Consider the following 71,163-nt stretch of genomic DNA (forward strand, 5'->3'; position numbering starts at 1 on the left):
GGCCTAGGCATAGAGTCATCACACTTCCCAAATGTGGCGTGGCCATACCCTAGGGTCACAACAGTCCTGAGATGACGCATTTTCTTGCCTTAGAGTTTTGCCCTTAAACTGAAACTTGTAAACAGATGAAATGCGTTTTCAAGCCGTTGCACATGCATGCAAACAGCTACACCATCCTCGTCCTCGCATGGGGAGTGGAAAGATCCAAACCTCCTTGCAAGGAAAAAAAGATCATAACAAAGGCAGGAGAATAAAAACAATGCAAATCCTTCCTTCACTTTAAATTCTAAAAGGCTGCTTTCCACAAGCAAGGAGAAAAACCCCAACCCTTACTTACATCTCAGGCTGCTGTGTAAACTATAAGACTGTATCCAACTGTAAATATGGATTATCTACACACTCAAATTTTCTCTCGATTGTTTACATACACGCTGATTAAGAAATGGGGATCAGAAACACTAGGGGAAAAAAAGGAAGGGTACAACTACACAGGAGACAGGAGGAAAGGGGGAAAAAGGCACAGAATAATTCCTCTTCCTCTGACTACTGCTCCGTCCTGATGAAAGGATGGGCTGGGGAAGGCACGAACTATCAGCAGCTCCATCACAGCCCAGTGGAGCCAGACCACCGGGGAGATGGAAACCGAGAGGTTGAGAGCTGCAGCTGCCTTCTCTGGGAGGAACATCTGCAAAATCCTGCACGGCAGCAGCAGGGGAGGAGGAGCAGGCACAGGCAGTGAGCATTCCCAGGGATGTGCTCACATAGATAACTGGCCCACTGGATGGCTTCCCAGGCTGCTGCAGCAGCACTTCCCTCCCCCATCAGGAATGAGGCAAAGACCATCGTGTGCAACAAGCAATCCAAGTGTCAGCACGGCCTCTTGCTTCAGCATCCTGTTTCTTGTGATGCTTTTTGATGGCTGAACTGACCAGAATGGGGGCAGTTCTTCCTCACTGATAACACAGTTTTGTTCTTATGTAGGAACTTTCATACTGCTGGCACCTCAGAGTCAATGCAGAAATTAAACAGAAGATGGCAGTTACCTCGGAACATTTGCTGTCACTTCATGACCAAATGGTTTTCTATAGGAGGTCGCTATCATTGGGAAGGCAAAGAGGCACAAAGCTGACAGCTGACCGGCTGAAGGTTCACACATAAGCTTGATATAGGCTCAGGGCACCAGCTCTTCTGGTGCACAAACTTATGAGCTGTTCTCCTAGGCACGCTGAAATCGCCAGGGATCTTTGCTCTTTGAATTCACTATAAAGATAGGAATAAGAAGAGTGTAGGGGAAGGATCCTCTCTTTCAGGCTATGTGTCTGCATCTACGCTTTCTAGTACAGACAAAACAGGCTATGGACCATTCTCTGGCTCCAACAGCCAGTGCTGTGGCCAGGGTCACATCCACGCATACCTGCATTTTATTCCACTCTCACCAAAGGGCAAAGTCCCTGGCACACACTATTCTCAAACCGTGCTTGGATATTTTCTGGGAGGAAGTTAGTCAGACAGGCTGAAGGCACGCCAAGGACCCTATTAACAGCCAAGCACTACGAGAAATAAGCCTTGGCCCTGTTTTATTTATCTGTGTTACTGCAGCCTTAGAAGCATGAGCAGTAAAGGTACTTGATACCTTTGTCTCATCCCAGCCTCGAGCTCTTCTCACTTGTTTCCTAGATCAGCCTGCTATCTTCTTTTATGGGCCAAACATTCTTAGTGAGGACACTCTTTGCTATTTGTATCTTATAAGTAATATACGTTAGGACTAGAGGTCACTAGAAGCAAGGGGCCAAGTTCAAGGTGACATCATATCCTAAATTGTGACATTGAAAACCCCTGTTTGTTTGTTGCCCAACTCTACTAAGCTCTGCAGTACCTTTTCTACCTGAGCTGTGAGTTCCCTGATGCCAAAATTTGACGTATGCCCTCAGTATCATTTTCTTGCCATTGCCAAGCAGCCGCAGCATGTCAATCTCACGCAAAGATCTGGAACTGAGATATTCCCCTACTTAAAGTCCACAGGAAGGCTTCAGACAGTCAGTGGGTGCTGTCTGTGCATGCCTAACATCTTTCTGCTGGGCCAGGATGTGAGCTGGCAGGGCGAGCTGAGGTCAGCTTCCCCAGATTGTTTGGCTACAGCTACCCGTAGCACGGCAGGGAGACTGCTGAGGAGCCAATGTTACTATCTCCCCGTAAACTTTCTCCCCAGTTTCCCTCATACTTGGTCTTCTGATTTTACCAATTTCACCGTGATTTTCCATTACTGCCAACAAAGGTTGGTATGCATAGTCTGTAAATACCATTCAGTTGTAGAGGCTGAAACTACAGGTGCCTATTAAATTATTGTAAAGAAATGTATCCTAAAGAAAAACTTTACCCTGATCATTTGACTTTTATTTTGGGGTACTTCACTACCATGTTCTTCATAGGCTTATATTTTATTAAATAGTATACCTAGCTATATCTATTACATAAAATATACATATACACTAGGTAATATATATATACTACAGATAAATATGGCGCAAATATTTACATACTATATAGTATCTATATTTATTAATTATGTATATAAATACAAATATATAAAATAATATATTATAAAATTAAACAGATTTTTTACTATTGTGGAGCTGGTTTAAGTGCCACTTACAGAAGGGAGGTAACAGTTTAACAGTAATGGCATGGGTTACCATACTATACATCATCAGAAAAGTGTCAGAAGGCACAGCTGACTTTACAGTTTCACCTGATAAACCAAGCCCTGGAGTGAAGGATTTCTCCCTGGCTGATCTCCTGCCATAGGTTTACGGTTGTTCCCTGCTGCCTGCCAGCTTGGGAGATGTCTCATAATTAACCTGTTGTATCATGCGCATGTAGCTGATGACCAGTCCATACAATGTCATTTCTATGGAATGTGCGAAAGACAGGTTGCTCCTTGGTACCTCCCCTTCAAATACTTCAATATAGTCTTCTGCACAGAGCCCACAGTACTCTAAGACACAGCTGCATAAAACGCTTCATCTAGCCTTCTCTGTGGGCTGCCTCAGAGGGCCATCCAGCTTTCTTCTCTGCCCCCTACACTACAGTTTACCTTGCACTGGATGTTATCCGATTGAAAATTAATCCTGTAAAAATAGAAAATCCAGATAACCAAGCATTTGCTTCAGTTTGATGTGTGATTTTTTTTACAGAAACTTGCAGTTACAGCTGATTAACAACATAATTAAATGGCATCTTCATTCACTCTCATTGCTGTAATTACAGGGGAAAAAAATATGGGCAGTGTCCTAAAGTTCAGTTATCCTTATTTTTACTGTGCTAGTGCTGGTGGTCCCAAGAAGCCCATGATTTCATGCTGCAGAATGTCCAAGCACAGGGAACAGCCTCCCTATAACTCCATCTCCTCTTTACGTCCCAAACTAGGGACTGAGAAACAAACACGTAGGAAAACGAAGTCACATGGTAAGGAAGTAACAGTGTCAGAAGTGGCCTCTGTGCCTTCCCTGTTTGATGTCAGTACAGCATCTGCTAAGTTAGAACAAGCAATAGCAAGAGGCAGATGAGGACACAGTTCGTGCAGGTGGGAAATCCTTAACATCTCAGTCATACTAGTGAAGGAAGCCACTTGAATTACACAGAGGGATGGAGACCAGGAGAGGGGGAACATAAAGACCGGATAATCAGTTATGTAACTATATAGGTGTGGAATAAAATTGCAGGCACAGCTGATAAACTTACATGTCAAATTTGGTATGTGCCCAATCCCCTTCTTTGCATTCCATGTTAATGTGATCATAACTACTTGCATGTATTTGCAGATTTTCCAAATAAATAATTAAAGATGAAATCTTCAAAACATGTTGTAGTCTAAACAGGAAAAGCTCACGCCAAAAAGCAGCCGAAACTTCAAAATGGTAAGGTTCATCTCTTTATCAGTAAAAAACAATTTCCTTAATGTCCAGTGATGACTGCACATTTCTGCGGAACACCTGCTAGAAAAACTTATATCCTGAAAAGAGCAAGCGTGTGAAGACAGAAAATGGATGTGTATTTGCTAGAAGGCATTTTGTGTCAGATTTACGTAGACCTTTATGAGTATACTAAAAAAACAGAAGCTCAGTCAGAATTCAAGCAAAATCAGGGTTTATAAAGCTTTTTTCATAATTTGCCTATGCAATCAGTTATTCAGAAAAAAAAAATAATCTGCATCTCTTGTGATACAACTATATAGAACCTTGAAAGAACTGTCAGGGAGAAGACATCGTAACAGTCTAGCCCACATTGGCACTGTTAATTGTAATGACTCAGAGCCTTTAAGCTGAAGCCCACAAAGAATTAAAACAGCCTTAAGACACTCCAGGAAAATGCTGCTGATCTGTGCAGAGTTCCAACTGTTGTAACAGTTGCTCTAAATTCAGAATCCCTGTTTCGAAAAGGTCACCTCACTTGACGATCTTCACCTGAGGGTGGTAAATCCTTTTCTGTCAGATACCACAGGCTGGCAGTGCTGCCGCAGGCTGGTGCAAAGCCAGCCTGCCAGCAGGGAAGCAAAGCCGGCCTTAACAAGCAATACTGTCATTCATGTACTTGCAGCTGATTTGAAGCAAGAATCTGAAATGAATATTCTTGACAAGTGAACCTAGTAATGGATTTCAAGGATTAGACTGAATCTAGCAGAGGAGAACATCCCAACTCTGAAGACTTCAAATTTTAAATTTCATACTGTTCCCTATATCTTGAACTAAAGCTATTCTTCTATCACTTCACACATGGGAAGCACATAATTACAACCCCAAATTTCAGAAAACTGTCAATACAGTGAATACTCTGCACTACATGCATATAAACATACATACATATTTATAGAGATATATACTTTTCATATAAAGACTGATGTGTCTTCATAAATCTAAAGTCAACCTCACAACTTTATTTCATTCTTCCATCTGGGTGGTGGGTCCTTAATTGGCCACACTGCAGCCACACCCATTTGTTTCTGGCTTCCCAAGGCAAGCACACCAAACAGCTCTTCCCAGAGAAAATGTTAAGTGTAGCTGAAAGGCAGTTCAGCATAGACTCTGCTCCCTACAAACACCATAGGTGGGACAGTGCCCAATTTGGAGGACTGGCCTGGACAGACAGAACCAGTGCCATCCCAACCACCCCCACTGTGTCCCCATGACCCCTTCCATCTCTCCTCAAAGCATGCCCCATGCGCCCACTTTGCAAAGATTAAATAAGCTGCATATTGGAAAAGTACAGAGCAGCAGTCTTACTTTAGTCATTTTAACATTAAAATGTCAAAAAAATGCTGAGGGACACACAGTCCTCAGGGGACTTGGGAATATTTGATTTGAGGCTTCTCAGTTGTCTTTGTTTCACTTGAGGTCAGTAATCCGCTCACACACCAAGATACCACAGTTTGCTGCTGTAGACTATCCCTTTGGTACCAAACAACATTGCTATAAATGCTTTAAATTTAAAACAGGCAGCGACCAGAACCCTGCCACAGTGCAACATGCACATTATGCAGCAGCAGCAGCAGTAGTGGCAGCATGCTGTTGCTGAGTCTCAACTAATGATTGCTGGATCACATCAAGACCAGCACTGACCACACAGTTTGGTCAGAGAGCACACGTGGAGCTGCCAAGCCAGCGATCAATGTGTGTGTAGTGAACTACAGAGGTCTGAGGGCAAGTAACCTCACAGAAATACATGCTGTGAGCATTCACACCATCTGATCTGCAAACTGGATCAGATCTGCTGGTTTGTTGGCAAAGGTGCTCAGACGATGTGGTTGGGATCAAGCCTCTATCAGCTGGCCAAAAGCTGTGTACCACAGGCCCACTGGCAGCAGGCAGGCAGTGGCTCTCAGAGCGGCCCACAGCGAGGCCTCCCGCTGCACGGCCAGAAAAGTATCTCCAGAACAATTCCCTGCCCGCTGGGCGGCCTCGGCAGCTCCCTAGGGACCGCTGAAGCCACGCGGCTGCTCAGGGGCGTTTCACGACGGGAGCCGCGGCACAACTGCGGGTAAAAGCCTCGCTGCGCCAGCCTGGCCCGCTGAGGCAGCGCCGGTACTACACCAGGCGGCAGGCGCGCCCCAGCACCGGGGAGCGAGGACCGGCGCGGTAACTGCCCGATTAGGCCACAGCGGGGCGGCCCGGAGCCGCCCGCCCGCCTTCCCCGCCCAGGGCGGTGCCGCTGCCCTCAGCCCGCCGCGCCTCGGGGGGCGGCAGACGAAAGCGGAAGTACGCCGCTAGCGCGGCCCCGTTCCTCCCCGCCCGTTGTCGCGACTTCCGGTGGCCGCTCTAGCCGGCGCCGCGTCTATGCCCGCGGCGCTGGGGAATGTTTATTGTCGCGGGGAGTCGGCCCAGGACCCGGAACGCCGCCGGGCGCCAGCGGCGGGGCGCCTAGCAACCGGCACCCCCTCGCCGCCCCGCCCGCCGCTGCCCGCCCGCCCGCACGGTAACGGCTGCCGCCCGCCGACGGGCCGCGCTCCTCCTCCTCCTCCCCCTCCTCCTCCACGCCAGCGCCTCGAGGGGCCGCGGGTCGGCGGGCCCGGCCCGGCCGCAGCCCCTGCCCTGGGGGACGCGGGTAGTGCCGGGGGTGGGGGGGGCCGTTGGGCCCCTGCGCGCCCCCCGCTCGCCCGCCGTCCCCTTCAGCCTGAGGTGAGGGGGGCGGCGTGGGGCCTCCCCCGCCTCGCCGCGGCCCCTCCGGCTCCTCCCGCCGCGGTGCCGTTCCCCCCTGGGGCGGGCGGTGCGCTCCAGGGGCCGCCGTGCCGGGAAGGGGGACCGAGCGTCCCCGGGGGGCAGTGGCCCGTTCCCCGGCAGCTGCCGAGCCTCCCCCGGGGGGCTGCCTCGCGGCCCAGTCCCGAAGCGGCGTGCTCGTCCCCGGGAGCTTTGTACAGCCCCGTCCCTGCCGCGGCGGCCGGCGCTGCTCCAGGTACCGAAGCGCAGGCACAGCCCAGCGCTGCCGAGCGGCCGGGGAGCGGCGTGGCTGGGCCGCCGCCTTCTTGCGCTTTGTTTCTGCTGTGCTGGCCGCAGAAGTTTTCGGCTGGGGTTAAAGGGGGAGAAAAAAGATACTTATTTGTTAACCTGAGTGGTGTGACACTGGTGCGTGTAGGGCTCTGGGTGAGATTCCCAGCAGCGGGAACAGGAGGAGCGGTGCTGTTTCCTCAGTCGAGATGCGCAGATGGTGAATGTTTGACTGGGAGGGGGACTAGAGCCTTGCCTGTTGTGTTAAAATACTTTGTAACAGCAAAACAGACTTATTTTTCTTACAATGTTTATGAAGTTGTAAGGGCCACCTAACCGGTCAGTTCTGACTTCTGTCATACTTAGAACAATTTTCCATATATCATAAAGACTTAAAGGTTTGTGCTTAATGCTTGGCATTCAGCTGTTACTGGATGGTATAAGGAAAAGATGGCACAAAATTGGATGCAAGTGAATCTTGCTTTAAATATGAATGGAGCTTTTCAATGAGAAAGAGTTGAGGAAAGTGGCCTGTTATGAATTATTTAAATACATTTCCTGGTCTTGTTCTATAAACTGTTTGGCTTTATTCCTGCAGCTGTATTTGTGTTGGAAGACCCCAGCTCCATGGGGGTGCAGTAGGTTTATGGAAGAGATTTGACAGCAGGATTGGGCATTTGTAGTCTACATGCTTATGGTATAGCTGGTCTCATCATTCTATATGTTGGTCTAATTGGACAAATCACTACCTTGACACTGCTTTTATTCTTATTTGGAAATTTTCTTTCTCCAAAATATATTTATTTCGCTCTGTAGGAAATAGTGATGACTGTGCAAATCTTGAAGGGTGAGAATATTAGCTACAACATGGGCTTTTTCTTTAGGGACAAACTAACTTGCCACTAGAGACAACAAAAAGTAAAACCATGCCCCGCTAGCTCAGTGTTTAACTAAGTTAGTTGTTCAGACCAGAGGATTTTTCTATACAGACAAGTAGTAGCTGTTTGCTCTGAGTTCTGGGTAGTCACCTGACACTGTGACTGTATCGTATCAGAGAATTCAAGCGTATTTCAGAGGTCTGTCACTTCCAGCATTTCATATAGACCTGTTTCCTGGGGGGCTGAACACAAATCTTAAAAAAAAAAAAAGGCACCTTCAGTGGAAGGATGCAATTGAATCTCCTCACTTGTTCCTGATGGGTTTTATTTTATGCGTTCTCTGTTCTCATATGGAGATTCCTGTTAACTTCTTCAGAAATGTATTTCAGGCATTAGTTTGACAAATTGTTTACTGGCACAGTAGTGACATACCCCTTCAGCTGGGCTGTTGGAACTGTTTGTGAGGTTGGTCAGTTGGTGAACTGTTTTGGAGCAAGGTTAAAAATAACCAGTAGAAGTTGCTTATACTTAGGCTGCTGGTGGAAAAGGTGTTTATTAAACAGTTCTGACATTAACGTAACCATTGTTAGATAACCCCCATCTGCCTTCATAGCTCTTGAGTTTCTTGGATCAAAGGTAGCCAAAAGCTTAAAATAATACTTTGTTTATATACCCTGTCCCAAGTGCCTTTCTTCTCTCTTTGATGATGATGGCGTGGTTGGTTTGTTTTGGAACTTTTTGAAGATTGTAAGATTTCAGTGCAGGGTGTTTGTCTTCATAATTGTTTATATGGTATGTAAAATAGGGTTGTGGGCCTAACAGGGGATGTATGGGTAATTCTTTGTTTAAGAACTTAAGTGCTCATTCCTTCCTCCCAAGTATTTCTTATTCTGGGAATTTCTCTGTTTTCAGTGTAGAATATATTACTTTACAGTGTCAAATATCCTTGAGTTAGCTTTTGTTGTTGGGTTTTTTTTATGTGCATTATCATGCTTTGCCTATCCACTTCCCCCACCTCTTTTTTTTATTTCTTAGGGTAATATTCCAGATGTATCCCTGAAATCTATGTTGAAAAGAAAGAATAAACTTTTAAGTTTTCCTTTTTAAATAAAATACAAACTTTTGCAGAGATATATTTAAGGTTTCTTTCTGTGCCGGGGTAGATTGTGTTACACTGGTGCAAGAGAATTTGAAATCAAATTTGGCTAGTTTCTTGGTGCTGGAGAAAGCTGAATGAAGTACATAATTCAAAAGAAATGCTGCACGTATAGACAAGTAAATGATTTTATTTTCAATTTTAGCCTATTATTTAATTAGCATTAACTGGTAAAATATAATTTTAGAAATGAGATTTAAGCTGCCAGAATTCTAAGGTTCAGATGAGAGAACCTTTGGGCAAAATTAACCAACAAAACCTAAGCTGGGGTCAATAAAATCAACTTAGGCATTTGCAAATGCAGAACTGGGAAGAACCAGATGTTTGGTTTCTACTTAGTCCCTCTGTTCTGCAAGTGTAACTGCATAAATATGGAATAGTAATGGGCTTATATGTAAGGCTGTTGCTTGATCTCAAAACATATTTGTAAAAGCATGGGAGCATTATTTTCCCCATTTTGCAGATAGGAGACAGAAATGGAGAAATTCAGTTTTTTGTGAAATAATGTAATGGGGTCAGGGCTATGCAGCAGGGATACAGTGGTGTGTATCAATAGCACAGAAGACAAGACAAAACTGGGAAAGAGGAGAATCCAAGTGGTTTTTAGGACTTCTGTGTTCCAGCTAACCATGCAACTGGAAAGATGTATAAATAACGACATCTATCTTTCTTCTTTTATATATATATATAATTTTTTAGAGAGAACATTGTTACACTTTTTTTATAAACATGTTCTTCAGATTTTTTTTATATAGTGGATATATTACTATTTTTTAAAAATGTTTATCTTGCTTTTGTTCATATGGTTCCTATTTGGGTTTCTTCGAGACTTTCTAAAGAAAGGTAGCAGGACGTCTTTTCTCTAGATTTTCTTCTTTGTTGTCAGTACAGTGTGTGACATTCAAATGAACACTTAAGGCAGAGAGAGGTTGTAACAGGTTATGTTTACTGCTTGGACAGAAGCATCCAAGTCTAGAAACAGTTTGGTTTAGCTGCTATTTCTAAACCATGCATTGTAAGAGGTTAACATTGTATTTATACACTGAATGGGAATGGATGTATTCAGAATTGTTGACACTTATGATTCAGGTTTTCAAAGAACACAGGTGGTATTTAACAGCAGCAAATAAAGAGTTTTCTCAATATGAATGAGAAACTTGGTGATTAATATTTGAAATGTTCGATATTTGAGTGAAAAGTTTAACATGTTTCTGTTAGATCAAGTAACATTAAAGCAGAAAAAAGGCAGTTTTCAGTATTTTTATGCTGAAGTCAGATACTACTTCTATAACAAATTATGTCCCCTTTTAACTGAATGTCACAAAATAGTCTAGAATATTAGCTACAGTTCAAACGAAATTTCAGATTAAAAAGCACCTCCCTAAATATCTGGGAATTTTCTTTCAGAAACTTTCAGAACTTTCTTGAACTTTCAGAACATGGCTAATGAAAATGGGGACTACTGTAATATTGTATAGTTTTTCTCCCATTAAAATCTACGTGAGTAGATTGTACCTCTAACCAGAATACACCATAATTGCTGAAAACATCCTTACTGACAGCTCCACAGCATATTAATGTTCTTTTTTCCTCTAGATCCCCCTTTAATGATAGATCTCTTCCTTTTAAATTGTATTTTTCTTCTTTCAACCACTTTTTCCTTTGTTCTGAATGAACACATGACTTTTCTCCTTAGATTTGCTTAAGACAAGCCATCAGGGTTTTATGGGGATGTTATTGTACAGTGTTATGGTTTGCTTAGAGGTTAGCAACCTTTCAAGGCCGTTATGCACGACACTGGTATTCTTTCAGAATGTAGAGATTGAGGTTCCCAGTAAACACTTGCTGATAATTGGGCGACGCTGCTGATTGGAGGTATCTTGTTTTCTTACATGGCAATAGTTCCTGGGTTCCAGTAAGTGAACTTGGCGAGAGCCAGGAGTTGGAGCCAGGGTGGAAAACAAATGCCTGTCTGAAGATGCCACAGCTTCCACCTCCTTGCTCTGAGCTGGCCCTGCCTGTATGCATGCCATTCAAAATCTGCATATGTGCTATCTTTGGATATGGTGCCATAAATTACTAACCCAATCTGTAGTAGTCCGTCAAAACCAGATGGGATAAGTCATTTCTAACTTTGAGGATTCATATAATTTTTGGTGTTTAAAAAAAAAAAAAAAAGGATCCGGGAATGCTGATTAGTTACTGTTTGTTCTCATCATTCCCTGCTTCCCTTCCCCCTCCTCCCATCCCACACACACATCCTTTGGTTTTTCTGGTTTTCTCTTGCTGTTTCTTCATCTCTTTTCTGTGTTATCACCCATCTTGCCTTTTCTCATATTGGACAAGCCAACAACTACAGAATAAGTCTTTCAGCCATGAACAATCCGCACAGTAGAAACAGCAACCATCACAGCAGTTGACCCAGTACATCATGCACATCTGCTTTGTAGTTTATTACTTCTCTATTGTCAGTAAGTTGTAGTCAAATATGCACCTTGAGTGAGCTCTGGATTAGAGGCTATGGCATGATGTTTCATCACAGTTAGATGAAAATACTGGTAATGTTAATTTTGTATTTTGAAGATTTCTGATACAGAATGTAAGGCCAAAACATATAAAGTGATATAAATGTGTTACCATGTGTTAGATATGTATATGGTAGTTCTCGATGCATGGTCTTCTGCTTCTTCCATGGCAGTGACCATGTAAAGCATTTCATATATTTGACTATTTCTCTTTGCTTTTGCTCTTTGCTTTCTGTTGTGTTCATTTTGGATGAAATACTGCTAAAATTTTAGATGAATGGATTGAGATAATATTGCCTCTATCTCAGGCTGTATTCTACTTAAGCTACTTCTGGAGTTAAATGTAAGATTTTTACATTCTTCTACAAAGAAAAATTCCGTAGTGACCTACAGTATTTTGATGTAAATCCTTTTCACTATATACCAGTGTTCTTGCTCTTTTCCCCTCTCCCCAAATGCTTCACCTGAGACTTGAAATGTCTGCTGTCTTGGCTTTGGTATGCTCCCAGAAGAGATGTCAGGGAGTTTCAGGCTGGGTTGAGCGGTAGCCCAACTCCCCCCGTCTTATGATCCTCCTCCCCCTCTTGAAGTGTGTGTTAGGAATGTCACCTTCACAGTGCACAGGCAGATTGGATGCTTCCTGGCTGCCTTAGTTTGCTGCGCGGGCATGGGGTGGGCATCCTGTGCCTTCAGTTACTCATGCTTTTCCTCAGCAACACTCAATTTTATTCTGAATGTAGAATTTGTTCGTTCTCTGCAGTTCCTGTGGGCAGTGCAGAAGGGGGTGAGAGGCCACTGCGACTCAGCCCAGGCTGTTGCTGCCACCAGGACATTCTGTATAGTTTCTGTTATGGTATTATACTGGGAGAGATAGGCCAAGAGTGCTGGATGAAGATGGGAAAGCTGTAGTAGCAGGCTGTCTACAGGCTGCAGTTTGTGTAACCTGTGTTAGTTCGGAGTTATTCAGCAGGCTCGTCCATTCCAACAGAAATGTGAAGCTGTTCAGAATTATCAACTTCAGCAGTCAGAGAAGTGCTTTTTCCTGAGGTGTCTAATGACATCCTCAAATGAGCTGAGGAAAGATTATCCACTGGGGCTATGGAAGAAGTTTCAGTAATCTTTACTGTGTCCTAATATAGTCGGTAGAGAGTTGTAACATATTTAACTGGCATATATATTACACATATATACATATGTGCATGTGTGTATATACACTATTTCTGTTAAGTCTGGCAGCATGTCTTCAAACAAGTAACGTATTTTCTAGCATACAGGATGCAGACACTCCCCCTCCCCACACAAAGTTAACTTAAATGAGTCAGAGTGTAGTCACTTCTGCTTCTTGTCTCATTTAAGGGCCGGATGTATACAGTGGTATTAATAGGCAATTTTCTGCTGGTATGTTTAATTTTGTTATTTTTGTTTCTCAGGATGTGATCTTCATGGTGAGCTGGTGGGAAATTGAGTTGTAAATCACCCCAATGGATGCGGACAGTGATGTTGCATTGGACATTTTAATCACAAATGTAGTGTGTGTTTTTAGAACAAGATGTCATTTAAACTTGAGGAAGATCGCATTAGAAGGAGCAAATGTGATATACAAGCGTGATGTTGGGGTAAGAGATCCAACATACCTCAAATACCTGTTTTTACAAATGTTTCTTAAGCTAGGCATCAATATCTCTGTAGGGTGGATAAAGAAAAGCATAGTTTTATTTCTGTATTTCTGTCTTGACAGGCATTTAGTCTGTCATACACTAAATGCACATTAAGGGGAGTGGGTAAATACTGTCTCAGAAGACTGTAGCTAGTGAGGTGAATATTGGGAATAAGGTATGTGTTGAGACCTCTTACACCTCAGAGTCCATTTTGCCTCTCAAAATTTGATGGTTTTGTCAAGAAAATATATCCTGATAAGGAGTCAGTAATGTGGGAGTCACTGTAATAAAAAATTAGCGCAATGCTCATGGCTTGCAGCTTTTTATTCAGAAGAAAATACCTTCATTTAATCAATTTTGTGAACACTGAATCACTAGCTGCGATATTCCATGCTTATTTTGATCTTCTTGGGAGCTAGGTTTTTTTTAATTACTGAAAGAGATGAAGGAACAATTCAAGGCTATCAAAAAGAAAGAATTAGTGTAACAGTCAGCTTGTCTATAGCAGTTGATTTTTTTTTTCCCCCAGTATGAAACTAACTACCACTAATTCCCAATATTACACTTCTATTTCTCTTTTTAGAAAGTATTAATGAAGCTTAGGAAACCTAGGATTACGGCCACAATTTGGTCCTCAGGAAAAGTTATTTGCACAGGAGCCACAAGGTGAGTTCGTGAAGATTCTTTCTCTAGCTCTAAGTTCTTGTGTATTTTAAAATACAATGTTGTAAATTAAGATGGCAAGAGGCAGTATTTGCCACTATTAAGATTCACTCACACTGTATCACACACAGATCTTTGCCAAGCTGTGTATCTGGGAGGAAGTTTTCTCTGTGAAGTGGCTATTTCAGTCTGAGTTGAAATCTTAAGCAACATTAGCTCAGCCTTATGGGAGAGAAACAGAGAAGACTACTTTATGAAGAAAATCCTAGAGATTTCGTTTGAGAGCTCTTCAAGATTTCTGTGCTTTTAGCCAGAACTTGAAACTTGGGAAGGAATGACCTTTTTTGAGGGATATCTCTTGTTCTTTCACAAAAACCCACCTGAATTTGATCAAGTTGTGCGATGTTGAGGGAGTGGAAAGAAGCAAAAGCAGACTATCAGCTCGGGTACATCTGAGACTCACTAAACTCAACAGCTCAATTCCTTTAAGATATGTTTGTATTGTGGAGTAAGGATAAGGTACAACAGTAATTTTGCATACTTTCTGTATGGGAGATGATTGTTCAGTATGTTAAATCCAGGCTACCCGTGATCGTATTTGTATTGTAAGGGTATTTAGTATAATCTAATACATCTCCCACTTCAGGTGGAGCCAAGTGCCAAGATATGCTTTAAATGGGGCATAAAGGACTCCCATTTGAATATCTAGATAGTTAAAATGTAGCATGTACAGTAGGATAAAATGAAGACTGTTCATGTGATCACGGTTCATGTACTACATGATACAACTGTTCATTTTGTAGTCTAAGGTAGCTATTGTGGTATGTGTGCACTCAGATATATGCTTCATTTCTTTTAATGCTAGATTCTTTTCTTTCTCTATAGTGAAGAAGAAGCTAAATTTGGTGCCAGACGATTAGCTCGTAGTCTACAGAAACTAGGTTTTCAGGTAATTCTAATGAAAAAGAGCTTGTATGACTCAAGCAATGCTGGTAGACCACTTTTCAGAAAGAAACAAAAATGAGGGAATGTAACAATTTAGCAGTGAACATGTTTTCACTTTGTTGTGACCTGACAGACTTCCCACTCCTGTTGTGACCCAATGATAGACTTCCTGCCCACTACTCAGAGTGGGGAATCTGGTTCACCAGTTATGGGCCTGAGTGGTACAAACAAACACTAGGACTCACAGTGTGATTAATATGATTACTTTAATAAACACCATAAACCAGTGCTCACAAGCAAACCACTACCACTCAATATAATGGAGGCAGTGATCATATGTTGATCACCCTTGATAGTATTATAATAAGCAACACACAGAAAGGTAGGAAAAATAGACTACAGAGTTGATTAAAACATCATAGTAAGCTACAAGTGGAAGAAAGTAAATAAGACATATGACCTGCTCAGGGAAGGCAGTGTGATGATGGTAGGGAATCTCAGGCCAGCTGAGGGGGAGTTCCATCAAGCGCGCTCTGAGTCAAGATTTTATACCCTTGCAGTCATGTAGGCTTTTTGTATGGATAATTTTGATAAGCAAGCCTTTTTTATCAACTTAGACACAACATGAGGTACTACAACACTGGATGTGTGCTCCCCCTGAGCTGGTAGACTGTTTTTATCTCTGGGGTTTGTTCCCTTTGAGGCGGAGGGTGCAAGCAAGGCAGTGTTATCACATATGCACACTAGAGATCAAGAGCCTCAGAAAGGAGAAACTACCCAGCTTACATCCGATCGCGCTGCTCTGTTATGGCTTCAATGGCAATTTCCCTTCTTCAGTACACTTCTTGTTTTTTCCAAACATCAGCCTGAACCTCACATACTGGGATGCCCTTTTTGTGTCAGCATACATTTTCCAGATGCTGGTTAAAGACAAGCAGTTTTATTTTGTGGATTTCAGTTCCATTTGGTGCCCTAGAGTAATGCTTCTTCACTGGCTAATGAACAACAAAATTTGTTTAATAGATTAACCACTCACAGATGGAATAGATAGAATTGGATAGAATTTACAATATCTTGAAAGATTTATTTGGAGGGAGTGCTGAAGAATATAAGCCTGTCATTTGAACATAATTTTCCCTCATTTCTGATGGAATAACAGATATGAGCTCATCTTGTTAAGGGCAGATTTGAGGTTCTTTAATTGGAAGAGGGGAGAAAAAGCACTTCTGTGCTGTCAGGTTGCACAGCAGGAAATAAGCCAAATAAAATACTTGTGACGTGACACCCTTCTGTTTTCTGGGTTTGGGTTAACGTTACCAGTCAAAAACACCACTTGCATTTCATAGCAATGAAACAACAAAGTGAATGGCTTAAAATGACACATTTTAATAATCTAAAACTTCCTGGTAGTCAGTTGCGCTGTTTACCCACAGACAATTAGACACAGTGGCTGTCCTTTGGCAGAGAGAGGCTCCCTTTGATTGTAGTACATAAAGGCAGTGGTGACAGACGATGTCAGTAATGCTGCATCAGACCCAAGCAGAAGTTAGACACGCTTACTGTTACAAATGCATACATTAGACCCAGCCTCTTAAAGTTGGAATGGAACATTAAATTAGTGAGGTGAACAGTGCTTCCAGGGGGAATGCACCAAGTTTTATAAGCAATTTTAAGTGCAGTGTATTTTCAAGATTAAATCGATAGTTGACTTTTTATAAGGATAAGTTGTTTCTACTGGCAAGTCCTTCTAAAAAGTATTGATTGAGGAACGGGCATTTTAAGCTTAGGCAACCTTGGTAAATGAACAAAAGTTTCTTCAGTGATGCTGGCAACACTGACTTCTCAGCAGTGCATTTGTTTGTTTAGGAATTGTCTGTTGACTATTTTATTGTCATCTAGAATGGCTGTGGTAAAAAATAACTGAAAGCCAGTAGTTTGAGCTGGGTTTTGGAAAGTAACAGAGTAGACGAACAGCTTGCCATACTGGCCAATGGAGATTTGAAACAAAGCCATTTTCACTTTTATTCATATGCTTCGCTTTAATAAAAATGGTGTATAATGACAAGGCATTAAAGAAGCTTTCAGGTTGTGTAAGATTTTTGTAACAATTAATTTTAAGCTTTTTCTCTGTTTATTTTGGTGTTCAATGAGCTGCTTAATTTAGTTGATTTTCAGTTTGGAGGTGTTTAGTACAGCAATGTGAGTCGTTTCTGTGTCTCATTCTTAAACTGTATTATAACCATATAATACAACTGTGAAGTACCTAGTTCAATGGTTACCGTACCATAGAAGGATAAAGCAAGAGATTGAGTCCATTAAGCATTGTTTAGATTCCTATAAGAAATGCATCAGTCAGAAGGGGTTTTTTTTGAAATCTCATCAAAATATTCTGATTAGTATTCTTCTAAATTTATTTTTGCTACCCATATATCTGCCTTGCTGGAAACTGAATTTCTAATATCTCTTTTCCTCTCTTTTGAAAAGGTTATTTTCACAGATTTTAAAGTTGTGAATGTTTTAGCAGTGTGTAACATGCCCTTTGAGATCAGATTGCCAGAATTTACGAAGAATAACAGACCTCATGCGAGGTACGGTGGGATTTTTAAAGAATTGTTGTCTTTGTATGCTTCTTAAGCTTTTCTTTTCCAGTTTTAGATCTATCTTTTTTACCTTTTATTTTGTTTTCTAGTTATGAACCAGAACTTCATCCTGCCGTGTGTTACAGAATAAAAACTCTCAGAGCTACCTTACAGATTTTTTCCACAGGCAGTATCACAGTTACAGGTATTTTGATGTCAAAAATAAATACTTAACTTGTTGGGAATATTTAACTTCAGGGCTAGTAGGTTTAGGAAAGGAAGACATTTAAAACAGTCAGAAGATACATTGAAGGCATTTTGTTTCCCAGTGCTAGCATCTAGTTTGTTTTTTAGTGGAAGAGCCAGAAGAGTTGTAGAGGAAGTGTTACTATTGGTAGGCTCAAAAATTACTTTGATTGAATGTATGTAGTCTATTTTTTTTATAAAACCAGAATTGAGATAGGACTAGAGAATGCAGGTATTATTTGCCTAAATATTTTAATTTTCTTCCTTTTTTTCATCTTCATAGTGTTGTGAACTACACTGCACGTAGCATTAACATCCCTTTCATAAATACTTGCTTCCAAACTGGAGATTTATGGAAATGTATAGGATAGGATAGCATTTTGTCATAACTGAAGTTGACCAATACTTGCAGTTCTTGAGACTTGTGTTCTCTTCTGTTAAAGCTCAACTGAGAGAGAACCACCACCTGAATCACAGGCATCAGTGATTTTTCCGATCTAATCAGAGATGTCATTGTCCTGGGTCTTGGAGACGCCATGCTATGTTTTTTCCTCTTTTGCTAATTTTTATTTTCCATTTTTTGTTATGTTTGCTTGTGAGGTGTCCACCACAGGTTTCCAAATGCGAGAAGCCAGGTTTTTGAGAGCATACTTGTTAAAATGACACAGAACTAAAACCATCACTTTATATCACATAAGCGGGAATTGTCTTGCAGTTGTTAGAGCTCAGCTACTGATTCTGAAGTTGGGTAGGGATTTTTACTTCCAGATCTTCCTTAATTAACAAATACCTAGGTTTTATGGGGAACATTTTTCACAAAATATCAGAAGTGTTTTTTAAAGAAGACAAACTCCATGTTTGGTAATCTGAAAATATAGGGCTAAAAAGGATTTCAAGATAACAGTAAATGTTCTGAACAGAGCAACTGGTCTAGCCAAAACTGGAAACTAAATTTAAAATACGTAAGAAGCTTGAGCATCACTGTAGTAATAAAAGGCTTTCAGTGTGTCTTGCCATCCTCCTAACAAGATTTAGCCTTCCTGTAAGATTATTATTACTCTGTAAAGGGGACAAAATCACTTTCATATTTACAGAATTGCTCATTCTAATATTAAGGCAAATATGGTAAACATCAAAGTTTTACTTCCTTCTGATCTACTTGTTAGAGTGAGTTTGAAATATCTCAGTTGGGTTTTAAGGCTTCTGTTTTGCCTAGGCCTGCCTTCTAGGGGAAAAAATGTGCACGGTCTTACCCTTCTTGTTCTAAAAATGTTTTAAATTACTTTTCAGCCTTGCTGTACTCCCTCTCAAGTGCATTCAGATGAGCTTCCTTTTGACCATTCATGTTTCTGTAGTCATAGTATTTGTCATGCCACTAACTCTTGAGATACATAATTAGAAATGCTATTAAAAAAAACAGGAACGTGGGTTTTTTAATGGAACAAGTATAAAAATATTTAAGAGTTACATTAAAAAAAGAAAAGAAAAAGAAATTATATGTAATAAGTAGTATTAATTTTTCCTCTAAAATGAGTGATGAGAGGGTTGTTTTGGGATTTCATTTTGGTTTGGTGGGGTTTTTTTTCCTTCTCTTACCCTCCCTGCAATGACGATCCAGTTTTTACATGTCTTAAAACCTAGAGAGTAGCTTTTTTTTTTTTTTTACAAGAACTGTTTGCCTACTCCTGCAGCCACTTTCTGATGGCTTCCTCTATAAATTGCATTTCTATAATAGCAAACAAATTTAAGGAAGGTGCAGTATCTGCCCAGAAGGCAGGTAACCATTCACCAGGCTTGTTTTAGGTGAGTGCTTAACTTGAGAAGTTTGAAAATACAGAAAGAATCCTATTCCATTCCATTTTCTTTCTGACTGAGCATGTAAATTTAGACAATATTTCCATAATTACTTAGATAAGTAAGTTCTGACTTGTTATTCATGATTTTGGGGAACCATTTTGAACAGTTCTCAATACTTGGAAGAAACTTTTGAAGTCTAAAACGAGGTTAAAAAACCCTGAGTTCACAATCATCAAAGCACATGAGAAATTGCTGATTTCATTCATCAGCATCACCAGACTTCTGTCCAGAATGGATTTCTTCTGGCTGTTACTGCTTGCTTATTTGCAGTTGTAATTGTTCATTGCATTATGATCTAGTACTGTTGGAAAGCATCACTAGCTCATTTTTCTTCTTTCCCCAAATGCTCATAGATCATGATAGTTAATCTTCATATGCTTCATCCTGAGACAGTAACCATTTCCTGGCTTGCAGGTTTTGACCTGAGATCAGTGGTGGGGCTGTTTGCAAAATCCAGGAAGTAATAGACCATAATTTTCAAATATAAACTTGCTTGAAACATGCGTGGGTTAAATCCAGTATTATGTAGTGGTAGTTTTTGTTGGTAGTTTTTTAAAACAAGAGATAAAAGTGGCTAGGCTTGGAGTAATACAAATTCCTAGAAGACTAGCATAAGTAAAATAATTTCTTTTGCCTTTGCTGCCTTCTCTGGGCTGCTTAAGCCAGTAAATCAAAAAAGCTATTACAAAATTAAATGACAGTATTATTTGTAGTCCAGCCATTGACCATTGTAGAACATCTTGCAGATTTCATGTGAGACTCTCTTCTAAGTGAAAGCGGTCAGAGGAACACCACATTAAATTGGGAGAAATGAGGGAGAAATTATTGTTGACTATAAGGTTGTGGTAATTAAAAATATCAAGGCTATTTTACAGATATTATGATTGTTTTAATTTCTGATTCCCTGACTTTTCTCTCCCTACTGCTTTGTTGTTTTTTTTTAAATATGTCTCAGGGCCAAACGTAAAGGCTGTTGCCAGTGCTGTGGAACAGATTTACCCATTCGTGTTTGAAAGCAGGAAATAAATTTTATAAATCACCACTTGATGGTTAGGTTCCCTAACCAAGCACCTTTAAAGACTGCTGCACATTGGACTAAAAGCAAAAAGGAAAACTGGACCAACCATAGCAGGGGAATACAGACTCTTTTACTTGCTCGTGGCCACAGTATAAACTCCAGTTCTTTTGGATTTTACTCTTAACAGTGCTGTATTGTAAAAACGGAAGTTTACAAGATATGAAATTGCTGCTTTTAAAAAGACATTCTATTTATTTTTGCAGTAATTTCTGTGTATTCATAAGCAAAGCTGTCACGATGTGCACTACCTTTAAAACATAATTTTTTTTTTTTTTTTTTAGTTTGAGCTTGTGTTTTATTTGTGAATAGTCTTTTACATTTTTGTATGCTGAATATTGGGCACCAAAGAAGCTGTAAAAGTTACCTTTTTCACCTGATGAATGTGCACAAATAAAAGTTTGGAAAATATTTCTCTTCATACCTGTTCTGTTATATTCCTTTCCCTTTTTCTATTACAGTTAAAATTGTATAGTTGCAAATTAATTTGAAACAATGTAAGAATAGTCTTTTGCTGATACCTTCTGTTTCTATTTGTAGTATGTGTAAAACATTGTGCGTGGGTTAGATTGAAATCTATAGTAGTTACGTATGTTTATCCGAGGATGAAATTTGGTTTGTTCCCTTAATTACATGCCAGACTTCAAGTATTTTCTTGCTGTTACATGAAGAAAAGACATTTCTAAATATAAAGTTCTACAGCAAGTGTTTTCCTGTAGATGATGGGGAAATCTTATCAACTAAAGAAGCTACTGTAGAAATACCAACTGCCTTGTCCAGCGACTGGATGCAAAAGGAGAAAAATTACTATGTGAGCTTCGATTTTCAGGAAAGTTGTGTTGTGCTTCAACTCAAGAAGATGGTATGGTCACGCTAATCCAGCCCCAGGCTATTGCTGAATGATTAACACAGACCTTTTCTACACTCTTCTTACTGTATAACATTTTCATGACAGGAGCTGCCAACAAGCAATGAAGCTTGATTCTGGCATGTATTGTTATTGGTGTTAATCTTGGACTTGGAAGCCAGTAGATGTTTCTCTCAATAAGTGCACATTTGAAGCAGAAGAGAGGTGAATGCTTAAAAGTAACTGCAAATGCTACTTTTTAAAAAGACACAATAAATATGTATAAATGTATGTATGTCTTTTTTCCCTATCTCACTGAAGAGAAATGTAACACTGCTGTTGTGTGCTGCAGGTAATATACAGTCTTGGTGCTACAAATAGAAAACCATGAGCTGTTATTGTACCAGAAGTCACAGCTGTGAAAGAAAGGTGGAAGAACATCCTGAAGAAGTAAATACCTAGCATAATGTATTTAATCTGGCTGAGGGGATGGTATAGAAATGGGGGCCGTCTGTAGTGACTTCATGCAGAAATTATGGAAGGGAAGGAATAGCATGGGAAATGCTCAACCAAACCCCTCAGAACAAAAAGAAAGAAGCAATAATTTGCTTTAAGTGATATATTCGTAAAAGCCCTTTTAAGCTCAGTGTAGGCAGGAAAGAGAGGACTTGTAACTGTGAAATTACTAAGCTGAGTCCAGCAGTCATGGAGTTCGTGATAAAGAGCAGGGAAGGAGATGCTTGCTATATGCAAGCTTTCCAGTTTGCATAGAAGATAATATGGACTCCAGCACTCCTGACACTAATGAGGATTTTGTGAAAACTTATAGGGAACAATGACCAAACCACCATTAGGGAACACTAGTGTATTACTACAATTTAAAAAAGAAAAAGCAGAAGGTATTGTAACAATGAACAACATTATAATGGGTTTTCCAGGACCGAAGTGTAGTCCTTAGCTGACAGATGAGGATTTGGCCATTATAACTATAGTAGCTGTCTTAAATTAGGCTTGCCTCTTTTTCTTTTGATCAAATTGCAAAGCACTTGACTGCTACCAGTGAAATTCTGGTACTTTTATGAAGCATATGTGTCTCCTAAATTTATCTATGGAGAAAGAGGAAAGTTTTGCTTTTTTGTTAACACTGTCATGCAGTATGAAATCTGCCTGTTAGAACAAAAATGGAAGGTAATAATAGGCTGCAATGTGCTAAAATGGGAACTGTTCCTTTTGAAGTGCGGCTTAGACCCATGCTAGTGGTTTGAGGCCTTTGTAACAATCCATAAGGGAGCCAAAAAGCACGCTACTAAACTTGTGGGGTAGTACTGAGAATAATAGCAAGTAAAAGATCCCTTGAAATGTGTGCTTACCTATGCTTCTAGCTCCAACGGAGCCTCAAACTGTTTATGACAAATATGCTTTAAAACCTGTGATGATGAAGGGCACTGGGCAGTGCGCTTACACTCGGGGATATCGTGCTATTTCCAATCGCTGCTTTAAATCAGCAGGTCCTCACCTCAGTCTGCAGTAAGTCTTGCTGCTGCTTATTTCTCCATGTGTACATACACACCCCCCTTCCCCTTCTTCACAAGTTGGTCTTTATTTCCTTTGCCATATCGTGCTGCCTCCCCCTAGGCTCTCGCTATTGACTCCTGCAGTCGTACTGTGGGCCCTAGGGCAGACAGCATGGCCCAGCATGCTAGCTCTGGCCTCCAGTGTAAGCAGTGGTGCTTTGGATTAAACTTACCTGTCAGTCAATCAGCTCTTCCTTAATGGCCATGTTTTATAGAGCACTGTTCATCTGTCCCTGGATTCTCCAGGTGGATCCCATTCAAAACTCCACATGGTGCTCAGCTGTGGCACTAGCAGCACCATAAAAAGTTTATTTCACATTCCTTAGAAGGGTTGGTTCTATTTATACAACCTGCTAAGGGCTCCTTTTTGCAGCAGAATGATAACTCTGACTCATGCTAGCTTGTGAGTTGTCATAGCCACTACATCTTTTTCTGCAGTTTCTAGCTTCATTTTATCATTCTTTCACTTGCAGTTAGCGTTACCAGAGAAATTTGCACTTGGGCTTTCAGAATCGTATCCTGCTTTTTTCAGACCCTTCCCCCAAATTTGCAAAGCTCTGAATTCCAGCCCAGTCCCTCCCAGTTTAGTATTGCCTGCACATTTAGTCAACATATTCGGTTCTGTAATCCAGTCCATTAATGAAGATACTGAAAAATTTCAGATCTGGGACACTTTTTTTTTTTTTGGTAGAATGCTTCAGAGAGTCAAGGATGTGATTTGTAGGATATGTCACTTTTATATCTTGTATTTTCATAGTTGGATGACGTTGTGACTGCCAGTTCTGTGTCATCAGATGTGCAGGCTTTGTTATAAAAGACCAGTGCAATTTGGGCCACATATATAGGGCTATGTAGGGCTAAGTCTGTAGGGCTACAATTAGGACTATAGCTATAATGATTTAAAAAGCCCTTGTCTACAGCAACCTTTTGGAGGTATCTGAAGCTATTAGGGTCTCAGCAGTTACACCAGAGGTGGGACTATGCCTTCTTCAGAAAGATGGTATTTTTACTTACTTGTTCCTGCACTAAGTAGGTTGCATGGGAAAGTTTAGAAGAGCTTGCTGTGAACCAAAAACCTGTAAGGCGGGGAGACAATTTCCATGGTATTTTCTGAGTTAAATTTATTTTTGTAAGAACAGTCATAAAATTTATTACAGCAGAGGTTTGTTTGGGAAGCTGCAATGCTGAGAAAAATTTCGCAGAAGCTCCTTTCACTAAATGTGATGTAATAGAAATTGTAAACTGGTATGGGCTTGGATTGCATGTGCAAAGGTCTGCTATCCAGAGGCAACTTATCAGAAACAGTACCAACCAGAGCAAATGGGGATGCTATTGGAAATGCGGGTAACCCACTACCTGGTAAAGTCACAGATCAGGAAATGGATGAATTTCCTGCAACAGTCTTACTAAAAATACATTTGACTTAGTCTCAGGCACTCCTTAGTATAAGAATGATGTTGATAAACTAACAGCATATTTGGAAGGCTGCCCAGAGTCACATTCGTATTTCTTGTTATGAAGCTGATTTACTAGAAAACATGATACTGATAACCATCCTCCAGCATAAACATGATGCAGATGGAGAGATTTCAGTAGACATGAATGCTAAAACAATGAGGAAGGTACTAACATGCAGAAACCCAGAAAATGGTGGGTTCAGACTCTGTTTTTTTGACAAGATAATTTTACAAGTATTCAGAACTGATAGTGTAATTTGTAGGTTTTATAAAAAGAAAATATCACTTGTGAACTAAGAAAAAAGCTTTATAGTACTAGCAGGTCCAGCCTGCAGCCCATTGGTGGCACTTGAGAAGTTCTTCTGGATCCTTTGCTTTCCTTCAGCAAATGCTTGCCAGGCTTGACACATACCCATTAGGCAACACATGGCACTGACCATGTGTCCCATATTTTATTATTCTTGCCATTTGAGTAATAGAATGTGTTGTTTTCTCTAACAAGAAGGCACTGATATTTTTCAAAACCATTCTTTGCAAAAAAAAAAAAAAAAGAAAAAGAAAAAGAAATTCAGGCTGTGTATCACTACATGAGGCAATCCCAAAAGTGCAAATATCAGGATGCTGAACAGAGCATTCCAAATAAAAAAAAAATAAAACCCAGTATATATAAAAAAAAAATCCTGTATTCCTCACACAAGCATGAAAATGTAAGGTAATTCAGCCTTCTATGCATGAAATATCTATGCTGAAAAATTTCATGTGCCCCTTTTCCCCCAGCTGCTGGGGTCAATCTCTGACTTCACCTCTCCTTGCATTTTGTGTGCCCACCTCATCCATGGCTTCTCTCCCACTGTTCCAAATCCCGCTCCAGCTCTCCCCATTTCACACTGCTATGTTAGCTTTTACATGGCTGAGCTCTAATGCAGTTTGCATCTTCTTTCTGACTTTGCAAAAGTTACAGGAATACTCTTACCTTTGCCAGTTCTTGCTGCTGCAGTGCAGAGTAAACTCACTGCTCAGGTCAGGGAAACAAGGAGGCTTTGCTATGGGCTGTCTCCCATGCAGGGGCAAAGGATCCTCTTCTAGCCTCCTGTGGTCGATACTGGAACTGTAGACCTCAAACAAAATCTAAGCAGATATCCCAAAGTTTTCCATGTCTGTGGAAGCACCCGAGATCCAGGGTGGAATTTTAGCTTGGGATGGGAACCTGCCAATTCCCCATAGGGAATAAGAGCAAAAGGCTGTCAAGTTTACTGCTTCTGATGGGGCCTTCAGTCTGAGTCACCCACATCTCGGGTGCACAGCCCCACTGTCCGTGTGTCCTGGGTGTGCTTGGTTGCTTATTATGTCAAAAGGGCTCGCATGGACCCTTATGAGAAGATTTTACTTAATCTTTGGTACATTGTGTACACCAAAACCCACATCTTGCTGAGCCTTATGCATACCATCTTATGCATCCCTGAAAGCAGCCCAGTCTCACTGGCACCCATGAGGTTATTTTGAGGACTGCTGGCTCTAGGATCAGGACAGAACAAATAAGGCAGCCGTAAGCTGAGCAGCTAGCCAGTGGCCTAGCAATTCTGAGTTCCGCTTGGTTTAGATGACATGGGATCTGCACGGTCATGGTTAAAAATCCTGCATTATGATAACTATTTAACCTGACCTTTATAACAAAAGTCCATCAGGGTTTTGGTATTGATTCCCTTAAGTCTCACAATGCAGGAAAGCTGTGGTGTGGATTTGGCCAGTAGGTTCCCACCCTGAGGTAGCTGAATTTCCAGTAACTTCTGGCAAATCATGCCCTTGGCTTCAATAGTTTATTTTCAGGTTTTGAACACGTGCTCACTGTCTGAATAGATGTGCTCCTACAAATTTACGATGTCAGTATCTATTTAGAAGTGTGACCATGTGAGAATCTGATCAGAACTGGTCCGCTCTTCTCAGAAGTAAAACTTTAGCTAGATCGGTGAGTCACTGTTCCTTCAGTGCAGGACACTGTCAGGTGGTTTTAGTGATATGAGGCAGCAAATAAAGTGGGATCATGTGCTTAGTTTGAAGCAGTTATCTGCAGTCCAGCTGACAGTGTCAGTCTTGCTTCCTCAATTAAATGCTGGAAGAGCTGCTGTTGTGTGGCTGCTGAGACAGCCAGCATGTTTTTAAAGCATGTTTTTTTTTTCTTTAAACAAAGAGCCATTTATTTGTCTGCTAATAAATATTTATCTACTGATCATTCTAACAAAATCTATTAACCTTCTAAGAAAAAATTACTTGTGTTCTCTTATGGGAGCCATATAAATAACCCGTTGTAGAGGCTTGTTGAGTATCAGGATACACTTGCTAAGCAATAAACAAGAATTTGACGTAGTTTATTATTTGCAGTGATTATGGTTTCCTAACTCCCTTTGTGCTGCCCTGTACCACACAATTTTTGCTTTCTGAATCCAAAAGTCAAAGTCTAGTGTGCCCCATGTTGAGAAATAAAATTATTTTGGCATCAACTCTAGTACTTGCAGCTTCCAACTTTTCTGGGACAAAGAAATCCTATCTCCTCTTCTGTTAGGTCACATTAAATCAAGCATAATTGATTATGGAAATTCCACCCCTACCCCCAAACAATTTGACTAGGTTTTCTGGGGCGTAGTGCCTTTTCCTATGTCACTGAATCCTGGCCCTCCTGGGAAACTGTGTGTAAAGCTCCTCTTACAAGCTGAACATGCTCTGTGTTCTAAATAATTAAGTTTTGATAAACAAGATCCTTTTCCAAGTATTATTAAGCTGAAACCTAAATTAATTAGTAAACAGTTCATACCCAGCTGTTCTGCACTACCATTATCCTTTACACTCTAGAGTTGTCCATTTTTTCTCTCCATAGCGTTGTCTTCCCTAAGGTACTGCCCTAGTTGTTAACCCTTTTCAGTCCCTTCTTTGCTAGACTAAACCGACCTGTCTTTGGTGGGCTCCTCCTGTGAGACCCTTCTTTCTCCTTGGCATCTCAGTTGTTCCTTGGACCTCTGCCAGACTGAACTCTTGTGGAATATGGATAACTAGAATTGTGCACAATATTCCAATTTCCATTCACCTCCTGTCTGTAAGAGGTGGGTAACCTCTGGGGCGATGAGGGATGGTGGTTTGAAACAGAGAGAGCCTAGCCTTCCAGTCAGTTATAAACTACAACAATCTTTAATGTTGGCTGTAAACTGCCACTGAAAGACATTCTACTAAGAAATGAAAAAGAGAATATCTCGTGTATAATAAAGATACCATGTGTCCCATCAGAGTGTGAGCATCACTGAACTTTTTTTCCTTTTTATCAGTCTTTTGGTGAAGGCTGCTCTGATTGCCCCGGGCCTAGTAGAGCTGCTCTTTCTCTCTCTTGGCAAGTTCCACCGGCACCAGCTTCTCTCTGCGCTGGCTCATCCAGCACAAGGGGGTCTTCGCGTATTTCCTGGAGAAGCAAAAAGCCCCGCAGCGGTTTGCCATGGCAGACAGTGCGTGCGCCTGCCGCTACGGGCCCGGGGCCCCGGCGGGACAACTGTGCCCGGCCTGAGGGCGGGGGCGGCCCCGCCGCGCCCTCCTCCAGCCGCGCCCGCCGCCCGCTCCTCCCCGGGCTGCCCGCCCTGCTCCTCCGGCTGCTCCGGGCCGGCTCCCCCGCTCCGCCTCGGCTGTGGCTGCCCGCCCTGCTCCTCCGGCTGCCCCGGGCCGGCTCCCCCGCTCCGCCTCGGCTGTGGCTGCCCGCCCTGCTCCTCCGGCTGCTCCGGGCCGGCTCCCCCGCTCCGCCTCGGCTTGGCTCCCCGCCGCCACCTCCGGCAGCCCCGGGCCGGCCCCCCCGCTCCGGCCCGGCCTGGTGCCGGTCTGTGGAGAGGCGGGAGCAGAGGGCGCGGGGGGCAGTGCGGGCCGGGCCAGAGGCGCGTTTCTCGGCCAGTGAAGCAGGGACAGGCCGGGGCTCCGGGCAGCTCAGTTAGCTCCGGGCTTTCTGCACTGGGGTAATCGCTCATCATTAGCCCCTAAACAACCTCTTCCGAGCCTGGCCGAGTTGCAGCATATCCTTTAGAAAAAAAAACAACTCCCTGGTAATCTAAAAAGCCCAAATACAGCATGACCCACTTCACAGGGCTGTTCACACGTTAATAACTTCCACTGTCAAAAAGTTACGTGTCTCATTTTCAGCTTGAATATTTCTACCTGTACCTTCAAGCCTCCCTCTCTGGGTGTCACCGGCCTTGCCGAGGGGCAGCGGGCTGCCAGCAGCCCTGTCACACCTGGCCGTGGGGACGCTGGCCTGTACCAGCCTGCTACCAGCTGTGACAAGGCCTGCCTCTCACCCCAGGCCCTCAGCCTCACAAAAATGTCCGCTAAATTGTTTCCTCTGACATTTCTTTATCCTTTTAATCATTATGCTGGTAACTTCTGAGGTTAATCCAAAAGAGCAAGTAGCTGCTGTAGAGCAGCTCTTTGAACAGATCAGGAGGGTGCTGCATTTTAAAAACCAGGGCTGCTTAGCTTTTTCTGTATTTTTTTTATAGCTAAAAACAACTGAAAAGAATGGGAGCAGCGGCAAATTGATAATAAAAATTGCAAGTTGATTTATGGTCAACAACACCTGCATTTGGAGATTGTAAATAAACAGCATGTGTACCAGCAGGCCCTTTAATTCTGTTCTCTGAATTGATGAGCTGCTTTCATTTGAATGTATGTAATTCCAAGGGCCACTCTACTTCTGAGGGATAAGAAAAAACAGAATCAAAAGACACAAAAAATATCAGTATGAGTCATACTAAAGGAGGAGGCACATAGCATTCACATCACCAACATTCTCCCTGTTGTTGCTCTTCTACCCTTTCTATGTGGTGAGCTGGGGTCACAAAACTCATGCTGGAAGAACCTTTTTTGGGTATTAGCTCATAGAGTTTACAGAGCTACAGGACTCAGTAAATGCACAAAAAAATGCTCATCTAGAAGAGGTATCAAAACCCACATGGAGCCTTGAAGTATCTGAGATAGGGCCTTGCTCCTTCCCTTTTTCTGCATGCAAGCCAAGACGCGCAGCCCTAAATTTAAGAACACAGTTGCCCTCCTCTCTGGGAACACCAGTCAGCAAAAGTGCTGGGGAGCCAGGCCCAGCTGCAGGTGTTCCTCACAGGTGCACCTCACAGGTGCTAGAAACCAACATCCCTTTAGGGCCAGTCCTTCAGCACCACTAAAATGTTTCCTTGGCCACTGAGATCAACATGTGTGAGCTCTAAACTTGCATCTGTTTTTCCAGAAAAAAACCCACAAAGTTTCCTGTTTTTTAGCATGTGGCATTGAAAGGCTTTGTCCTGCTGGTACCTAGGGGATGCAAGCACACACTCAGTACTTACTGTTTAGCTAGTTCCATAGATATCTGTTCCAAAGAGCATCCTTTTGTCTCTGGTATAAATACAATAACAAAAGCCAGGGATGCTAGGCTCATTATTGTGTAAATGAAGCACACCCAGGACAAGCCAATGAGCTCTACAAAGGAAGAAAACATGTCTTTTTTAATTTTAAAATATTACAATTTTTTTTTTCTGATGCTGTTTTTTTAATAGGATACAGCCTCTAATGCACAGGAGAAGTTAGAAAGAAGCTAGGCTGTTATTCTTAGCTCACTTATTTGTGCCTGTCCATAATTTGAAAAATAAGAGTGGTTTAGCTTTTTCTCATACTACTTATGAAAGAAAATTGATGACCCCATATTGACCCATTTAGCATGAGCCTGTTGATTTATTTTGCTTGGGTCACTCTGGATGAAAATCATGAGTAGCCATTGTTACTGGTTTGTGCAAAGGCACTGGGGGTCATGAGTACCTCAAATCTCTGCCCCTGTCTGGTTTTGTTGCACATTCTTTCATGGAGCAAACCCAAGCATTTTTCACACTGTTGCAGTTGTCTCCAGCTAATCCTCCCCACCTGTTATCTCCTAGCATTTCCACTGCAAGTCATGGGTCCTGCACCAGAAAGGGATCTAAGTTTGAACTCCTAATGGGGCCAGTCAATAACTGGTGGTTTGCTGAGCTTACAGTCCAGGGGCCAGCAGGTCCTCAGCCTGAGGGATGCACTCTGCGATCCCTGGGAAGCAGACCACATACAAACCCAACAGGCTGCTGCAGCCCCTTTAGCCCCTTTCACTGCTAAAACAAAACCTGACAGTTGAGACATCTGTTTGTTGTGTTGTAAGCTAAAAATTGCAGCTGAAGCTGCTAATCCAGACATTATCTTCTGCATCAGATACCTACGTGCAGGTACTGCTGGCCACCGTGACCTCCACATGTATTCATCTGAAGACAGAATTTCCAATCCCACCCTTCTGCTGCAGGCTAGGAATGCCTATTTGCTTGTAGTTACAGTTCCATAAATCCAGATCAGATCCAGCTAAACCAATGGAGTTACTGCAGCTTTACATTCATTGAAACTGAGACAAGCATTATGGCCAACAAGTAATGCTGCATGATAGGAGGGGACCTTCAGGTGGAACAGTTGATGCTGAGGACCTGAGGTCTGCACTATCTGGTTTTGGGGACATATCCTTAGGAATAGCTCTGATCTGATCCAAGGACTGAGCAAGTGTTGGCAGCTGGAGTGCATTCACTGTACGTTTTCTGGGTTGGTTTTGTCCAAAAGCTTACGTAGTTCAGAAGTGCAGTTCTGTAATGCAAACCTAAGTGTGGTGTACGGGGGAAACTGGGTGATTTGCTTCTGAAGAGGATTCTTCATCTACTTGAACTGCTAGTGTGGACACAATGAGTTTGACCTGGCATATGTTTTCCTAGTTTTAATCAAATAGTACTTGGGTGGTTTTTTTCTCTCTTTCTCTTTTTCTTCTTCTTCTTTTTTTTTTTTTTTAAGAAAAGAAAACGCCATGTGAAACCCATTTTAGTCACAGATCACACTCATTTTCAAATCCGTCTCAAAATGCATCATGCATCTAACAGGATGAAAACCACCTCAGCTTTTTGTGGACTGGTTGCCTGCCTCCAGTGGAGAGTAATATAAAAAGAGACCTGGAATTTCTGTTCCCTTACATATTTTGATTTTCAGCACGTTTTCCCCAGAGTAAGACTGCAAACTAAAATTTTAAAAACTTCATATGAAATAAAATTAGAAAAAAATCAATTTGCCAATCAATGAATTTTGACATCAACATTTAACCTTTTCCCTTATTTATCATCACATTACAAGTTACTATATGGTAGTCTGCTTTCTCGCATTAAAACATGAAAAATTTTCATCCTACAAAGACACCTTTTTCTAAAGGAAATTTTTCAAAGCCAGACATTCCTGTGAAAAGGAATGATTTCAATGGTATTGTTTTTAAAAATGTTTGGTCAGAAAAGCTGTGGTCTGATATAGAGCAGAACTTCCACTGACCTTAGAAGATGCAGTACTAAATCCTAAATACTATGAATTTTCAACTTACTAAGGCAATGGTGTTTGTAAGAGCTGGGGTTCCCAGCCTATGGAGTTGATGTGCAAGGTGCTTTGATAGCCAGCACCGTGAGGCTGTAATTACTAGCAGAAATTTAGAAAGATGTGGTGGGAACAATGGGGTTACGCTAACAAACAGCACCTAAATGGAGATCAGAACTTGGCACCTGGGCCATCGCAGCTGTAATTTTGGTGATGTTGCTTGTATAGGAAAGATTCATTTTGCCCACTATGACAATATCAACTTGGAAGGACACAGAAATCTTACCAGTTACAGTCAAAAATGTCAAGGAGATGAGGAGATTTATACCCCAGTTCATGCTAGAAGTCAAAGCCATGGCTCGTCCTCTGATCCCACCAGGGAAAATTTCACTCAGGACCAGCCAGGACACTGAAATAGAAGAGAAAAAAAAAAGAAAAAGATTATGTCTTTGAAAGAGTGGCTTTCCTTCCTGTAAATTTAGGTCAACCATGAATTCAAGTGAGGCCACCAGGAAGAATAAGGTGATTTTCAGGGATTTCAGCTTTGTGTGGGCCCAAGCCCCAGAGGACCATCCATGCTCTGCAAGCAGCGTGCAAGCAGTCAGAATCACCCTGGGGCATCATCCCTGCTCAGTGCCAGAGCGAGTGGCGGGGGGCACCAGGGCAGCACCAGTGCTCATGGAGCTGGGGAAGTGAGCTCTGGCTGCGCATCTGTGTGTGAGAGGGACCTCTGACTAAAGAGCTCTCAAGTGACATAATGCTAATGGAAGTGGAGCAACAAACCAAAGCAATCTTCAGCCTCAAAGCGGCACTGTGTGTTTATGCCACCTTATAAATCAACTTGCTGCACTGAAGCAGGTTTGCTATTCCAGCTCTCCACTCCTTATAAATGAGATTGCTGAGGTATAAATGAAGAGAAAGGGCCTGATTTTTGACTCCTTCATACCACACCGCACTACAGTGATCTAAATGCTAGTCTGCTAGCCCACAAAACCCAATTCAGATGTGAAGAGCTGGCTGTGTAACCGCCTTGATAGCAAGAGAAAAAAAAAAAGAAAGGGGAAAAAAAAAAAAAGGGCACCACATTTCTGTACCATTCCTGGTTATTAGAAAACCAAAAAGAAAAAAAAAAAAAAGAAAAAAAGAAAACCTCCACCCTCCTTTTGTTCATAAGCAAGATGCATTAGCAAGAGGCTGCTGTGTGGAGAGGTTATGGTTTGGCATTCAACCAGCACAAGAGCAAAGAGGTACACACGGATCAACTGTGTCTTCAGATCCTCGGAGACTGCCATTATAAATTGGTTCTCTGTGATGGTGTTTCTTCAAAATGATAGATGAGCGTTTCCTCAGGACACTTGCACTGGGCAGTCTGAAAGTTACATTTTAAAAATGGTCTCCTGTACATGTGAGTGTGTGTCATGCTGCACTATTGCTTTGGATGCTTGTAGGATTCGTGTGTGACAGTATTGGTAAAGCAGAAAAATAAAATAAAATAAAAAAGTTCTGTGGAAGGAGACTAGAAAGGACCAACAGAAAGGGAAAAAAGAATCCCTGAGCCTTGAGTCGACAGAGCATATTTGACCAACCTCTAGATTTATTTGTAACACAGATTTGAATTCCATATTTTCTGGAGCTGGCTCAGCTTTTTTTCTTTTTTCTTTTTTTTTTTCTTTCTTTTTTTAAGGAATAATATAAAGAGCTTCACTCCCACAGTGGGAGTGACCTGACAGAGTGGTGATTTTATTCTGGAGAATCAAGACCATACTGCATAATGGCCTAACACTGTTACACATACTCAAGTGGCACACAGTCATAACACAGCTGCCGCGTCTAACAGCAGCCGTAGAGAGGCTTTTTGTCTTTTTTTTCTGACTTGGATCACAGCAAAGTTTAATGTACTCACCACTGACAAGACAAATGTTGCTCTAAAGAAATGGCATGTCATGTGGGGTGTCTCCACTTGAGGGGGGAACAAAGAAAACTGGCTTCTCAAGCAGATGTTTTTCCCTGCTGGGCCAGCTAGCCCTGTGCCTGAGCAAAACCAGGCCCTGGCAATGCATGGGCATCTTATGATTGTATTTTGCTCCTCCTCAGCATCAAGGCTGTTGAAACCAGTATCACTAGTCACAGCTGATACAACATGTCACAACAGGGAGCGCTAGCTGAAATGCAAAGCAGCAAGAGGCCAAGGAGCCCTTTGGATCAATGTGTGCACAGCCCTTGGAGTTCATCTCCATAGGATGGCCTGGTGCCGGCAGCCCAGCTTGGCTGGAAAAATGATTGTACACTGTGACCGGCAAAGGGGATATTCATAGTCACATTAGGCAGGATTTAAATAAAGTTTGAAAGAATTCAAATATGCTTTCAGCCGGGCATAAACCAACCTCCAGGAATAAACTTTTTCTTTGGGTACTTTGAGCTGTATTTGCTTCTTCTAGAATCTTCTTGTAGTCAAGCAACTTGTAGTGGCTACTCAGAGAGGCACTGAGCAACGAGCATCAAGCCTTACCAAGCTGGAGGAGCCCTGAGCTAGATAAGCTTTGGCAGCGTTACAGGCACTGGGCTGAAATGCCCATACAGGGCATTCTGCCAAAGACAGACTGGCCCTTTCAGGCTACAATTTGTCTGGAGGTTTGAAGCATACTGTTTTCCTGTTGAGAAACCAAAATACTTGAGGATCTGCATCAGCTGCAATACTGTTTAGCTGCTCTTATTTCAACCAGTTATTTAGTTCAGACAGATCCCACCAATGCAGCAGATCTGCTCTTCATATCTGCTAATGGTAGCTGCTTCCTCTGGCATGGCCCTGACCTCTGCTTAGCTGGAGAGGAGTGGATAGGCTTATTCCCCAAGAAGAAAGTGCAGTTGTAGAAATCTGACACTTATTACAATCTGTTTATCCCTCACCCCAAGCTGAGGCAGTGATAACGATCAATTCTTTGCTTTTAGCACCTCTCTGGGATTGGTTTTACTATTTGTACCTTGGCCAAAAAGCAGCAGCTGTTGTAGGTACAGCATGGATGTGGCTTTCTCTTGGGGAGCCTGGAAGTAGGTTTGGGCTCCCACTCATAATGACTGCTGCTACCTTGTGCGTCGTGTGCATGCAGTGCTGCAGAGATTTAACCCGCCTGTCCTCAAAGTCACTGCAAAGTCATCCACACGTCTATGTGTTCTGCCTTCACCAGCCTAAGCAGTAGCACTTTACAGGGCAAATCAGCTTATCCATGAAAAGAGAGACCAAATACCGGCCCCCACTGCCTGCCCCCCCCACCCCCCCCCACCCCCCCCAGCTCCATCTGCTGTGCAATCTTAGCATTATTTCAAAAGGATGCTGTGATAGTAACCACGTTGCACACACTCAATAGCTTTCACTGTCTGCTTTGGCTACCCTTGGCTGCTGTTTGTGGAACAGATGGGTAAAGAGCTGGGGCTCTCCATGTCAAGTGTGGGTCAGAGATGGGGCTAAGGGCTCAGCCTGAATCTCTCTGTTAGATTCAACAACTGCAGGATTTGTTCATGCAGTGGCTGCAGGTAATGACTCACCTTTGCTGACCTGCAGTGTGTTGTATGTTGACAGCAGTTAAGAAAAATTTTACAGTTGAATGGTCTTTTGTTACGGTTCAATCTAGAGAAAAGAACACCCACTGCAAATGCAGAAGAAAATATTGCATTGGTTCAAAAACTTAAATGTTTCATTAAATATCACAGAAACTTGATTCCTTGCCCAAGTAGGAAGAGTGGAGGATTCAGGTGTACAAACAATCCCTTGACCAGGATGGTGACATTCATCTCTAAACAAAGTCACAGGCTGTAAAGGCAGAAAACAGAATAATAATGGAAGAGTTCAGCTGCTGCCATTAAAGCTGAATAAATTGCATAATGGAGTACAGTGCTGGGGCTAAATTTTAGATACCATAGATGATGGCTTCTTTTAGCACTTTGCCTGATATTTAATGAGAGGGAAAAAAAGAAAATCTTGCTTCAGTGCTAGCATGAGTAGTTCAAGATACAACTGTCACAAAGATACTTCTATTTGTTATTTCAAATTCAGTATTCTTGTAGAAATGAAAGAGCCGAGAGCCTATCACATTTTGCTTCAAAAGGAGAACAATACTAGAATAAACCTGCTTTCTATAAAGTAATTAAAAGGAAAATTAGAACAAATGCTTCAGCAGTGTTATGGAGAATGCTTACATTACCTGATTAGAGGCTTAAAATACACATACAACCGGATAAAATAAAAAATGAATAGCTCAGCACAGATAAACAACTGAATGAAGAAAGCTGTTAGAAAGAGAAATGTACCTTCCATAAAGGTGTACACTGTGTCCAAACAAAGAAAATACAATATAATTGCTGAAAAGTTACTTGCAGTCCCATCATCAGGCAGCCAAGTATTTTGCGAGTCTGCTAGCTGAGAGGGTGAGAGACCAGAGACGGAAGAGGTGACACATGCCAGCACTGAAGAAAACGTTCCATGGGGGTGCAGGAAGGGGACACCTTGGCAGGCTTCTGTACTACGCTGCTGGCTGGAGCTAGGATAATCTCAGTTGGAATAAGGAAAGGAAGGTATTTATAGTGTCTTGAGGAAGAGCTGTCAAGTTTTTGCTGAGGAAAGCCATGTCTATTTGAAAGAGTTAAGGAACATGGGGATCAAAATGAATGAGCCACTGTGCTTTTCAGTTTCCAAGAGCTCTGGTGAAATGTCATGGGATACAAGAGAAGATATCCATGTAGATCAGTAACTGTTTATAAAAAGAAACAAAGGACAAGGCCAGTTTTAACAGTGGAAGGAGATTACTAGATCTGCTCAATATATTTCCATATCTCTCAGGAAAGGGAGGTGAATGCACGAGCAAAACTAATTGATGGTACAAATTATTCAGAGTAATAAGAATGAAGAAGGATCATAAACACAACAGGATCTCAAAATATTGAGTACTTTGAAAAAAATGAACCATAAAATTTCTTACCACACATGCAAAGCAACATGTAGGGAGAAAACAAGCCACCAGTACCCACCTCAGCATGCCAGCACTGCTCAGGGCAGGAGTGCTAGAGCCTCCGTGGGCAGTTTGGGGACAGCATCAGCTCCTGCGAGGCAGAGGTCATGGGTGCAAACAGGCTTGGCAATTATTAGGAAGGGAACACTGTAATGTGCCAGTGAGAATGCTGTGCCTCTGTATTTGCCAACTTGCATGCAAATTTGGTCAACTCAGAACTACATGAGTCATGGAGAAAGGTGTGCAATGGGCGCTGCAAAGAGCAATTAAACAAACAGGGATTCTTCAGCGTAGACAACATAGAGCAGAGGGAAACAGTTGAAGTGGAGACAAACAGAGGAGAGGTTTTCAGTACATTTTTAGACACAAACTAAGAGAATCCAAGTGAAGTTATTAGCAACAACAGTTAGGCAAAGTGGGAAGATGTGCTTTTTCAGACAATGCATTTCAACTATGGAACTCACTTTCACAAGATACTTCAAATGTGAAAAACATTAGTGGGTTAAAATGATTAAAGGTTGGATGTTAAAACATTATTTCTCTGTATGTGTGGAAAAAGATCCATCAAGAACTATTGTTCACAATAGTAAAAATAAATCCCTGACATTTTTCGTGAAGTTTTCTAAACTACAGATAGGCAGAAGAACACACTGTGCCTGCTGCATGGGCCTTTTCTTATGTATTTCCCCCCAGCATCTGCTCCTGGCTGTTGTTGGAGGCAGGGTAACAGATTGATTGAGTGATCCTTTTGTTTGAGCCAACATGGCCAACTTAATGAGCTTGATATTTGGGCCATATGCAAAGAAATGTCTCAGACCCTCCTGTGATTTCTTCCTTACTTCCTTACTTTACAGCTATGCAGTAAATAAAAAATAATTTAAAAAAAACCCAAACAAACAGATTTACATCAGAGAAGCAGAAAAATCTGACAATATCTGAGAAATACTGGGAGCCTGAGGGTACTCAACATTCAAGTGAGGTACATGAATGACAATTGTCCTTGTTTTGACCTTATTCCTGCCAGGCAGCAGAAGCAAATTGGAAGCTGCTCAGCAGCTCTTATTAATGAAATATTAGATTCCCTTGGTATTCATTTGCTGCTTAGCATTTTTTTCTTTCCTGTACCTGTATTGTGTGAGATCAAGTTCTTTATGGTGAGATTTAGAAAGCAGCTGTTACAATACTTGAAAGAATTCAAGTTTCTGAGGTATAAACTCTGGAAAGAGATTAAGTGGACTTACAGCTTAGTAGGGAAGTAGGCAGAAGTATGTAAGACTTTGAAAGGAAGGACTGGGTTATTAGCAACACAAGGTCCAAGGGAAGATAAGGAAGGGATTATCCCACCAGTAATGCAGGCAGACCATCTAAGAACATGTAAAAAATGATCAACACTGGGGACGGATTCAAGTAAGCCACTGAGAAGCTGCCATGAGAGGAGGGAAGTCAAAGGACATGGCTAATACCTGGCTTTGCCAAGATCAGAATTTTTTCCAGACTTATGAAACCCCACAGATTTTTGATTTACCTGGTTTCTGGCTCTGCTGAGTATTAACACAAATAGCCAGATAGCAAACTACTTCTCACAAAAGGCCAGCTTCAGCGCTGGTTTGCCTTGTTTTCAAAGGTAACGCTGCAGGGGAGGGCACAAGCCTTCGTGGTGTGCATGGTGTGTACCTGTGAGGGCACACAGCTCTGGGGCAGAGCTGGGATTTGAGGTAGGGGGACCCACTGCTGTAACCTGCACTGTCCCAGCACCCACGCAATGCAACTCCTGCGAAGGCTTTTGCAGCAGCCCCAATGAAGGAGATTTGAGGGGCTGGAAAAAGTGAGGGATGCTTAAACTGGAAAGGAGAGAGGGTGAGAGGGGGTTTATCCTTTTCCAAAGCAGGTAAAAGAGGTATGATGCATGAAATGTGGCCTGAAACTCTGCCCATGGTTTTGTGCAAGAAGCCAAAGCAGATGATCATGACTGGCATTAAAAATCGGTGACTCTGCTTAATGACAGCTATTTGTCTCTCTGGCTCTGCCCCATAACATGAGACTGAAGTGGCTGCTCAAAATTAATAACTAGCAAATATGGAGCTGATGAGCAGCTATATTGCTCTGGAGAGCGTGTATGCTGCCAGCCTGCTAAGGGTCAAGTCTGACTTTGTGTGGACACATTAAAAGGAGTGAAATTGCTCTGTTGCTGAGAGGGGAGTCATGAGAAGCCTCAGCTAATCTCATGCCTCTGGCTGCATCCTGATCTCTGGGGGGCAAAGCAATACGTACCTCATTCTATGGCTTCCGAGGTGCTTCTCTCTGAGCAGCTTTATGACTACTGGTTGCAAGATACCTGATACCATTGATGATCCAAAAGGAGCAAATCTTAAATTCTTTTTCTTTTCTTCTGGTGCTCTACATTTCTGTTTCTAATGGTTAATCCCTTAGGCTGACTCCTTGAAGTAACATATGTTGGGACCAGTGGGATTTAATCCTTTTATCTCTTAAACTGTATCAGACTATATAAAAATTTTTGTCCAGTGTTTGTACTGTTTGCATCACTATCTAACAGACAGGCTGAACACTCACGTGCTTTTTTAAGGAACCTTGCAGTGGAACACGGAAATCACCCTTCACTCATGCCTGCTCCAATTTACATTAGAGCAGCAGAAGGGTTTGGGGGGAAAAGACCGTGAGACCTGTGCATTATGTCCTTCCCCTGTTTTCTGGGCCACTTGAGAAGGAAGGCAGTGAGATGTACTTCACCTATGATTTTCCCCAGCCTTCCTTCCTCCCCTAACCTTCTCACCATTGTGAGCCTGCATTTTAACTCTTTTTTTTTTTTTTTTTTTTTTTTTAACTATTGGAATTTTCATCTCCATGAACTTGAAAAAAATTTAATGTCTGGTATGCGTTTTCCTGTTTCATGCAAGCTATTCAATATATTCTTAAAGCTATTTTCAGTAATCTTCAATTACCATCCATTTTCAACTTGAAAGAATAGTCACAAACCAGAAGAGCTTTCTTATAGACAGTGATTCCCCTCTGAAGGATTACTGGGCAAGAAGTGATAGATGTATAAAGATCTAGGAATGGTAGAATTGTCTTAGTTAATGTGATTTGTGGCCCATCTTACCCAATAACACTGCTCAGCAGCAAATATATTAGTAGGATATGTCATAGCTTTACTGTAGGCAGGTATGTAATAGTCTGTACCTCTTTTCAGGTCCCTTAATAGAAGCTGATTTGAGCTGATGTATGAGATGACAATTCTGCTTGCAACTGGATTTCACAGCCACTGTCTCTCTCGTCCTTTGTTATGTAGACACTCAAACTGTCCCATCAAGGTAGAACAACAAGCAGAGTATGCAGAAAGGAAAAAAAGAGAGAAAAAGAAAAAGGAAAACAAGCTTTCAAGGGAGAAGGTGCTTACTATAATAAACCACATACTGCCATCCAAAAAAAGGCCTTTTAATCAAAACCTGAAATGTGTATTCCTGTTTGAAGGTGTTTATTTGTTCAGAATATTGAATCTGGGATAATCCTCTGAGGCATTTGCAGAGGAATGACTGCAGAAGCCAAAGGCTCTAATTCATGGAGAAGTTGTGCCTGTATTAGTTCAGATTATCACATATTTCATTTCTAAAAAGTATGGAGAGGAGAAATTATCCAGCTGGGTGGGGCAAATAAACCTGTTTTTCTAGTAACTCTAGTAAATTTCCAAGGGCTAATGTTCGTCCTTGAGGGGGTGCACAACAGAGGAGTGCAGGACACTGCAGTTGGGGGCAATTTAAGTCTTTGTTCTTTCAAAATAGAGACTTGTGCCTATGCTTTACAAAACTGCCAGTGGAAGGGATAAGCACCCTTTTACAATAGTGACTTATTTAGTGAGAGGCCTGCAGTGATCTGTTTCGTTAAGTCCCTCACTGGTCACTGCTGCTCATGTTTTGCTTTGGTTGCTGCTGGAGGGAGGCAGCCAGGAGGAAGGTGTGAAGGCTCTGGGTCTGTTTGCCACAAAACATCTTTTAGTTCTCCTTTCATAAGAGTTTTCTGTGCTTAGGGTTGCTTTTCAAAGGCCATAGAAGCTTGTTGCCTTCCTGTGCCCCCTTTCCTTTGAGAAAACCTACCTGGCTTTCCTCCCAGAGCTCAATGTGACATAGAAACTCAGATGCCATGGGGAGAAACAGTCTCCTGACTTCATACACTGACTTACCATCCAGCCACACTCTCTGCAGTTTGGCTGTAGTTTACACCTTTCTCAGCAGCGGCGATAAGTGATGTGATTGCACATTTTTACCTTTTTGGCATAATTATTTTCTCATACTTTATAATGCATGTTTTAGTGTGATGATCTTTATGAGTGAAATAAAATACTGTCTTTGCACTTAAAGCTCTACTGACAGTCTAGTTTTTGTACAAAGCTGGGCAAAGATCAGTTTGCCTGTAAAAAATTCCTCCCAGCCCTCTCTGCCAAAGGAAACGGGATTTTGTAGTACTTGACATAAGCCCCATAAACTTTTTCACAGATTTCAGTATCACAATGATCTTCTCTCCTAGAACATGGTCAAGGAAATGAATGTAAAATCTTTCATTGTCTTTAATATGATTATCAAAGGCCATTGTTATTTACTGAATGCTTAAATAGAACACTCGACCTACAAAGTAAGAAGGGCAAATTTGGCTAATGATAGGCAGCCTTGATTATTGTATGAAAGCTGGCTGGAGATGGTATGCTAGACTCACTTGACAATGCACCACTTTACAGAAGATAATGTCCCTGTGGAACAATAGAACATTGTTAGGCCCAATTACTAGTTAGAATCACAGCAAAACTCGTTCTCTAGATTTTTTTATAAAGTGGGTCTGGAGGTAAAATGTTCCATTTTGGCCAGTGGCTACTAACTAAGCTGAGTAGAACTTCAAAAAAATGCCTAATTTTAAACACAGGAGATCATTTCTCTTAAGCAGTGCCTTTGTGTCAGTAGATCCATTAACATAAAACTATCAGTATACATATATTTATATAATGCAGGATATTGACTCAAATAGCTGTTTAAATGGAGCACAGTATGGCAAGACACAGACACCTTTTCTGGGCAGTCCTTGGAGGGCCAAATTTTGTGCTCAGCAACAGCAGATTGAACCACCATCATAGCAGAGACACAGAAATATCAGCTGGGGCATGGTGTTGTCACTCCCTCTTTTCACAGTACCTCTTTTAGAAAGCAAAGCCCTTGGCCTGATCTGCCAAGACTTCCCCTCATTCGCATACTTAAAACTACGAACAGGAACACAGATGTCAGTGAAAATGATGTCCCAGATTGTGCACCTCAGTATAGTTTAAGTTCAGCCTCGGGGCTGAACAAGGCTATTCTGCTCTTTGCAAAACAGAGTCCTAAAATAATTAAGGAGAAGCTCCCACTGACATTGCCATGTGTCATTACTGCAAAAGCATTTTTTTTCTTATTATGACCTTTTTAACACCTATAAAAGCCTCCCAAACTTGTAGGTTCTATCAAGTTAGACAAGATTAACATATTTGGCTGGTATTTTAGAGAACACCTCCTGCAATTTTAAATACTGTAATTCAGTGTCCAGCTATCCAAAAATACCTTAAATTGGTTTGCACTTCACTACTACCAATCAGCCTGTGAAAAGGCAAACCAATACCTTTGTTAGCTGACATGTTAACAAGGGGCTTCAGATAAACCTTGTCTGGGACAAGGAAATAGGGAGAAGCAGGCAATTCACAATCCTTGCTTTATTTTTCAATTTGACATGCCTTGTCTTTCTACTGCAGCGTGGTGGTACAGACACAGTGTGAAATAAAGGCCACATGAGGTACCATTTGAATAGCACAGGAATAATGAACTAAGATACTAGGAGTGTCATATTCAAACCACATGGATGCATGCATTAAAAGATGATTCAGTACAAATGAACAGTGCTAGGAATCTTGTCATAAAATAAAGGATCCAAGATCATTTTTTAATTAACTGAAACAGGACTTTCTGTACTGATCCTCAGTGAAACATGCACATTTCCAAGGTTTATTATCCTGGTTCAGATCCAACAAAGCATTTAAGCACTTGCTAGTTTTTGAGCACTTGATTTAATCCCCACCACTACCTCCTTTTCCAGAGTAAACCACAAAACAATGTAAAACTGATGCTGCTCATTTCTGTGAAATTTAAGGCCAGGCCACAGCTGCTCTGCAAAACGTAGAAATTAAAAAATAAAACATTGCAAACAAATGCTGTGCAAGGCAATGCTGAGCATGAATGCCTGCTAACATCAAATTCAAGTGCACTATAAATTAATACAATAACCATGTTATGTAAAAGCCTGAAATATTGCTCCAACATCAAAGTAATTGAAGTGAACTCTAGACAGCCCTATCTTTTACCAGTGTTTTCCAAGCTAGCACAAGGCCATAGAGCTGACAGTATTTCAAAACACAGGAACAAACAAGTAAATCCATGGAGGGTCAGAAATTCCAAACTAATAGTTTTCTTTCCCACAAGGTTTACCGATTTCTGGTAGAGCATTTGGTGGCCAAGTTTAAGTCCAAGAGCATTTTGGGGCAGAGCAAAAGCAGTCCTATGCAATCTGGATCATAAGGGTGACAAGAGACATGACCTCTGTGATTTGAGTCCCTGGGCTGTTCAGTGTCGTATGTGAAAGCAGCTGTTTTGCAGTTTGTTACAGATGCATTTAGTGACTGAGGTGAAAGACACATAAATGGTTCTGCATTTAACTGTGCTAATGAATCATGCTTTAACTCAGGTAGCAAGTTCATCTAAGAATCACAGGAGCAAAGTCAAGAAGACTAAATTTGTCTCCATTGTAATTCTCTGGGCTTTAGGGGAGTGTTACAGCTTTTAATTTTGGCTTGCTTAATCCAATAAAATACATAAAGAAAGACCACCACAGACCAGATAAGATTACCTAAGGACAGTGATGGATAGAAAGAGGGACTTACTTCCTTCCTTACCTCCATGGATTTCAATTTCCATGTGAACCCTGGAGCTTTCTTCCACCCCCCTTGATCCTTCTTGCCTGATCCTTCTTCCATCTTCCCCAGTGTCCCCAACATGGGTTTAAACCTGCATTTAAATGACTTCAAGAACTCACAATAAGATGTAAACAAAGTGAGGGAGTTTTTGCATGGGGATAGAATAGAATAGAAACTAGAAACAGACATCTCTTCCTCCCAAAGTAGTCTTTCATCAGTAAAAATATGCTCCTAAGATTTGTCCTCACTAGAAGTTTGCCTTCATTGACTTTCCTGTGTGGGTTTTGCTCCTCAGAGGGCTGATGGCCCACACAGCTCTTGCAGCAGAGAGATGGTGCACTGCAGCAGGGCTTTCTCGACAGCCTAGTCACTGCTCCTTCTTGGGAGGACCCAGGCTGGGGTGCACGAATCTGCAATTCCAGGTTCCTTATATGGAACAAATTTAATCAGTGTGAAACTAAGTAACCCAAGGGGGTTTGGTGGCCTGCCGCCCTTCCCTGTGCTAGGATCATATGGGTGCTTAAACCTGGGGCTCAAGCATCCAGGTTAAAGCTGAATGGAAAGCAGAGACAAAAAAGTCTTTACCAACAGGTAACTCAGAAGGGAAGTAGTTTCATTTATGGGAAGACATAACCTGGCTGTAAGACCAGGTTTCCCGATGAAGAAAGTAACTGTAGTGACCACAAGGTTATTAACCTGTGTGGAGACAGGTGGGGATTTCTCCGTCCCTCTCTTGTGCCTGCCCCAACAGCTTTGAATCTGCCTGCTAACATCAGTCAGGCAGTTGTACGTGCCTCTGCACCCACACACTGAGAGCAGGGAGACGTGAGGGGTCCCCAGATGCAGATGGCAATGGAGGGCATAATATCCCAGTCTGAGAAGGCTTCCTATGGGGGCTTAATTCCACTATTTAACAGGTTTTAATCAATATCAACTGGAAGTCTTACAAGAACCCACTCAGGGGAGCTGTGCTTCGATGGGACTGTAACAGCTATGTGGAAAAGTGGGGTTTGCCATGAGTTCTAAATAACTCCTGCAAGACCCCGTTATGCACTTATTTATCAATCACAAATATATTAAAAATATTTTTTAGATTTTATGTCTGTGTGGGTGGGTATGTGTGGTATTTTTGTGCCAAGCCCTGAAACTCAGAAGACATTTCTCCAGCTGCAGATGCTGATCTGCTTTGGGTGTGTTGTGGCCACAGCTGTGGGTGTACCACGTGGGCTCTGAGCACTTGGGGCTGGGGAATCCCTGTGGCTCCAAGAAGTCCCCTGGAAGAGGAGCATGTGATAGCTTTCAAGAGAAGAGCTCTGAGAGTTTGGTCCTTGGTTTTGGAGAGCCACACAATGCTGGCAGCTTCTCTAGGACATGAAGAACATCTTCAGTCCCAGATAGGCAGAGACATAAATACCTTTGGACTTTATGCATCTAAATGGTTTTGAGGATGATTCATGTCATGAAACATTCCCTTGGTGCCACTTGTAGGTGCGTTTGTTGATATACATCCCTGAAATCAGCAGACCTGATATGATTTGCACCAGCAGATTATCCAAAGCTCACTGGCCAACTGCCTAAACACTTTTGCAGTTATACAGAAACGTGTTTAAAGGAGGAGAAAGAGATCTTTTGTACAAGGCACCAGTACCATACATGCAGTCCAAATGCACACATTCAACAATAAAAGTTGTTCTCAATATTCTCTCAATAATAAATATTCTCTCAATAAAAGTGCTCCCCACTCCACAGCAAAATATCCCTGTGATGTGCATGGATTCCCTTGAACAGCACTACCACGATATAAGGAGGTACTACCCAAGCCTTGCTTTGCTCACTTGCTTTTTGTTTCCTAGAACAAATTCAGACTGGGAAAACATATGCTGTGTTGGGTGCAGACTGAGTTTGCATTACTTGTTTCTCAGACTAGGACTTGTTGGAGCGCCTCTGATTTTGTTGGACAAAAGAGGATTGGCTGCAGACCACGCTGCATCCCTGTATTACTGTGTATGGTGCTACTGTCTCCTTCGGCTACTTATTGGTGAGATCACTCAGTGAGAGAGACCCCCCTCACTTACGGGATATATAGGAAAATATGGAGGGAAGTTGTCCCTATTTAGTCTTTGATCCTAAATGGTGCAAAAGGAGATGGTCAGGGCAGAGAAGCAGATCTTTGGTAACGGGTGCCGCCTGACACCTGAATCTGAATTTTGTTCGTCAGGTCCGCCAATAAAGCAGCAGGGCTCTGGGCACCCACTCCGTTTCAGAAGGGCTAGAGCTGCCCTGCAGTTGCCCTATCAAGAGAACTCTCTTGCACATGCTCCATCCAACACCAAGAGCCCCACATTCACAGCCTTATTTTGAAAAATGTCTGACACTCCACAAGTCTGGCTTTCCTGGTCCCTGCATCTCAACATACCGTAATACACAACAGTGATGAGTGAAGGAGGTGACACCTCTTTATAAGAAAGGACCACTATTTTTTGCCCCTCAGGTTGTTTGAACAGAGCATCTGGCAAATGAGATGCTCTGCAACTATTTTGGTTAACTCTGTGTCATTTAGTAGGTAGGTGGTCATGCGTGGTCACGGCCCTGACTACAATGTCTCTGTGTGTCCTTCATATTAAATCGATTTCCAGGGACACATTGAGCTTTTACCTTGGATGACAAATTGGTGATCTACCTCCACACTGCACTCATCTCATTAGCCTGCACTCACTGCTCCCTGTGCAAGGCATAGCAGCATTTCTGCAAGGCTCCTATTTTTCCTGTCCCCCCTTCGACATACAGCAGGTTTGACTGTCTCTCTGTACAAACATGCACTGAAAACAATGAAGAGCCCCTCTTGCACTCCTCATCCTTCACCTGGCAGCCAGAGAGAGGTCTCTTTTGGGCTCTTGGGCTCACCAGGGCTCATTTCCCTGGTGACAATGGTTGATCCTCATCTGACCTTTCTGATATACAGACAAAGGTAAGTCAAGACAAAGGTGACTGTCGGGTAAGTCCCCTTAGCTAATAACTGCCTTGAAATGCCTCTGCAAACACACCTGGAGAGACAGCATGTGCTGTTCTGCAATGTAATGCAACACTGATTTGTTGCACCTACAAAACGTCCTCATAATTGTGTGAAATTGAGTGTGAACAAGCAGTTGAATCACAGTTCATCAAACATAATTAATCCAAAACAGAGCAGCAGAAATACTCTTTTTATCTTGCATAAGGGTTGATGATATAAATATAAAGCACCTCAGAATCAGAAAAATTACTAAGCAGATGCTTGCTAGTCTGTGAATTCTTTTATAATGCAAAAATGGCTTTTATCTCTCGCTGTCTATTTTTGAGTACTCATCACTGTGCTGCCTGGGTGCTTTGATAAATTGCAATAAATATATTTAGCATATGTTTAGTTCATTAAAAAATCCATCTACTTCATGTAATTTGGAGACAAAAGAGAATTCATGGGAAAATACAATATTTATAAACGTCTGCTATGCAAATGTGGACTTTAGCTAGAACTTTAACCAGAACCCTAAAAAAGGCAGGGGGAAAAAAAAGGACAAAGTAATTAAAAAAAGATGATAGAGCTGAGGTTGCATGATCTGCCCAATGAAAAGTGTGCTATTTTCCTAATGGTGCTACACAGACTCTCCTTTATCCCCACAGAACATAATGCAGCAGGGACTCAAAATAAAGTGGGTGAATTTGCTCCAGAAATGGCTTTGTGGAGTGGAGGGAAAAGAGCAAGATCCCTTGTTCTTTGTCCAAAAGAGGCTCATTTGATGTGTAAGTTACAAACAGACACATCGCCAGCACAGCCTTCACCTCAGCCAGCAGGACAGGAAGACAACACGCCAAGTGTGAGATGTTCACATTGAAAATATAGTGGTGTGGGGATTACAGTGCTTGTTGCTAGGTGCCTGGGCATTGCCTGGCCACAACAGCCAGCGAGTGCAGCCTCGATGCCTCCCTCCTGTTGCAGAGTATCAATGGCTAACAGTCTGGTCCAGACCACAGACCAGATTTAGAGATGAGTATCTTTTTTTTAAGAGTAGGGATAATAAACATGTTAAAACTGTTTACTTTATATAAGCAGAGGGGCTTGTCTTTTTCTTTACACTAAGAAAGGCATACTGAGGATAAGAAAGGTAGACTTTTAAAATATATTCAAGGATTTGAACTCCAAGCAGCAGATACTGAAGGCTGAACATGTGACACAACTCATAACCGTGCCTCCCAACCCAGATTATTTAATTACAATAGGTCCTTTGCAGATTCCAGCAATCTCTTGAATCTCTGACCTTTGCATTTTCTATACATTGTCCATTTTAACTGAATAGTGTACTTTTAAAGGCACAAAAATGTCTTGAAAGTACTTATCTGCAATTTTAAATACCTGTATCTCTCCTAGACCTGACCATCACTTGCTACCCAAACGCATCTGTCAGTTTAAATTGCCTGACTGTGGCTTTATCATACATGATTTCAGCATGCTGGAGCTGAGACATGTCTGTTCTGTCGCATATGCTGTTTGAGGGTATTTGTGCTCTTAGTCAAGAATGAGGTCAGAAAACAAGCATGGGCCTCAAAGACTTCTCAGACTAGTCAGTTTCTGTAGCCCTCAAGGAAGTAGACGTCGTTATCATTAACTTCACATTAGGCCAACTCAAATGACCAGGACCCATTTACAGTGAGGTCAACGGGAAAGCAGCTTTCAACAGGAGGCCAAGCCTGAACGCATGCCCCTGCCTTGAGGGTCATTAGATGTGTGTTTGAAACACTCCAGTAAATGCTGAAGTAACATTTTCTCTTCAGGGCTGCACCCCTTGTTTTGAACCTGTGTCATCAAAAGCAGAATCCAGCCCCAAGATGGTCTGCAAGGGAGGGAATAATGCTGCAATAACACAGTGAAGTTCGCTGCCCTGGCAATGAATGCTTATCTTACGCTGCTCTTCCAGTGAGTAATGTTTAAAATAAATAAAAACTGCAGGGGAGTTGCTGTTAGTGCAATTCTTGGGTTGTATTCTTCTGGCAAGCTTTTAATCATAATAGTGCAGCAGGAGTACAGTGTGTTTGCAAGGCAAGTTTGAGCCAGGGCACAAAAGCACACCAAGTCTGTTAATAAATAATGGACTCTGTGCATGTGGGTTTTGCAGTGTGGCTTAAAAAACCAACCCCTTCAAAATACAATAATATGCAAGTGCTATTGAAGCAAAGCAAAACAAAACAGAGAGGTTTAATTGCTAGTCTCTGGGAATGGCAGACGTTCTCCTCTGGAGACAGTGGGAACCATGCAAGTGTGGTGGCAGCTGCAGCAGTACCTTGGTTGTACAGTGATGTGCCCTAGTGTTTTTCCACTTGTGCTGTTCAACAGGTAGAGGCAATGACACTATAGTTTACTCATGAGTTATACCTTTAATATCTTTCCTATTGTCCTGGTTTCAGCTGGGACAGAGTTAATTTTCTTCTTAGTAGCTGCTGCAGTGCTGTGTTTTGGATTTGGTGTGAGAATAAGGTTGATCACACACTGATGTTTTTGGTCGTTGCTGGGTAATGTTTGTACTACGTCAAGGACTTTCCAGTTTCTCAGACCCTGCCAGCAAGAGGGCTGGAGGGGCACAAGTAATTGGGAGTTAACACAGCCAGGACAGCTGACCCAAAATAGCTAAAGGGTTATTCCATACCATAGAACATCATGCTCAGTATATAAACTGGGGGAAGAAGGAAGGGGGGGATGTTTGGAGTGATGGTGTTTGTCTTCCCAAGTAAGCGTTGTGTGATGGAGCCCTGCTTTCCTGGAGATGGCTGAACCCAGGCCTGCTGATGGGAAGTGGTGAATTAATTCCTTGTTTTGTTTGGCTTGCATGCACAGCTTTTGCTTTACCTGTTAAACTGTCTTTATCTCAACCTACAAGCTGTCTCACTTTTACCCTTCCGATTCTCTCCCTGACCCCACCAGGAGGGAGTGAGCAAGTGTCTGGGTGGGGCTTAGTTGCCAGGTGGGGTTAAACCATGATGCCTGTATCTGAAGACTATTATATAGTCAGGGGTCCAGGCCCTCAGCAGGACTCAGGCATTCTGGCATTTCATGGATTTGATGGTGTCATACCATACAGAGGTCTAGAGCTCATCATTATCTTGGGTTTATGAGTTAGCAGCAGCAAATGCCTACATTGTAACCTTCCCAATGTAAGGACACAATAGACTAGGAAGAGAAAAGATAACCAGGGCTCCCATAATTTTGCTTTACAAAGCTCACAGCAGTTCTTAACTTCACTGAAGAGGAGCAGTTAATTTCATTGAACTGAAAGGAGATCAGGCCCTTGATCTTAATGAGCAAGACATATTCCTAAAAAGTACACCCCAGGTCACAACCGGGACAGCCTGTGACAATACCAGTGCATATTAGCAGAAAACACTGCTTTGCTCAGCTTGGAAACTGCCTGTTGCCAAGCTGGGCATGTCATCCCAACACTTAATCCACTTGTAAGTAAATCATTACAAAGAGTTAGAAAAATGAAACACTTACTTGGTCCAAGACCTATGGAAAATGCAGCAACATAAACAAGGAGGCTGGCCAGTGAGAGCCATTTCAGGACAGCAGGAACCTCCCCACTTTTCAGGTGAGACCCTGTTGTGCTTTTGCCTCCTGCCAGGGCAGTCCTGTTCAGTTCTCCTGTCCTAGCAACATCTGGGCTTCTCTGCGCATCAAATGACAATCTTTCTGGTGAAGCCATGCTAGCAAAGAGGTCCTTGAGACTCCCGTTGGTGACACCGCTGAGGTTTTCTGGTCTCTGGAGAAAGAAATCCTCTGGAGATTGGCTTCTACAGACATTAGTAAAATTCACATGTATGTTATGGTTCACTAAGCCCATAGTGACCAACGACAGTGCCATAACAGAAGAGCCAATACATAGAAAAGTTTTACTTCCAACTTGATCCACAAAAACCGTGGCTGGGACTGTGCTGACCACTTTAACCACTCCAACTCCAGTAGAAGCCAAACTGGCAGCTTCATTGCTCTGGAACCCAACCGACTTCAAAACAGTCGATGCATAAAACAAAATGTTGGGTTGCCCAGTTGTTTGCACAAAAAAGACTAGAGTGAGTCCTACCAACATTCGGGCCCTCATGTTGTTTTTTGAACGAAACAGGTCCAAGAAACTATATTGATGTTCATCTTTCAGGGAAGACTTGATCACAGTAAGTTCTTTAGTAGCATCTGATGTTTCCCGTAGCCTCTCCAGTACTTTGCTTGCAGCTTCATCGTTATTTTTCATGACAAGAAACCGAGGGCTTGGAGGAAGGAAATACATGGCAATAGCCTGCAAAGCACCTAATGGAATCACAAGGCCAAACATGTACTTCCAGCCATGAGATACACTGGCAAACGCATAATTTGAAATATAGGCAAAGAGAATGCCTATCACAATCATGAGTTCATTCAATGACACGAGGAGACCTCTTCTGTGCTGCGGGGCGATCTCAGCAATATACACGCATGTTGCAATTGATGATAATGAGATGGAAATACCTATGGCAATCCGTCCCACAATAAGTATCCCGTATGATTCATAGGGCAGTAAAATCAGACTTCCCAACACAAGTAAAGAAGATGCAATAATAATAGCAAGTCTCCTTCCAAATTGGTCTATCAGGAATCCACCCGTAAGGGATGCAAATAAGGCCCCAAAAAGCAGGGAACTTACAACAATTTCCTGCTCTTTGCAAGAGAGTGCTAATATGCTGCTCATCTGAAGGAGAGCTCCAGAGATAAGGCCCAACTCGTAACCCATCAGAAGTCCACTTACGGCAGCAACAGCAGAAGATAGAAAAGTAAATGTTCCACAACCTGAAATAAGAGAAAAAACCACAAAAACTAGAAAGTGTGACTTCTGCAACATTCTGATAACTAATAATAACTTTATTTGATATGCCAGTCAAAAAAATCTTTTTGTAACTTTTAGGCAAAGGAGTTAGGTGTGTACAAACCCAGTGGTGACATAAAAAGCTATTTTTGAAAAGAACAAAAAAATACATTTTTTAATTCATATAAATGCCTTTGAGTTCCTTGTCTTACTGATCAGAAGTCAATAAGGTTTTGATCAGGCTTTAAATAATTAAACCTTCTACTTCAGAATGTCATTGCAAAAGGCAACACTGACAATAACAACCTTTTGGTAAGAAAGCAGTTTTTGCCTTGAGATGTTCTCAGTTTTATTCCTGTATTGAACTGAGGAAGTCATGTCCACCCAGCTAGTGTACCATGGGCCAGGAAGGCAGTAATTTCCTAGCCAAACTGCTTCAACCCTGACTTGAATAAGTAACAAGTTTTCCCTCTCCATTTCCTAATTCCGGTGCTTCACCTGATGGAAAATTACCCACTGAGCATGAGGCTGATCCAGATAGCTGGGATATTCTAGGAACACCAATCTTTGAGGTAAAAATTAATGAACTTTCTGGGCTTTGCCCATGACTAATCTCAGATACTTCAGAATATCAGGATCAAATATTTTGCATAGTTTATGATGGCAACAATGTCAGGAATAAAAAACAGATGGTGAAAACATAAACCAAATGGAGATTATATGCCTCTGAATGTCCACTTTAAAACAAACTCGTTTTATCCAACTGTGATTCATTGTTTATTGTTGCAAGATAGATTTGACTGTTCATATTCTACTAACTGTGAAGCCTTTTGCACCCTAAACTTTGAGGAATATATCAGTTTGTTATTGTTGGTCTTGTTCTTTCTCTCGGCATGATTTTCCTCTCATCATGATGTTGGCTGCCACACAAATAGGAAAAGAGTAAATTGACTTCTGATTTTCCGGTTAGTTGGAGAGATTAGGATGTGTCTGAGGAGAGGTAGCTTTTGCAGCATAAAAGAGTCTGTATTTCAGTTAATTCTCTTGGAAAAAGTACTTTCCAGCTTGGCTGGAAAGTTGTATATGGTCTGATTGAAAATGATACATAGACTTTGTTTATTTTTCACTTATTTTTCTAAGGCATTAAGGTTCTTTGATCACGCTGACTGCCTGGAGTTCCTTGCCAATAACTTTTGAGCACACTGGTAAGGATCAATCCGGTTTGACAGAGGATATTACATTTATGAAGCAAATTGTGAAAAGAGAGGAGGAGGGAAGCCCTAGCAGAATGTCTGCACTACTAAAATAAACAATGCCAGTGCCCAAGCCTGGACCCTGGCACATGGCCATGTATTCCAATAAATTGCTGGTATGGTCCCTGGCATGGTTGTGCCCCAAGCCACCTCTTGCTCTCCTAACAATTCCTGGAGGCAGTTTGGCTCAAGGCGTGAGCCCACCATCCCACCCTGCAACCTACTCCGCAGGAGTTTGGGTTATTCTGGAAGGCAGCAGAGTTTAACTGTGTGAGTATAAGCTCTGATTCCAGGGTCAGGGGAGATGTGTAAGCCCATTAAGTCTATTAAGATAAGTATTGCCTATTAGCTCTCCTACCTGGCTCTGGGTTTGCTCCCTTTGAGCCAAGCAGAAGCCAAGCAGCAGCAGCCCCAAGTTGCTGAGTGCACCCAGCACGCCTCAGCCCACTCTGCCTCTGGGCTTGGGTGGCTGGCAAGCCAGAGGTAGACAAGAGATGGGCAAAACCCATGGTTTTGGTATGATGAGCTGTAAGGTCATGGAAGAAATGGGAGTACTGCAAGAAGTCTTTCAGAAGGTGGGGGTGGATGGTAGATTTGTTGTGATGAAGGTGGGGACAGCTTGGAGAAAATGTCAGAAGCAAATTTGCAAAATGTTCCAGTGATGAAACAATATTTTTTTAATATTTTTCTTGTCATCCATGTCTGTATTATGTCTAAAGCTTTTTCTTCCTTTATGTCTGCAGGATCCGAGATCATTGCACTTATTTTAAACAGAGGTTAGTGCATGGATTAGGGCAAGGTCCTGCTGTACTTCCTTCACATGCTAAATAGCACTTCAGTGGAAGTACTACTGTCTCCAGTTAAGCTGCTTTGTGCTACATATGCTCCATCCTCCAACACATGCATGCAGTATACACTCTATCATTGCAAAACCTAATTTCTCCCTCCCCTTTATACTTGTGACTTGCCTGCTTGGTGTATATTACTAGATCTGGGAGATATACCCCTCCAACGAATCCTGGCTGGAAATCAGGGCTGGTAACAACACGGTGTTGTGCTGAATGAATGATCTTTGGTATCGGAACCACACTGATAATTTGATCACGGTGCTCTGCCCAAACTTCTGCTCAGTGCTGATATCTGTGCTTTCTTGGATACCTCTGTATTTTATGTCATTAAGCCATGCAGATTGAATCTAAGATTTTTCTTTACATATTATGAAGGCAAAACAGACCATTGTGGTCATCCAGTCTGACACTCATAAACAGCACAACATAACCCTTCAGACATGTTTAAATGATAATTTATTTGAACTAGGCTATTGAAAATATTCAGCTTTTATTTTAAAATTGCTAGTGATTGAAAGCCAATGACTTTAAGTCACAAGCTGTCCCAATGGTTCATTGCTTTCACTGTAAATTATCATAAATTATTTGCAGACTTAATTTCTGCAACTTCAGCTTCCAGCCACCAGATCCCATTCTCCATTTGCCTGCACTTAGCTGTGTTCACTAAGTACAAAATTGTATCTGTCACTGAGTCATCCCACAGACCTCTCCTTGATAAGCTACACAGCCTGTGAGTGAGGCTTTACAAGTTTACCAGTCCCTTAAGTATTCAGAGCCTGTTCTCTGAACTCTATCCAGATTATCAACTTCTTCAATAAATCCTGAGCCAGACCCAGTGTTCCTGCAGTGGCTGTACAGTGCCAGATAGGAATTTGACATAATTGTCCTGCTCTTGGTGGATATTCCCCCCTCTACTCATCTAAGGATTGTCACAGCCATGTACAGGAGCTCATCTTCTGCTGGTTATCCTCCAGGACAACCAGCTTCTTTTCTGACTGGGTTCTTGCCAAGGCATTGCCTTTCCTTTAAATATGGCCTGCCTTCTTGCGTCCTAGCTAGGGATGCAAATCACTTTACGTTGTCTGTATTAAAACGCACAGGATGGGTTCAACTTACCTAACTGTGAGAGGTCTACAGCATCTCTAGATTTCTTCTGTAACCACTTGTGAAAAATAGACACTTCTAGATAACTGAAATAGGTCAGATGCCTATTTCTTTCCATCGCCTATAAAAGGAATCTGTGCGGCTTGCTCAGATGCAGATGTCTAAAGTTAGCAGAGAGGCACCCCAGACAGCACGTTAATTTGCAGTCAGCAGGCCAAGCCATCTGAATTGAATTCAGCCAGCGATATATCTCATTTATTAATCACCTGTCACCTTTATCACCTTAAAATAATCCATTATTATCTTCCTCCAGGCAGTTGAGAGAAAATGTTAAATAACAAAGGGACAAAACCTGAGTTTAAGGCTCTCCAGCAGAAACACAACAGTGTAGGCAGTGTCTCTTATTGATACTTTGAGGTCTGTGTCCTGCTCCTGCATGGCTTTTAACTCTTTAAATGTGTGACTGTCAGTTTTGTATGGTTCCAGTTTCTGGTTCAAAATGGCAGTGCCAACTCAAATATCTTGATGGAGTCCACCGTCAGCACTGTTCTTTACAATCCAGACTCTGCTCTCCTCAGCCTGTGCTCCTCAGATCAGAGCCACCGAGGTGATTATTTATTTTTAATCTGAGAGGCGTACAAGCTGGGTGTGGTGGAGCTTGGACACCTGGGAAGTTGCGAGGGAAGTACTCGAGCCTATATATGTCTTTCTTCTCCTAGTACAGCAGCTTGACCGATGTCTTAATGTTTCTTTTTTTTTTTTTTTTTTTACTGGGTCAACTGGTGTCCTTGTTCATGTGTCCAGTGACAAACACCCACAGTCATGTAGAAATAGCAGAGGGCTGTAATTAAAGCAGACCCCTGAATGCAAGGCAGGTTCTGATGTGATGCAGAGGGAGACACGTTGCCTTTCTGCATTAGCAGGAGCAAACTCAGCAGTTAACTTGGTGTCTCTAGTTCCGCACAGGCCCTATTCTGCTGAGAAACATCCTTATATTACTATGAGCTTTTGTTTAACTGCTGTAACTAAGACTTGCCTGCTGAGAACTGCCTGCTGAGTTAAACCCTGAAATCTCTGCTCGGTTCTCCTTTGTGGTCTTCCTCCACACAAAATGCCTTCTGACTTCAGCATATGTTTTGCTTTAACATTTCCAGATAAAGCCTGTTGCAGTAGTTGTACTCACGATCCTTTTAAGTGTCACTTTTAATGTTGTTGCTGGCAGTTCTTAGGCATTCCTTTTCAAAAAAAAAAAAAAAAAAAAAAAAAAAAAAGCTTCTTTAAAATATATATTCCTTTTATTTTTATGAGATGCCTGCAAAATACATGGCAGTGTGCAGCCCAGGGGAATAAAATATTTTAATGATGACTTCCAGAGAAATTTCTCCTTCTGCCTGCAGCAAACTCCACGGCTAAGGAGTGTGTGGCTGTTATGTGACAAGTGATTGGAAAGTCTATTCTCTAGTTTCCCCATGTAAACAAAATGCTTTCTCACAACTGTTACTCAGGTCAAAAGCAGCACTACTTGGCAAACAAACTTATCTTTAAGAACATTTTCTGGAAATGTTTATGCTTCGTTACTGAAAAGGAGACCAGGCACAGTGGTAGTATAGCACAGTGTACTGCTGCTGAGACTGGATGGGGCCAAGTAGTAAGGGAGTGGCCCTTTACTATTTTCAAGCACATATTTGGGAAAAATGGTTCTTCCAAAGGCAAAATATTTGGTCTGTGCATGTATTTTATGGGCATTACAGAGAAATGATCTGTGCCAGGAAAGATCTGCAAGCAGGCTGAGCTGAGAAAAACACCATGTTTCCCCCACTTCATGTGCAGGAGAGCTACAGGGAAGGCGCCTGGGAGCCCTTTCCAGCTCATCTTGGCAGCACCACACTCCACATTAGTTCAGACACTGAGATTTCTGTGATGTAGTTTTTCTTTCCTTTCTCCTATGAGAACATGCCGTGTGCATACAGGAAACTAGTGGGATGGGTGATTACTTTATGTGACCTGTGCAAATACATGTCTTGATAGGAGGGGACTCGACAGTCTCTTCCAGCATTGACTTTGGTTTAATCTGGGCTGAGAAATGTCTCATTTTGGGAGGGAAGAAAAGTATTTTCCTGGAAGGTCAAATAGATATGTTCTTTAAATCCTTGGGGATTCTTTGTTCTATTTAGACATTTGGCAAGTGGAATCAAGCTCTGGTTCCGATTGGTTAATAAGCACAGCTTAGAAAATCACAATGAATTGAGTGCATTGCATAGGCATGAACCCACAGCATGGAATCTCCTTTTTTTCAATTGAACAAGGTATCTATCCATGATAAATTTTAAAACTCCAGCATCTGTATCTGAAAATTTTAAGATATCTTTAACAACATATTTCTTCTCTAAGTGCTGTCTGACATACAAGAAGTTGGCCTTTACAGGGAAACAGCATTTACAGTTCCCCAAATGGTCTTTAGAGGAGCATTTTGCTAAACTGTATAGCATGTGGATCACATGGGTTTGTACAATAGATATTTAATGGCATATTTTGGGAATTGCTGCATAATTAAGTCAAGGGTTTGCTTCTCATAAAAGGTGATTATTTCATTTTCATGCCATCATGATCTCTGCTGCACTGTCACAGTTACTTTCTTTGTCTCATCCAGTTGTCTGGTATAAAGAGGTATGTGTTACCCTGTTGATCTATTCTAACGCCTAATGTTTCTTTAGATCCAGTAGCTGCTCAATAGGTGCATTTCTCCTATTAGCTAGGATACATCTGATCTAACTGTCCATCTAGAGGTCTGGCATGGGATCCAAAACAGTTACTCAACAAGACCCTACGGGATGAAACAAATGGTGTCTTTGGGCAAAGTTATGTTGCAAGCAGAGCTGGAAAATATTAAATTTACCCAAAAATAGTGTCAGGGCCATGTGGGATCATGACCATTTGACAAATGTGACTCCTCCCACCCAAGTGTGAAAAGCAAAACCAAAACAAGTATTTTTTAAATTGAACTAAAACAGAAGGCAGAAGGAAGCTAATATATTGTGCATTTTCACACATCTGAATGCCTGCAATGGTGGGAAGCATTGTATACTTTGTACAGCATAAGCCTGACAAATGTGTTCTGTGAGTAATATTCAGATTTCGTGAAAAAAAGCCCCTTGGTGCTGATGGAAAGATGGGGAGTGTAGATCCTGGACAGACCCACCCTGAACATCTCTCCATCTCTCTTAGCGCTCTGCCATGTGTTTTCATTATGTCAGGAGGCAGCCTGCCCTTTCAATACACTAAATGGCATTTGGGTTTTGTTTTGTTATTTGCCAGTAAGAATCAACAAGTTCTTTTAATTCCTAGATAGGTAGTTATAAATTCCTCAGGTTACTGCTTTAATTTCTGAGGGTGAGGCCAAGTGTGTAATATGCAAGTACTCTTCTAACCGTAGCCCTTGTGCTGCAGTAACTTTTATTGTCTGTTTACTGTAGCTGCTGTGCTTCCCTTTGATAATGCTATCCTGTAACCATCTGCACTGCTCCCCCCATACCCTAAGGTAATGTTAAATATGTCTGTACAACAACTGGCTTTTTGTTCTCGATTAACCTCTGCTTCCAGGTATCAGTAAATGTTGCTGCAGTAATCACTATTACACCCCTACAAAGCATTTGCACCTGTGGTAACTGAACATTCGTGGGTTAGTCAGTTCACTGATTTTTAAATGAACAAAACCTGCTTGGGACATAGTAATTTCTGGCTTACAGCCATGCTTTCCTGTTTGGGTACAGCTGTCTTGTGGGTGAGAAATGTCATGATTGTGGGTCGTTTTCCCCTTGATGTTATCATCAGTGAAAGAGGCTCAAGATGCAAAATCGTGCTATAACCTAGAAAAACTGGCTGGGTAGGACAGCAAAGGCGAAGAGCTACAAAGTTCAGCTTCAGTACTCAAAAATCTTTTGCAAAAGAAATTATGCAGTTGATTTTTCAGGGAATCAGCACAAAAACCTGGTTTCCTCCTGCAATGCTAGGGGAAAAACGGCAAAGGAGATTCCCTGTTCCCCTACCCTGTACTTTGGCCCTGCGTGAGTAGGTGCAATGCTTGCCTGGCCTCCCTCCACTTCAGTGAAAAAGGCTGAATTGCTCCCAAGCATGCAAGGACCGGAGCACTGTTGTTATCTTAGATGGCAGTGGATTTTCCGATTTTTCAGGTGACCGATCTTCCTAAAGGACAAGGATATACACAACAGACAGCACATGCATGAACAGTAGGACTGAGGCCTTTTGGGAAAAGTATCACATAAACCTTCATTCAAAATTCAAGCTGGCATTTCCCTTCCTTACTCGCATTTTCCCCTCTCACACTTTTAGGAATCAAGACGGTGTGCCCTGAGAGCCCCTTGGCTTCGCAGGGCTGTTTTCCCCCAGCCCTGAGCATTAGCTACGCGGCCACTGCTGCTGGCTGCAGCTGGCATTCAGCTCCTGCCGCGTTACCTGCTGCAGCTGGGAGCTGGCGGAGGTGGTGGCGGCTGCTGCGGCGGCTGTCCTGGCTGCTCTTCTCATCCTCCCCTGCTCTCATCGTCCGGCTCTGCTGGCCGAGGTCCTCTGTGCTCTGGCCAGGTACCATTGCCACCCCCTTTGCACCTTGGGGCAGGAGCACTTCACAGGGCAGCGGTCCTTCCCTGGCCAGCGAGGAAAGCACAGGTTATTTTCCTCATGGCAACAAGTTGCTGAAGCTGGCTGAAACCAAATGCAGACCACAAAGTGGTTTGTGAACAACTTTGTTGCTATTTCAGAAGGCTTTGCCCTTTGCAGTGACACAGGCTGTTGCTATTCTTGGGAGCCTATTGCAGGCGAGGGGAGGGCCGTCTGTCGGAAGTATTGCTTTTGCTTTTTAACAAATAGTTGGAGACATCAGACGTCCACGCACAGCTCCTTGCACATTCCTTACCCATTAGCTTAAAGGGTCTCTCTCTCTTTCCCCCTTTAACTTTCCTCTTTAACTCCTCTCTCTGGTGTTCACAAGCACAGGTTTTTAACGGAGAAGGCACATAGAAGGGGAGGATTTGAAGTGTTTGCTGTGTCAGCTGAAGTTAGGGCACTGACACACACACGGCATTGCTTCATTCTTGTAAATTGTGAGCAAGTTGTGGTGAGAAACAGCAGAGAGGAAAAAAAGCCATGGCAGCCCATCACAGTCTGTGACACTAGTGTCAGGAATTTTCACGGCATAGATGAACATATTTTACCAGCAAATTAAAGGCAAGCCACCCTCTCTCCCATGACAATTATTTGTGGGAAAACTGAGACTGTCTGAGCTATATTGAGTCAAAAGCTTAACTTTGAGAGCTGCTAGGAGTCACTGCATCCCTACTAGCTTTCGTGGAAGCAGTGGCTATAGGCTGGACTGCAGTGGTGGGGAAAGCTACCATGGGTGAAGGCAACCTGCCTACTGGGGCTGCCTGCCACATCCTGGTCCTGGTCCTGGTCCTGGTGCAGGAGCCTCTGAGCACTCTCAGCAGACCCACGGGCCTCAGTGAGGCAAGTTGTCCAAGCTATCCCCAGTGGGAATTGCTGTTGTATAATCTGGCAATGTTGCAGGCTTCTTGTTTGTGCTTTTTTTCATTACTTGCTGTTTTATCTTGGTTGTTTTTGTTTTAATACACTAATGCCTGCAGATAGTATGGGAGCAAAGGCAGAGGTGGAAAGTTGGTAGCTTCTGCAGTATTCCCAGGAAGAATTCCTAAACATTTTTCCTTAAGTAGACTGGGCATGATACACCCTTTATTGGTGTTTGCTTAACAAGAAACATTTGACAAACGACACTGTAACTGCCCTGGCTGACGGCTGCCTTCACTGTCAGCTTCAGATGCTGGAGCACCAGGGATGCCGTGGGGGCACAAGTTCCAGTGGGGAGTTTGGTTTTGGCAGTGCCTTTGGCGTGGAGTTAAATGAGTCAGGCTAGCTCTACTCGCATGTGTAACATACTTTCTATGTGAAATGTCCACCTGTCAGGCGGTACAGGATGCTCTAAAGGCTGTTAACAAATTCTTGTGGCATCCAGACAGGTGTTGTTTCCTCATCGGGTATGTGCAAAAAATTATGTCAACTTATAAAGAAATTATTCAGATGTTTTGTGAAAAAATGAGTGGCTGCTTAGGCTGGGGAAGGAAAAGAAATTTTTTCAAAGATTAAACTCAGCTGCTACAAGATTCCTCTGATACGTGTAACTGATCTCCTCTAACAGCCCACACCTCAGATAACCCACAGCTCTGCCCAAGTGCCTGCTCTCTGGAAATGCAGCTAACTCCATAGCTACACACTTGTTCCCACTTCCCAAATGCCCTTCTATGTAATGGTCCTGCAGAAGTCAGTGAACTACTGAGACGCCCACAGCAGCTTGCTGGGGAGCAAAGCCAAAGCCGTGCTCCCAGACACGTGGCCCTGGGGGATGCTCCGGGGTTCACTCCTCCTGCCAAGAGCTGCTGCCTGGGAGATGCTGACCCCGAGGCAGTGACCCACTGCCTGCTAAGGAGCTGAGAGAAAAAGAGAGTTCAGTTCAGGCTTTAGCTGAATGTCAGGTTCATCTTCACAGAGAGTGGATGAGAGGTCCTCCAGGCACTCGGCGAGGTCTGGCAGAAGGAGGGTATGTTTGTAAGGGGGAATGCCTGGTAGGAAGTGAGGCATCCTGAACAGCCTGCACTGACGATGGACTTCCCCCATCCCATGCTCTCTTTGCACTGAGGTTATTCAGTTATTCTCAACTGTTAGGTTTGTACATGTAGAGTTGCATAAGGTTCCATGTGGAAAATCTGTCTCATCCTTAGGTAATCAGATATGCAAGAATTGAAAACTTGATTTTACTATTAGCTTTTGCCACCCAGCTGACAGGAGGCCGCTTTGCTGAAATAGGGACCACTGTGTAAAATTATTGAGACAAGCTTGAAGTGCAGCATTGGTGGGACTGGAAGTATCCGTCACTCCTCCTTGCATTTGTGAAAAACGTTTACAGCTTTTATTTGTCCCCTCATTCCCCCAGTTCCACCCAAAACTGATTTTGTAAATCTTTTCAAAGACAGCCTGGGTAGGCGCCTCCTCTCTTGTCATACTTGCAGAGTGTCCTTCTTCAGCTGTGACCTGATTCGGACTCATCAGCTACAGGGTATAATTTTGATGGAAGTAAGTGATGCAATGCAACTGCAGCCCTTTCTGTTCAAAAACCCCCTAAACTAAATGTAGTCCTCCAACTAAATATACTGATTATGTATACTATATGTATATATGTATACAATAAATATATGATTATGTATAGCTGCTGGCATCTATATGCTTTGGGAGAACTTAAAAGCTTGTCAGGAATGGCACCTTCCCTTGAACAAGCAGTATGCTACGCCCAGGAGTGAGTAATAAAAAGAAAAGGCTGCTTTTCGTCAAGTTCCCAAATCCTGTGATTTTAAGTGATGAATTTTAAGTGAATGCAACAGTGTATTTAATTCCTTTTCTTTTAATAGGAAAAAAAGATATTTCAGACAAAGAGTAGGATTTCTTTTAACTGTGTTTAAACCTGGCATTCAGTGCTACCTACGTTCCCTTCAGAAGCCAGAGCCTAGACTGATTTTTAAATGTTCACCTACTTGTTTACTTAGAAATCCAGCAGACTAACCTTATAAAAATAAAGGCCAAATAACTCATTTTTCTCCCTAGTTCTGCCTTTATTTCACAGTATCTCCGCCAGCTGAAACAGAACAGTGGTTTAACTTTGCCCCCTGTGGTAACCTCAGGAGGTACCTGGCTTTCATGGATGGTAAAGCAACCAGTACACAGCATAAACCATAATGGCCAGACAAAAAATGAAGGAAGACATCGTCATTCGGGAACTTGTGTTTGGGCTGCCCAGAGGGCAGTGCACCCTTGTCGTGCTGTGCTGCAGGTGCTGCAGAGGTACCAGGGGGCTTCCTGGGCTTTGACCTGCTCCCTGAGTTACATCCTATGCCAAACACACCATATCAGCGCAATAAGGTCTTAGGGAAAAACATTCCCAGTAAGTGGAAATGTGCCATATTTTATCCTGAGATCTGCTGCTTGGCCTGGCATTGGTTTGAGGGGTGTTTTGCAGCGTCGTCAGTGGCCAGGTGATAGTGAAAAGCCACAGCTCAGCAGGTGCGAGAATCTGTTTCCACAATTGTGGCTGAAAAACTGAGGCATTGGTGTTATTGGTATTAACTGGCATTAACTGGCATCCCAGAACAGGAAGGAACTGGAAAAAAGCTGGTTCCAGCCAGTGAAAGCAAACAGAGAGAGGGAAAGCAAACAGCCTGTGCTGTTTCTGCTGCCAAGGCAATCGTAAAGGGATCTTGTGAAACGCAGCAACTGTGAAAACCTTTACCTGTGGCTGGTGGCCACAGGGTCCTGGTCCCACAGCCCTGTACCCTCTCTGTTTTCCAGCAGAAATAAACAGGCAAGCAAACAAGCAAAACTCCAGTACAACAGACATGAGCAGAATAAGGAGAAAGAAAAGGGAGTGTACTTCACTGCTTTTCAGTTCTCTGTTCTTTTCCTCTTGCTGCCCTGCCGATGTATGCTGTTGAAAGCCTCCTGGCTCATGCTGGGCCTGAGAGCGAGAAGTGTCAACGAGAGCAGGGGCACGGGGGCTGCTGGAGTTTGCAGGGTGGGAAAGGCTTGCACCCGCTCTGCCCCTCTCACTGCTGCCTGGGAAGGGAGTCAGTCGTGCTGAACCCCGGGCGGCAGGGGGAGGCGGGGGGTGGGTGGGGGGTGGGGGTGGGAAATGGTCCAGAAGGCAAAAAGTCCCAAATGCCGCGATAGGTAAATGGCTTCGTGACGTTCCAAAGAGTATAAGCCCAAGCTCCACAACTGTGCCATGTGAGGCTGGGCAGGTCATGCACTTCAGGAGAAAGAAGAGTGGAAAAGATAAAAAAGCCAAAAGCAGGAGAGGGTCGGGAGACAGGGCAGGGCTATGAGTGTAACACCGTCGTGGGATTCTCATGTCAGTTTTGTCCACATGCAGTTGGCAAGAAATAATATTTTCTGATATTTTCTCAATTCCTTGCTTTCAAAATTGACCAAAGAGTTTACAATTAAAGGCATGATTAGGCTAGAAAAAGAAGGTAAGATATTAAATGAAATTGCTGAATAATCTGCCTGGAAAATGTGTGAGGCTGAGGTGGGCATTTCTTCTAAAATCTCTGGTCTGGTCATGATTTGTGTTTGTCTTTGTTTCCAGTGATCTAATAACTCACATTTGAGCCTGTGGAGAGACAGGAAAGTTGGCATTAAGCCAATAGGAATTAATTAAGAGCTGAAGGGCTTTCTCAATAAGTTTTCTTAGGCCATTTTTATCAGAGTTGGAGTAAAGAAGGTCTTATCTCCCTGTAGATTTTATGACTCTCAAAAGAAGATAGTGGAAATCTTGCAATTAATTTTTTAAAATATGGAAATAAAGATTTTCAGCAAAACTATGGAGAGGATTTTCTTGACGTGTCAGCTGAAGTTATGTTTCTGGCATCTATGATCCCCAAGGTTTGCTCTCAGAACTAGTAGTTCACCATTTGCAGAAGAGGCTCATAAAATAGCCAGCCTGGGACAACATGAGGGAGGCTGGGAGGACAAGAGAAGGAAAGAGACATGGAGAGAAAAGAAAAAAATGGAGCAGGTGGTGGTTTAACCTTGGCTGGACACCAGGTGCCCACTACGGCCACTCTGTCATTCCCCTCCTCAGCTGGACAAGGGAGAGAAAATACAATGAAAAGCTTGTGGGCCAAGATAAGGGCAGGGAGATCACTCAGCAGTTACCGTCATGGACAAAACACGCTCGACTTGGGGAAATTAATTTAATTTATTACTGTTCAAGTCAGGGTGGGATGATGAGAAATAAAACCCAAATACTAAAAAACACCTTTCCTCTCACTCCTCCTTTCTTCCTGGGCTTAACTTTACTCTTTATTTCTCTCCCTCCTCCGCCCAAGATGTGCAGGGGGACGGGGAACGGGGATTGTGGTCAGTTCATCATACGTTGTCTGTGCTGCTCCTTCCTCCTCAGGGGGAGGACTCACTCCTCACCTTCTTCACCTGCTCCAGCATGGAGTCCCTCTCACAGGAGACAGTGCTCCATGAACTTCTCCAAGGTGAGTCCTTCCCACAGGCTGCAGTTCTTCACACACTGCTCCAGTGTGGGTCCCTTCTCACACAGTTTCACTCCTCTCTTTCGCTGCAATTTGTGCCCAGGTATTTATTTTTTTTTCCTTCTTAAATACATTATCCCAGAGCTGCTACCACCATCACTGACGGGCTTGGGCTTGGCCAGCGGTGGGCCTATCTTAGAGCTGGCTGGCATCGGCTTCATCGGACATAGGAGAAGCTTCTAGCAGCTTCTTATGGAAGCCACCCCTGTAGCCCTCCCCGCTACCAAAACCTTGACATGCAAACCCTCTGCAGAGCAAAAACCCCAAGAAAAATGTACCATTTATTCCAGAAAAAAGTACCAATCTAAAAAAGCACAAGTAGCCTTTCCCATTACTGTTGATGCATTGACACCCACACTCAAGGGGGGAAATGTGCCAAAATTCCAGTCACAGAGCAATGAAAACTAGATGAAAAAGACAGAGAACTATCTCAAGAAAGTGAAATAATCCATCCTTGAGGAACTATGAATATAGAGAAGATAATTGTTATTATTGTTGTGCAGCAAATGAATTGTAATTTAACAGTCAGCTTTGCAAAGATGCTTTTTATAAATGCAAGATAAATTTCGTAAGTGCAATATTTAGGCTATGCCATTTGTGTAATTTTGCAAATGAATAAACTCTAAATACATCAATAAATGGATAATACTAAGTGAATAAATAATATGGTCTGATGTCCTATAGCAATGTTATGACAGAACTGAGAACACAAGTTTCCTCATTTTGAGTCCTGTGGTTTCTTACTAAGTCATTCTCTTTCTGTTTTGTTCTTAGTTTTTGAGAGGCACTGATTTATAGCAATGTATTTCATCTGACTTTAAAAAACTCTTTTAGAAAAGTTCTTGACCCCTTCTGACAGAACAAATAATAGATACAGTCCAGAGCTCATTGCACTTCACAACTCCCTCCAGGGTCTGAAAAACACCTGCTGACTCACTGCACAACCATTTATTCCTGCTGCTCTTCTGTTAGCATCTTCTTTAAAATACTCTAGGGTCAGCAACATTAATGTTTTGGCAAAAACTTAAAATCAAACTGAAGGTAAGAATTGGAGGCTGGAAAGTACAATACAAAAGTAATTGAGCTGTGAAAACAAAATAAAAACTCAATTTCACTTCGGGTATCTACTTTCATGTCAGTGTAGCCTTTCCATCAAAGAAAAGGAAAGGTCTTCTACTCTCTGGGTAACCTGAAGGGCCACTTGTAATAGTTACTCAATAATCTCTCTGGGTTTGCCATCACACACCGTTCTTTCCTGTTTGTTTCAGATATTTCATGTGTACCTTTTTAAAATAAACCATAGAAACAGCAGCCCCATACATTTTAAAATTGTCCATCTGAAATAAAATCGGGAGGCAGTGATAAATGAGAGCCACAATGTTTAGTAAAAATGCCTGTACAAATTTTACTCAGTTCATTATCTTGTGGGAAATAGCAAACTAGTTTCAAAAACTGAAGGTTTTTATGGGATTGATTTCTTTCTTACCTGCCTTTGATATAACTTTCTGGAATCAGTGGAGAAAACCCAGTATGAACCGGTAAGAGGGTATCAAAACTACATTTCAAATGTCTTTATTAACACCCAGTACACTGCTCTGTGTGATTGGAGTAATTTCAACCAGCTACTTCACTGGCGCAGGCTGAACTCGAGAAAGCATCTCAGGAAGATGGAGGGAGGGAACTGTTAGCGCATGGCCCTGATTTCTCACTTTGCTTCCACCATAAGTGCGCTGTCACCTATATGGTGCAGCGCTTGCCAGTGCACAGTGCCAGGGCAAGGGCTGGGCCTGGAGCAGCCAGTTAGTAATGTCACCCGCTGCCTGAGATCAGACAGTTTTTAGGAATTTCCAAACAAGGTGCCAAAAATGGAAGCCCTTTAGAGCACTGCGCAGTGGAAAAGGTTTTGCTCTTTCGTCATGTGATGAATTGTTAAAATTGTGTAGGCTGAAATTCCTTTTGCCTGTTCCAATTAAGAAAATGGATGTACATTGCTAATAAAAATGTGAGCTGCTGAAGTGGTTTTTTGGGTTTTTTTTTGTTGTTGCTGGGAAACATTTTCTCCCGCAAGGAATATGTCAGTCACACAGGAAATGCAGTCATTCTCATGGTTTTAATTATTTCCACTGAGAAAGTGTTTTGTTTTCTCCTGAAAATTGTGTTGTTGCAAAAATAAACAACTAAATGTCATTAATGCTGTGCTTCAAATTCTTGCTGTTTTTTGACCACAGCTGGCAGCCTGAAAGCAGTTTTACATGCATTCATTAATACCAAATGTCTGGGTAAAGCTTTCCAAAGTCCATCAAAATTTTCAGATCGCTGCAGGCAAGCAGCAAATGAAACCAGCCTCCAATGTACAGGTCATTTTGTGTTCACCCAGTAGGTGTGAAAAGATAAGCAGTGTACAATTCTGCAATGCAAATGAAAACTTCAAGACATCCATTCTCAGAATTGTTACCTGGGTTCACTAACAGTCAGCAAAGACAGTCTTCAATGGACGACGTATGTCCAGAGGTGTCCAGGGGAAATTTAGTTTGACACCATCATTCCCCTTCACAGCAGGAGACACTGAAAGCTCAGCAGGTGGAGTGACAGGTCTGGTATCACTCAGGACAACACAGGAGAGGCTCTTTGGAAGAAACAAAAGATTTCTGCCCCAGAATCCTTCCCTGCCTCTGTACTTACCAAAATCCCATCTTTTGAAATACAAGCAGGGGAAATACTACACTGGCAGTGCATTGACAAGGAGGTGGCAGCAAGGTTTCCTTTCCCCACCACACCAGCCCTGCAGGGCAGGTGGGCACTTTGCTGGCAGAGAGAGGCCGGAGAGGAAACTGTTCATTTGCTTTCCACTTAAAAAACCAAAAGACATTTTCTCCCAGTCGCTATGAGGAGGGAGTGAAGGCCATTTGGCCACCAGCTCTCCAGCCCCTTGCACCATCCGATACATCTCCTGAAGGAGATCCACAGGCTGTGCCTGTGTGGGCAGTAGCCGCTTTGCTATCAAACACAGACTGGTTGGGTGTGCACATGTGGAACATTCAGGACCTCCTTGTGGAGGAAACCCTCAGTGGGGTCACGGCCTCAGAGGCAATCCCTGACACACACCCTCCAAAAACACTTGGTGCTGGTTGCAGCCCACCGCAGTTCAGGGGCTGGCATTTGCTCTTCAGTTGTTTGCGGTTTTATTTGCTTTTTTAAAAGCCCAAGGTACATATCACCTCTGGCAGAGCTGATTTAGTGATCTCCAGGGTAGAAGCAAACCCTCCCCTGTAATTTTCTGTTTAGTGTACCAGCATGATTTTTACAAAGGACTTCCCCGAGCTGCTGAGGACTACAGCCTGGGGGCTAGCACCGCCTCCCTCCCCTCTGCTGGCACAGGCAGACACAGCCTTGCGAGAAGGCAGCTGCCCCCCCATCACCAAGATCCCTGTCATCCCAGCACAGCTGCTTGGCTGACTTCTGTGAAACAAGAGACCTTAGCATCAGGACTTGGACTTCTCCAAAGATTACAGAAGTCCTGGTGCACACATTTGGCTTCTCCATGGTGTAGACTGCCAGCCTATGAGCAACCCCATTCAGCAGACACTCTCCTCTCCCCATTCTCATTCAGATTCAGACTCCATGCTGCTCAGTTTGGCTTAGACCTCTCCATTTCAGACTAATCACTGAAGGATTAGTTGTTTAAGTTCACACTGATGAAAGAGGCATTGGCAGAGGCCAAGGGGCTGTCAGCGGTACAGCACATGCTATGTGGGAGACACACCGTGCCCTGAAAAGCAACCGCACTGCCTCTGAGCAGAAATGCCCCCGAGGAAGGGGGGTGTCTGAGACTGGGTTCACAGCAAGCAAGGTGCACACAATGCTTTAGCCTTCCAATACAGCTTCTAACTTCAGCAAGTCTTGTCAAAGCAGCGTGGACAAAGCACAGTTTTGTAGTTAGCTGTTGTAAAGTTTAGCTCTTGGTAAGGACTTTTCTACTGTGGACATAGTGCACAAGAAAGTTTTTTGTGTGTGTAGAGTCATAGGTAGGAGTTACTGACTCAGCTGAAGGTTATTTTCATACCACAAAAAGTAATCAGGAACTCCAGAGTAGCACTAGGGCAGCTGCTTAGTTGCAGCTACTTTTATGAGAGCAAGGGAACTTGCTAGTTTCTTCCTGGCTCCTTTGTGAAAGTAAAAGACCCATTTTCCTTCTCCAGGATCATCACAGAAAGGTCACACCAATCTCACCAACTTTCGAGGAAGCTGGTGAGGAGTTCTGGCACTGCCTTCAACTTCTACCGCTCCAGACAGGGAACATTTCCCTCATGCTCCACCTTCTCCACATCTTACCCTCTCCTAGGCAGTGATCAATACACACTCCACCACCTAAAGAAAAGCCACTTCTTCCCCATCTGTGGTTCTCTTGAATTGCACCTTGACTTTTTGCAATGGGTCCGCCCTCCCCTGAAGGACAGCTCTGAAATTTCAGTTGTACTCAGTGAACATCTTCAAAAGCCCCATCGCATACCCACTCATACTTTCTTACTCCCAGTTCTCTGACCATGACTTCTCTCCCTGAGCCCACCCAAGGGGGCAGAGCAGCTTCAGCAGTGAGGAGGGAAACACAGACCTTCTGCTCCCTTCTGAAGAAAGTTGCAGTTTGCTGCAAGACATCTGACTTTGAAACTGCTCTCCCTGTAGTTTTGAGGGTTTTGTGACTAACAACATGTTTAAACATATATATCCATATTTATCATTGTAGGGTTTGGCTCCCTTGCCAATTCTAAAAGCAAATACACTTGAGCCAGCTCTCAAACTCTTGGACACATGCCACTGAAATCAGAGGCAACAGGTTAAAGTGCCTAATTCCTGGAGTCTTATGGTTATCATGTCTACACATCCCACCCTCTCAGTTGTAAAAACTTAAAAGCCTGGGTTAGTTGAGCTTCATTCATAGAAATTCAAGAATGACAATATGAATATAAATAACTCAGCATCTTTTATTTTTAAAAAAACATGTTTTCTAAGCCAGTCTTTTGATTTTGATTTTCTGAAAGGCATATGAAGTGTTTTAACATTTCATCTTCAGCTTGAATGTACATGACGTTAAAATTGCAGAGGAGGAGCAATTTTATGGATAGAGGAAATTTAATCCTTCAGGATTGTGACTGCAGGATGGCTGGAACAGTCCAGCCCTTGCACCATTGACATGGATGGGGCAGCAGTGGGCACATACCCTAGGGACCGTGCTCGCATGTGCAGCACCTTTGCAACACCCCCCTGAAAGTTGGGGTTTCAATTTGCCAGTGAGAAGGGAGGGCCTGAGCACAGCCTGAAACCACTTCATTCACCTGAAATCCTCCCTCCAAGTGACACCCATGCCAGTAGCAAGCTAGAGCAGTGAGGGCTGGGGGGGACAGCTGCAATGGTGTTCCACTGAGCTGATATCCTGCCTGTGTCTGTTTGGAGGTGTTGAGGCCTTAGGGCAAGAGCAGAGTCACCTTCATCAAAGTTTCAGCCTCTTCTTTGTTAGATTCTGCATCCTCCCAGGTAATAGGTGGCATGGAACAAATGGAATTTGGAGGGAGCTTCTTGGAGTAAAAGCAAAGCAGCTACACTGCACTGCGTTGTTCTGCACGGTAATTGCAGGGGGCCAGGCTTACGCCCAGGGTATGGGCTCTTCAGCCTGCTGGAGCTGCACAGGCTGCCATTGCAACAGTACAGCAGTGATTTACTCTCAGATTTGGCATGGCTGCTTTCAGAGACTTCCTGCATCATTCCATCCCTCCAGCTTAGTTTCCAAGTGACTGGTGGATCAAACTGAGGTTTCATTGCTGTAGGTTGCTGTGAGTTCAGAAAGCAGAGACCTCTGGGCAGCCCACCAGGCCAGGAGCCACCTGGTTCCCTGTAACCGTGGCTCCTGCCTGGGCTGCACCACCCTGGGAAATAAGAAGGTGAGGACCAACTCACAGCTGTCTCAGGAACAGCTTGTGTTGTGCCTCTCCCCACTCTGGTCCCCTTAACTGAGCAGGGAAAGGAAACAAACAGCTTCCCCTGTTTAAGCTGAGCAT

General features: G+C 42.7%; 2 protein-coding genes across 5 annotated transcripts; one reads left to right on the forward strand and one right to left on the reverse strand.

Annotated features, from left to right (window-relative positions):
* The first annotated feature begins 6,278 nt into the window (after positions 1 to 6,278).
* On the forward strand, positions 6,279 to 21,357 carry TBPL1 (TATA-box binding protein like 1). Of its 3 annotated transcripts, none has more exons than XM_037393102.1 (7): positions 6,279 to 6,468; positions 12,967 to 13,152; positions 13,778 to 13,860; positions 14,743 to 14,806; positions 17,287 to 17,390; positions 17,492 to 17,586; positions 18,071 to 21,357. In XM_037393102.1, exons 2-7 carry the CDS (start codon positions 13,018 to 13,020, stop codon positions 18,112 to 18,114), a joined length of 525 nt encoding a protein of 174 aa, XP_037248999.1. In that variant the 5' UTR covers positions 6,279 to 6,468; positions 12,967 to 13,017; the 3' UTR covers positions 18,115 to 21,357. The 3 variants fall into 3 exon arrangements, with proteins under 3 accessions (XP_037248999.1, XP_037248997.1, XP_037248998.1); XM_037393100.1 differs by having other exon boundaries at positions 6,280 to 6,468; positions 20,440 to 21,357; XM_037393101.1 differs by lacking the exon at positions 6,279 to 6,468 and adding an exon at positions 6,570 to 6,671 and having other exon boundaries at positions 20,440 to 21,357.
* A 2,310-nt stretch (positions 21,358 to 23,667) lies between these two features.
* On the reverse strand, positions 23,668 to 59,738 carry SLC2A12 (solute carrier family 2 member 12). Of its 2 annotated transcripts, XM_037393098.1 has the most exons (5): positions 59,406 to 59,736; positions 50,389 to 51,711; positions 32,152 to 32,274; positions 29,798 to 29,930; positions 23,668 to 27,882 (listed from the first exon to the last, which is right to left on the reverse strand). In XM_037393098.1, exons 1-5 carry the CDS (start codon positions 59,536 to 59,538, stop codon positions 27,786 to 27,788), a joined length of 1,809 nt encoding a protein of 602 aa, XP_037248995.1. In that variant the 5' UTR covers positions 59,539 to 59,736; the 3' UTR covers positions 23,668 to 27,785. The 2 variants fall into 2 exon arrangements, with proteins under 2 accessions (XP_037248995.1, XP_037248996.1); XM_037393099.1 differs by lacking the exon at positions 29,798 to 29,930 and having other exon boundaries at positions 59,406 to 59,738.
* Positions 59,739 to 71,163: the final 11,425 nt, after the last annotated feature.

The sequence above is a fragment of the Falco rusticolus genome, chromosome 6, assembly GCF_015220075.1.
Source record: "Falco rusticolus isolate bFalRus1 chromosome 6, bFalRus1.pri, whole genome shotgun sequence".
In the NCBI taxonomy this organism is placed as follows: Eukaryota; Metazoa; Chordata; class Aves; order Falconiformes; family Falconidae; genus Falco; species Falco rusticolus.

Excerpts from the sequence above, each read along its gene's own strand:
- TBPL1 (XM_037393100.1), top strand. The coding sequence starts at position 13,018 with ATGGATGCGGACAGTGATGTTGCATTGGACATTTTAATCACAAATGTA. Across the intron at positions 13,153-13,777 it reads TATACAAGCGTGATGTTGGG|AAAGTATTAATGAAGCTTAG; the intron begins GTAAGAGATCCA and ends TTCTCTTTTTAG. Across the intron at positions 14,807-17,286 it reads TACAGAAACTAGGTTTTCAG|GTTATTTTCACAGATTTTAA; the intron begins GTAATTCTAATG and ends TCTTTTGAAAAG.
- SLC2A12 (XM_037393098.1), bottom strand. The coding sequence starts at position 59,538 with ATGGTACCTGGCCAGAGCACAGAGGACCTCGGCCAGCAGAGCCGGACG. Across the intron at positions 29,931-32,151 it reads GACATTTTTGACTGTAACTG|AGCTCATTGGCTTGTCCTGG; the intron begins GTAAGATTTCTG and ends CTTCCTTTGTAG. Across the intron at positions 27,883-29,797 it reads TCTATGGAACTAGCTAAACA|GAAATACGCGAAGACCCCCT; the intron begins GTAAGTACTGAG and ends TTGCTTCTCCAG.